Raw genomic sequence first — 65,076 nt, 5'->3', positions numbered from 1 at the left:
CGCAGTTCCTCTGCTAGGGCAGCCCCACACCCCTCTCCCTTTCCGGGGCTGAAGGACTTACCCCCTCGCTGCTGCTGGGAGGATTGAGTCTCTGCTCAGTCCTCCCTGGGACTTGTGACTGAAGAGAGTGAGCTGCCTCACCAAGGTCAGACCCCTCGGGGGTGGCCCACAACCAACAGCTGGCCTCCTCCTCTCAATTCAGGAGGACCTGCCCCGGGTTGGGCCCCTGCTGTGACCTTGGCACTCAGCCCCCTGTGTCCAGCCCTGCTCCCCTGGTCATCTGCGGGTTCCATCTCGAAAACCCAGCGTGGGCCTAGACGAAGGGTGTACATGTAGGGTATGAACCAGTCCACTTCTCTGTGAGTTTGAAACTTTCTCAAAATAAAAACTTAAGGGGAAAAATAAGTTAAAGACAAACGGGATAATACGTATCAGAAAAGGTTAGGATCTTTCATATATGATGCATTCTTACAAATCAGTAAGAAAAAGACAAACAGCCCAATTTTTAACACACGCAAAGGAAATAAACAGGAGCGTTAGAAAGAAGCATTCTGAGACCAACAAACCGGTGGAAACATGTTTAACCTCACTAGGAGTCAAATACATGTCCTTCTAAAACAAGAAATATCACTTTTCCCTTAACAAATTTGAGAGGATTGAAGGAAATGAACCCAGGGCTGGCGTGGGTTTGGGGACGAGCTCTGTGCCCAGCCTCCTGGGAAAGGTCTGGTGGCCGTTATCAAAGCCACTGAAAGCTTTGTGTCCCTGTGTGTGCGCCCAAGTTCTCCAGACTTCGGCAGTCCTTTTCCTTTAGCATCCAAACAGAAAGGCTGGATTTGCCGTGCCCCAGGCAGTGGGGGGTGTCCTGGAGGAGCGTCACAGAGCAGAACAGGATCAAGGCAGCCCTGGGACGCCACCATCCCAGCAGCGTCCTTCTCCAGCTGGCTGGAGTGCTCACCTCACCTGCCTCTCCCAGAGCTCACAAGTTGCCGACAGACAACTCCTCCCAAATGTCCATTACTTTTTAATACAAAAAGATGAAGCTCTTTGTCTTCCTGCTCTTCTCCCCATCTCCTGAGACCTTCCTTTACTCAACAAAGGACACAGAGACTCACCAAAGTGTTTTTTGACACATGAGCTGAGCACTTTGCTCCCAAACGGCCTCCTGGTGTATCTGGCTCAAACAGCTAGCTAGCCTTGAAAAGACCACCCAATCATCTCCTGCCATACACCCCACCTTTCCATCATATATCCATACCTTAAGGACTGGACAAGTAAGTTATTGTATATCGGTACATGGCATCCTAAGTAAAGATTTAAAATAATGGTTTGGGAGGTAATTTAACATGGAAAAATGTTTACAGGGTGACAAATGAAAAAGCAAGTTACAAAACAGTACATCCAGTAAGATTTTGTATTGTTTAAAGATATATATACATACATACATACATATATATATGTATAGAACAAAATGTCAAGAGAGAAGGAACAACAAAATGTTCATGGTTGTTATATCTGATATAGAATGAATGGTGAATTTTATGTCATTTTTGCACTATCCATATTTTCTGTATTTATTCTGCAATGATGAATTAGATCTATACAACAGTTCTAGAAGATTCCCTGCTTGCCTCCTCTGCTTCAGAATCATGCTTCTGGTGAAGGATGCCTCACTCACTACCCCACCTTGTCATTTCCATCCTGAGGCCCACCTTGACTCTGGCCTCAACTTCCTAGAAGAGTATTGTTCGTCACACCCCAGTCCCCGTCCTGAAATACTCTTTCCTTTGTTCATTCTGTGAGTCCACTCACTTCTCCTTTGGAATAAATGTAAACTCTTGGGCGTGGCACACAAGGCCCCCCAAGGGCAGGCCCCACATGGTGTCTGCAGCCTCCTGACCTAGCCACCCCTGGGCACGCCCTCCTCCCCAGCCCCAAGGACACTGTGCTCTCTGGAGGCATGTTGGCTTTGCACTGCTAGCTAGGACACACTTTATGTCTTCTCTCCCTCCTCCTCCTCCTCCTCCTCAAGCACCCCTTGAACAGTTTCTAGTTCCGGCCTTATGTAAGTGCTTTACAGCTGTACCAACAAGAAGCCATTGCAGAAAACCCCCACTTAGAGTGGTCTAAGCACTCGTGTAAGGAGAAGTCTTGACACATCTCAAGAAAGAGTCTAGGGGCACCTGGGTGGCTCAGTCGTTAAGAGTCTTCCTTCGGCTCAGGTCATGATCCCAGGGTCCTGGGATCGAGCCCCGCATCGGGCTCCCTGCTCCACGGAAAGCCTGCTTCTCCCTCTCCCACCCCCCCTGCCTGTGTTCCCTCTCTCACTGTGTCTCTCTCTGTCAAATGAATAAATAAAATCTTAAAAAAAAAAGAGTCTAGGGCTTGTATGATAGTTCATGGGCCATCAGGTCCCCATCTTCAATGGATAAGTCCCAAATTCATGCCTGTACTTCACAGCCACAAAATGGTTGCTGCCTCTCCAGCATCACATCTCCTTTCCAGGCAGAAGACAAGGAAGAAACAAAGAGTTTTCTCCTAGTAAGGTAAATCATCCTCAGGAACTTCTATATATGTGGCCAGAATTGTCACATGCGCCCTCCTAACTGCAAAGGGGGCTGGGGGTATGAGAGTTTCACCTTTCCAGCCTCTGTAGCAGTAAAAGTTGAAGAGGAAGGGTGCTGTGAATGGCTTCGGGGTCACTAATCTACAGTGCTTACCATACATTTCCTCTCATCCCAGTCATATTTAGTCTCAAGCAGTGCTGTGAATTAAAGGTTTCCATTATGTGTGTTTCACCAATAAGAAAACCCAAAGCTCAGAGACAACATTCACATTTTTCATGACCCAGGTCTGGAACCACCTCCTCCGGGAAGAGTTCCTTGTACGGCCCAACCCCAGGCGGAGTTAGTTGTTTGTCTTTCCCTGTGCATCTTGGGCCTGCATCCATGTTGACATCTCCAACTGTTCCTGAGTGATGTATGAGTCCCCCAAGGGTCTTCTGCATCCTCAAAGCCTGGCAGGGTCGCAGGCCCAGAGCTGTGGCTGGGAGCGTTTGCTGAGTAACCAGGGAGGTGGTGGTCCGGCTCCACTTGGGATGCCTAGACCCCTACAATGCTAAAGCGTCACTTTAGAGGACAGAGAAAAATCAGCAGATCCCCAGAAGACCCACCCCACCAGAAACAAGGGAGTGTTAGTGCATGATGCGGCCAGAGCTCGGATCAGACTCCCCATGGGCTGCAGACTGCACTGCCCCTGGGGCCCAGGGACTTTCCTGGGGTACGGGGAAACTGATGCCTGCAGCATTCCTCCAGGGCAGTGTGAAGGGAAATTAGAAGATCCTCTGCAATGTGGTTTGCATTATTGCAGCTTCAGCCATGGAAGGGGCTCCCTGAGTCAGGCAGGAAGCAGAAAATATCAGATTTAGATCCCACATTCCGTGCATTGTATACAATTATCCACTGGAGCCACATAGGGGCAAGCAGGACCCACAGACACAGAAAGTGGGATTGCTCTCAGGGACCGGGTTGCTCTGTTCTGGGGAGCCAGTCGTGTTCTTGGCAGGCACCAGGAGCCCCAAGTGCCCCAGCGCTGTGCACTCAGGAACCCTGCGGCCAGGGGTGAGTTTCACTTGCCTGCAAGCCATGGGTGACAGGCAAGCTACCAGTTGCAGCAACAAGGGGGAGTCCCCTCAACCCCCCACCTGTGCTCAGGGTGTAAGTGCTTCCCTAGATCCTCCTGGACTGTCTCCTTGACCAAACTTTAGGCTCCTCTGATCCCTCTTCTCCAATCAGCCTTGACCTTGACCCCACTCGCCCCCTGCAACCTGCATGGATGGCCCAGTCTAAGCAAGAATCCTGTTGAGTCAGCTAAGAGACAATTGCCTCCCACCATCCCACCACCCCACCCCACCCCACCCCAGAGGGAATCTGATCACCCTCCACATCTGCACCTTTGATGTCTAAGCTCTGGCCTGCCTTCAGCAAGAATCCTGCTAGGTCGGTTGAGCAGGAACCTCCTCCCCTTGCTGTCTCCTCCAGACCCTTGGGCATCGATCCCCACGTGCCCTTGCTCTACGGAGCTGAGCCTGATGCCCCTGCTGTGATAGTCCAGAGCCCACTGCAGTAGTCTCAGGAAGTCTTCCGAGGGGTTTTAACAAGAGTCAGAACAATTATCTCCTTAGCAGGGGAGAGGAAAGAAGCTTTGAGAAGCTTTTGTTGAGAAGGCCCTGTTGCTCTTTTACTGGAAGGCCTCTGGAGTCGTCAGGGGCGGCTTCTTGGGACAACGCCCCACCCGCGGGTCTAATTGATCTTGTTTGCTGGGCTATAGGTTACCTCATCTGACCCTCCTCTAAGCACCCCCGGGGCCATGACCACTGGCTGCCTTGTTTCCCAACACTCTCCCCAAGGCAGCGGAGCCCAGTAATTTGCCGTGTGAACCGGGACACTCTGGGCACTCTCCTAAGAGTGACCCGGGCGCTGTCGCCACCAGGACAAGCGGCGCAGCCCAGGCCTTGCGGTTACCAACAAGCTTCCTGCGCTTATCCTCGCGTGCCTCCCGGCCGCCGCGTTGGCTCGGGACCCTGGTCCGGGCACTAGGGGTGCGGGTGGGGAGACAGGGGGCGTGACCTAGCTGGACACGGGCCTCCGACAGCGCCGAGCCGGCGCAGGGCGGTCGGGGCGTGGTCACTGCTCGAAGTTGCAGAAAGGCCGGAAATTTACAGCGGCCGCTGGCCGAGCTCGGTGGCCACCAGGGGGCGGGCGGAGGCTGGAGCCGGGGCGGGCCGAGCGCGCGGGGCGGGGACGCGGCGACGCTGGCGCCCGCGGGTCCCGTGACCGTGCGCCCCGCCCGGAGCCGCCGCGGTCATGCAGTCCCCGGCGGTGTTCGTCACCTCCAGGTGAGCCAGACCCCCCGTGCCTGGCGCCGCGTCTCGGGTGCGCGCGAACGAGCCGATGCGCCCCCGTCCGAGGACCAGGCGGAGGCGGCTGGCCCCGTGGGCCCGCGGCGCGGCCTCGCCAGCGCCCCGGCGGGTTGCCTGGGGTCGGCCCCTCCACCGCCCTGCAGGAGAGGTGGGCGCATTGAGTGTCCCCGTTTTACAGATGGGGAAAACTGAGGCCCTTAAAAGGGTAACGAACTCGCCCCGGACCCAGTGGAAGGCCGGGATTGGCTGGCCCCGCAGGCGGGCGGAGAGGGGGTCTCCTGTCCCCTTTGCAGATGTGCGTTCATTTCTTTTGAGCCCGAAAATACGGTTTATGGCTCCTTTCAGTGCTCACTGTGTGCCAGGCCCAGTGCGTGGCCCTGGGGATGGGGGTGAATCAAAAAAGGCCCGGCCTTGCAGGGGGCACGGAATGAACACAAACCTGCGGGGGGGCCAGAAGCTAAGGGGGGGCGGGCAGTAGGTTCAGGTTCCTTGGGAACACAGTGCAAGTGCGGAACCCGACTTCGAGAAGTGGGCGAATGAGGCCACGTCCCTCAGGAAGAGTAGGAGTTAACCAGGCGAAGGCAAGAGAAGAGGTGGCAGCTCCTCAAGGAGGCAGCTCAGGAGAAGTGCAAGTTAGAGGCCTCGGAGGCAGAAGGTGCCGGGTGGGCTCACCCTGACCCAGACCTGGGGGACCTGGTGCAAGGTGGATCCTGGGAAGCATGGGATGCACATGCTTTGAGTCTTTCGTAGAGTGACTCACTTAAGGTATTTTCATAGACCCCACTCTCGTTCCCCCTACACAGGATCTTGGTCTAAGATGCCAGTTTATTGCTTAAATGAATGTATGTCTTTCCCAGCCCAACTGTTCTTTTTCCAGCTGTAATCTGAGCGCCCCTGTAACTTCAGGTCTAGAAAAATGTGATTCTGTAAGTAAACCCTGATCCCAGAACCTGCTTGGTGCCCCCTGCATGGCCCAGGGAGGTCACAGGCTGTGTCTTCATAGGCGCAAGAGGTGTACCTGGTGCTCCCTAAGTCACCTCTCCCTGAGCCTGTTTCATTCTCTGCAAAAAGGAGGTTTGAGATTGGAAGGTGTGAGCAGTGCCGGCAAAAGACACCTGTCTCAGCCACACGCAGTGGGGTGTGACTTTGGTGCGGGGTGCTTTGGAAGGGGGTGGGTGGCTTCCCTCCCTGCCCCGATCCTGCAGGGCCTGCCCACGGGCATGGGTGCATGGGTGCTGGTGATGAAGACCCAGGGGGCGGTGCTCACTCCTTCCTACTCGCACCTGCCCACAGGGTGGGTTCAGACGCTCGAGACCAGTCACAGGGCAGGCGCTTCACAGTCAGGCCCCAGCACAGCTTCCCAGCGTAGCCCCCCGCCGCTCATCACCGCGTGCATTCACACCTGCGTTCGTCCAGCAGCTACTGACCTGCTCTGTGCCAAGGACTGGTTCAGATTCAGTGGACAGAATGAAGCCCATCTCATGGAGCTTTAGTGGGGACAGCTAGACAGGAGGTAGACAGATGATGTGTCAGGGATGATAAATGGTATGAAGGAAAATTCAACAGCAGGGAAAAAGAGATAGGAGTGAGTGCTGTTTTGTCCAGGAGTGTCGTTCTGATAGAGGGGCAGTTGGGCAGATCCTGACTCCCTGAGGGAGAGAGCCATGAGGGTATCTTGAACAAGACCGTACGAGCAGAGAGGACAGCAGAGCCAGTGTCCTAGGGCAGGCGTGAGGGGGGGCGGGGAGGGATGGTGCTTGGGCACCAGCAAGGAGGCCAGCATGGCTGGAGTGGAGTGGGCCTGGGGGAGTGTTGGGTGAGGCAGTGAAGAACTGTGGGTTTGGGAGCAGGGGGACAGTGCGGGGGGTGGAGGGAGAGAGAGAAGGGGGGAAGGAAGACTTGCAGAAGCGTGCCTTGAGTAGGAGATGGCCTCAGGTAGGAGCCAACCAGTGTGTCCCCAGCGGTGGGGGAGGCTCAGGGATTTCTCTCATTGCTGCCCTTCTTGGTGAAATAAGCAGGGCTGTCAGGAGAACAGGCATTGGGGGTTTATCAGGGGTTTGTTGAGAGAGGCGGCTTAGACTCCATGTCTTGCTGTTCAGCGGATGGTCCCAGGAACAGCAGAATAGCATCAGCATCACGGGGGAGCTGGCTGGAAATGCAGACTCTCAGGCCCCGGCCCCGACCTGCTGAATCCAGATCTGCCTATTGACAGCTTCCTCAGGTGACTCGGATGCCTGTGAGGTTCGAGAAGCTTGGTCTAAGGCGTAGCTGACCACCCTACGCCCTTGAGCCATGTCATGCCCATAAATAAAGTTTCTGTATCGGCTGTGGCTGCTGCATCTGTTACCTGGAAGAGTTGTCAACTCCTAGTGTGTCCACCGCCGCCCTCCCCCCCCGCCGGGCCCAGGGCTTCTGATTCAGTGGCCTGAATTTCCCAGGTGACACCGTTGCAGCGGGGACCACACTTGGAGAAGCCCAGGTCTAGAGCAAGGGAGGGGTGCCAGGCCCAGGCTGCAGCTTGCTGCTTGTGGCCATGAATTCCCTGTGGGACCGGGTGGCATGTCCGAGTGTTTGTCCCCGTCCCGGGCAGCTGCTGGGCCCCGGTACAAAGGAGGCAGAGAACTGGAGAGTTCGGGACGGGGCGGGGGAGCTGGGGCCCGAAGCCGTGGTTCCAGCCGTGGCACCCCAGAGCCTCCCAGCTGAGGAGGCATGACAGGAACAGGAGGGACAGCAGAAGGCAGCGGGCTTGTGGACTGCGGGTCCCGGTGTGGTCAGATGCGGGGTACTGAGAGGGAGAGCGTGAGCCCGGCCGTAGGCCCCCCTCCTCTGCACTTCCGCCCGCCTGTGCTTCATTGCAGTAATGATCCTGAGTCCTCCCTCCACCCTGCAAGAGGCAGCCCCGGCTCTGGGGTAGCTCTGACCTGCGGAGACCCGGGCAGGTGACTCCCTTGTGTCTCTTTCCCGCTCTTTAAGTGGGTCCCAGCGGTGGTGTCCCCTGTAGGGCTGCCGGAGCAGGAGTGGCTCAGCTGAGGTCCCGAGAGCCTGCAGCAGCGCTGGCCGCCGCGAGGCTCACCTCGAGTGGGCTCTGCGCTCGTCACGGGAACACGCGTGCACACCGCGCGCTAAGCCAGGAGCAGCCCGGCTCGCTCGGCGCGAGGCCAAGCACACTCATTCGGTTACTGGGCAAAGGAAAGGAGGGCTGATACCTTAGGTGTGGTGTTCCATCTCACAAAGGTACATCTGGTGTCGCCTGGGCCTCCCCGCGTCATCAGCCTGTGGCAGTGTGCTCTGGGTCCCGGGAAAATGCTCGTGTAGGTGCACACTTCACATGCGGGCGTATGGCATTGTCCCTGGTGGGTGACAGACGGCATCCCCATGGTGACTGTGTTGCATGCCTGGTGTGGAGGTGGGAGAAATCCGCGCGGAAGGAGTCCTGGGGGACAGAGTGTCTTTGAGGTATTGGGACCTTAGTCCAGAGAGGGAAAGGGCCTTGCCCTGGTACAGTTTTAGCCCAGAAGCGCCCTCCTCCTAGGAGCACCCCTTTACTTGTGTTCTGGAAGTCCTACCCAGCCCATAGAAGGTTTGACCTTGATGATGAGGGGTCCTGTCCATGTGTATTTGAACACGTGGGTCTGCATTACCCCCTTACAAAGGATGGGGATGCAGTTACCGTATTTTTTTATCACTTCAGGGAAAACGTTTCGTGACTTGTTTGCCCCCCATACAACTCAGTACGTTGGTGTAGCATTGACAGATTCTGCGAGAGCTGTGCTGTTTTGCTGAGCACCCTCTCCAAGCCTCATGCAGCAGCCTTCTCAGTGCCTTGCGGGGCCCCGAGGCTAAGGAGGACCCTGCATCCAGGGCCCTGGGCAGGTTCGGTTGTAGCCCCGCTGCCCTCCGGTTCGCTGAAGAGATGCGTGTCTACCCAGGCTCCCGGCGGCGTCTCGTTCTTGCACTACGTGCAGGGAGCCAGGCACGTTCCTTGTCGGGAATAGAGCCCCCAGATGCTATCCCTCCGAATCCTGCAGGGGCTCATGCACCGAGGGTATGGAACACTCCTCCCTGTGGGTGACTTTCCACAAGCCCGTCTCTTCTGCTCCCACTTGTTTTGCTGCTGGGGACGGCCCGGGGTCTGGGAGCAGCCCATAGGCAGGACCCACGCGTGAGGCTTGGGAAGCCAGGCCTCAGGAGAGGCTGGTGTGTGGCGGGGCAGGTGGCCCGAAGCAGTGACCACTGAGGACAGCCTGCAGAGTGCCCCCCACCCAGGCCTGCAGGATCCTCCTGAGGTCCTGTCTGCGTGTCACTCGAGAGGCCTGCTGACTTAAACCTGAGCTTCCTTTGCCTTCTCTCCCTTTGGCAGGCGAGTGCAGAATGTCCACACGGGCCTCGACCTGACCGTGCCCCAGCACCAGGAGGTGCGGGGCAAGATGATGTCAGGCCACGTGGAGTACCAGATCCTGGTGGTTACCCGGCTGGCTGCGTTCAAGTCGGCTAAGCACAGGCCCGAGGATGTCGTCCAGTTCTTGGTGAGCTGGGGGCTCTGCCAGGATGTTCCTGGGGGGGCCCAGGGGGCAGGGGGCCAGGCGCGCAGACGCACCTGCCACCACGGTGTGAGCAGCATCAGGGAGCGGGCGCTTCTCTAGCCAGCACTGGGGCACAGGGGCCCCCCGGCAGAGGGCACAGCCTAAGCGGAGGCTAGCCGTGGGGGTCGCGTGCGGGGAACTGCATGCAGTGGAGCATCATCCCGAAGGAAGCGGGAGACAACGGGCAGAGTCTGGGTCATGGAGGGCGTGTAGGGAGCCTGACTTGCCTTGCAGCCAAAGAGGAGTTTTAAGTAGGAGAGTGACTCACTGGCCCATCCGGTGGGGAGTGGAGTTGGGTTGGAAGGAACCGGGCAGGGGTAGGGGGCCCAGCGACCAGGCCAGTGATGCTCCAGGGGAGGGCTGGAGGCAGGCCAGCAGTGGTTGGTGTGAGGGGGACACAGAGGGTTGTAAAATATCTCCACGGTAACATGCATATCATCTGCTGACTGACCATGTGCACCAGCGGAAGTAAGGAGCGGAGGGGCAGGTCTTGGGGCGGGGGGGCTGTGTAGAGTATAAAGTGTCTGTCTGATGGACACAGGAGGACGAATCCATGAGGCTAGAGCCAGGGACCTGTCAGGCCTAGGAGGCAGGTGTGGGAGGCGTCAGCTTGGAGGTGATGTTGAAAGTCTGGGAGTGGATGAGGTTGCCCAGAGAATGGACGTTCAGGGCGGAGGGAAGGGCTTAGGAGGGAACCCCAGAGACGGTCGCGGAGAGGGAGGAGCCTCTGAGGCCTTCGTGGAGTCACAGGAGCTGAGGGAAGAGAGAGCTTTGAAATAAAGGTAAGATGAACCAGAGCCCTGTGGTCTAGATGGGATCAGTAGCTACAGGTTTGCACGCGGTTCATTCTGAATCTCCTGGCAGCCAAGACAGGAAGGGAAACAGTGAGTGACCCCGCTCCGGTGCCCTAGGAGCAGAGACGTCACCTTCTCAGAGATAAAAATGCATGGCATGGGTCTTTGAGGGAGATTTAACACATGGGAAGCATCTAAAGGACATGTCTTTCATGTGCTACTTTGACTTTGGGTGAGAATCAAGGTCTAATGTTAGGTGGTGGTTCTGGTTCTGCTTGGCCCCGAGTGGTGGGGTTTGCAGCTCCTGACAATCTGGCCCGACCCCCTGTGGAGCTCCACACACGCCCGTTTTCGGGGACGGGAACCAGAAGAGCATATCTGAGGTCACGTCTCCGGGCATAACAGAGAGGCAGCATTCGGGGAGCCCCGAGGAGCATCCAGGCAAGCCTGTTCGTGCTGTGCCGACGGCCAGCCTCACGTGTGACGACAGCTTGACCCCTCCATGCATCACACCAGTGCCGCTTTCTTCTGACCAGTAATACCCACGCCCTGCGAAGGGTGCGTGTGCATGGCCTGGGTGGCCGTTCCTGCAGTGCTTCTCAGACATTTTGAACCACCTGTGAGGGCAGAGGAGAATGCATTTACCACCACCACCGCCCCCCCATGAAATCTGGGGATGTAACCCAAAGCCAGAAAGTCTCTGAAGTTTCATGATTTAGCTTTAAAAAAAAAAAGCATATTGCATTCTATTCCTGAAAAGGATACACATGCTTTAACATAAAAATGAATTTAATTGCTAATCAGAAAGTAAAACCAGTCCCGGAAAGGGGCACTGGGTACGCCTGCCGATTAGCGGACTCCCCGTGCGCTGCTGCCGTCTGCCCTGCACGTGGACTCGCCAGACACACGGGAGCTCCCATCCTCCGCACTCCCTGCCCCTCTCAGCCTCTTGCTGCAGTTCAGGTAGCTACTTGAAAAGCCCTGGCTTTGGAACACTGATGAATGTGGGTCCTGGATGGGGTGACACCTCTGACTTAAAACTTCCTGGCCCCTCGCACGGTCAGTGCTCTGGAAACTCGAAGCTTCCATGACCACGGTCCCGGTGGGTCCGTGGGCTGGGCCAGTGTGGAGCTGTCGGGCCAGCAGAGGGCGCTCAACCCTCAGGGTCAGAGCTTCCCGGATGGAGCCTGCCTGGAGTCACCTGTTCTCAGGACCGCGGGGGCGGGGCTTGGAGCCTGCATCCCTTGTGTGAAGGGATCCTCTTACCTTTCCTTGAGGGCTGTTCTCAGGAAAGCTCCAGAGCCAGGCTCTTGTGTTGACAACTGCAGGCTACAGTCCCCTGTCCCAGGTGACTCCCCAGTGTGTGGGGGGTGGGGGTGCTGGGGATCTAAATTCCACCCAGCCACCTGCCAGCATCTGAACCCCGCACAGGCTGGGGGTTCTGGGGAGAGTTCTAGTTGGCCAGGGTGCATGCTCTGACACCACCGTGCCCCAGGGTTCCCGGGTCTCGTCCATCAGCCACAGGCATTTCCAGCATTGGCCTGGGAGTAGGAGTGGGACTATCCTTGTTTGTATGCTCCGTGCTCCCTCAGAGTCTCGCACAAGGGGAGAGCACAGAGTCCAAGACAAGGGAGGATGCTAGGCGGCTGGTGGGGTGTGTGGCTGGGAGCTGAGAGCCCACTTGGGTTACATCCGCAGCGATGCCTCGACCCTGCCACGCTTCAGGCTGCTCACGCCACGTGAGGCCCGGGCGGTGTGGGGCAGAGACCATGCTGGGGTGGCCTCACACAGAGCGGACTCAGCCGGAGACGGGGTGCTGTCTCAGGGTGACTCAGATGGCCTGAGACGCCCTTCCTGCCTGCTTCCCTGAGGTCCCAGGGTGCGGGGAGCGGGGGTGGGGTGGGGGGAGTCCTGGCTGACAGCAGCACCGAAAACAACCTTGCCATATGTGGTTCTTCTCCACGTGAACACTGTAAGGACCGTCCCCACCAGAAGGCTGATGCTCCTGCAGGGGAGAATGATCCAGAGATCCGTGCTGAGAAGAGGTGATTCCTGTTGTTGTAGGAAGATGACCTAACAGCTGGCCAGACCATGAGGTCCCCCCACTAATGTGCTGCAGGCCCGGAATGGAAGCAGGCATGGTCACCTGTGGGCCAGGCCGGGGTCCCTGTGTCACAGGTCTCTACCTGGACCTGTGACAGGGGAATCCACCATGATTATATCTCCCCTTTGGCTACTAAGACTTTCATAATTTAGCCTAGCACGGATTAGGGGGTGTTGGGAATGGAGCCCCAGGCAGGGGGATGGGTGGAGGGTCAGAGGGAACGAGGCATGCCCAAAGCACCTGTCTGTCCTGGGGCAGCTGTCCTGGGGACCGTCTCTCCAAACAGGCCGGCCTCTGCGCTGTCTGGGCAGGGTGAGGGGGAGAATATTCGGGAAGCCTCATGCTCCTCTCATTCCAGGTCTCCAAAAAGTACAGTGAGATCGAGGAGTTCTACCAGAAACTGAGCAGTCGTTACTCCACGTCCAGCCTTCCCCCGCTCCCCAAGAAGGTCCTGTTCGTTGGGGAGTCCGACATCCGGGAAAGAAGAGCCGTGTTCAATGAGATTCTGCGCTGTGTCTCGAAGGATGCCGAGTTGGCAGGAAGCCCAGAGCTGCTAGAATTCTTAGGTACCTGAGGCTCTGTCCCTAACCTCTGAGGCCTTTGTTGGCCCAGAACCAGGCCTCACTCCCCTGGCTGGGCCAAAGCGGGCCCACCGCTGCCGGCAGGAGGACGCTGCCTGCCTGGGTGCTGGACAGGGCTCACACGGGGCCTTCTCTGTGGTCTGACCCCACCCGTGCCCCTCCTGGCCACCCCCAGAGTGCCCCAACCCATACGCATCCGCCCCCCACGTTGCCTCCTGCCAGCCAGGCCTGCAGACCGGGCCCCCGGGGACACCCCCCCAGTGTCCAGGCCTGCACAGAGGCCCCAAGGCAGATGAAGTGCTTATGTGCCCCTGGCCGGGGAGGGGTCTCCTCGGGAGGTGCTGGGCTCTCCCCCCTGACTTTCTCCCTTCTTTGGACCACTCTGTTTAACTTTTCTTCCCAATGACTGCCGTCTCTAAGCGTCACAAGACAGATAGGAGTTTTTCAGAAGACAACAGCAAATAAGCCAAAAAATTTTTTAAAGGGGTGAGGAAGAAAAAAAGCAAAGCCAGTGAATGCACAGAGGTGGGGGCAGAGCCCTGGCTACTTGTCTCCTTTTCCAGCCCCTCCCCTGCACCTGTGGGCCCCGAGTTGTTTGCTACGAGATCACAACCTGCTTGCCCCCCAGTGGGCTGTGTTGCCTGTGATATGGGGGCTCCCGCTGATCCATAACTGGGAGAAACTCCAGATCTCCTGGCCCCTCTGTTACAGAGAAGCAAGATACAGTGGTTTGACTCTCTTAGGCTTTCTGTGCCTCCGTTTCCTTATCTGTAAAGTAGAGGCATGAACAGGATCTCTCACGTGGATTTTTACAATAGTTCAATGAGTCCATACCTGTGAAATGCTTTTTACACAATGCCTGTTACACGGAATTGAAATTTTGAGTGGTATTTTCACATTTGTCCTAATAACAAAGCATAATATAAGGCAATGTATGATTACTGCCTAGATTTATGTAACGTAGTAACACATATTACTTTGACGTATGTGTTAATATCTTGTTCCCAGGCATACTATAGGTCCCTTATCTAAGGGTGTTTTGTTTTGTTTTGTTTTTTTAATAGGAACTGCTTTCAGGGGCCCCTGGGTGGCTCAGTTGGTTAAGCGGCTGCCTTCGGCTCAGGTCATGATCCCAGGGTCCTGGGATCGAGCCCCGCATCGGGCTCCCTGCTCAGCGGGAGGCCTGCTTCTCCCTCTCCCACTCCCCCTACTTGTGTTCCCTCTCTCGCTGTCTCTCTCTGTCAAATAAATAAAATCTTAAAAAAAAAAAAAAAATAGGAACTGCTTTCAAAGATCTTCTACCCAGTAACTATCTGGATAGAGGTGAACAAGTAGTCTAAACCCACATTTCTCAGTCCATCTGTGGGGAAAGACTAGATTCGTATTCCCAATCTGTCACGGACAGATACTTTCACAAATACGAAATCACATGTCTAGATGTCGTGACAGTGCCAAGCTGCTATGGATGTTTCCAGATGCTTGCTCTCCCTTTCTGTGCTTACCGCATCATGGATATCCATCTGGGGGCCATGCTTTGAGAAGTGCTGATGTAAGCCACTTTGTAGTGGAGCCATTACAGTTCATTCTGGAATCTTCCATGAGCTCACTGTGCACCCATTGGGTTCATAGTCTAAGCGCCCAGACCCTTGGAGCCAGTCTTCATCCGTGGCTGGATTGCCAGAGCTCCCTGATATGCCCCACAGATGTAAGCTGGCCGGCTTTTTTGCCCTTAGCCAGTGGACGTAGGCTCGGCTCTTGCCCTGCTACCAGCTGGTTCCAAGGCTCGCACCTATAACCACTCCACTCCAGGCTTCACTACAGGCTCGAGGCTTGGAACCCCGGCTGCCCCCTGTGCACCCAGACCCGGCACCCTGTCCCAGGACGCTGCGGGAGGCCCCCAGCTCAGGTCCCAGCACAGGAGCTTGGGTGCACGGCAGCGCTGCCTCGTCCCCTGGTTGTGGACGTCAGGGGCCCTCCTCCATCTCCTTCGACAGGCACCAGATCCCCAGGGGCTGCGGACCTCACCAGCAGAGATGTCTCTGTCCTGGATGCACACAGCCAGGCCCAGGATGATGGGGAGGCTTTCGACTTCTTCGAGCAACAGGACCGAGTGGAGGCTGAGGGTCTGCCCATCCCAGGCCAGAAGGGCGAGGATGCAAGAAACTCCTCCGAGGAGGAAGAGGAGGAGGCACTGGACCCTCTGGGCATCATGCGGTAGGTCTCCATGTCCTGGATAGGGCCTCCTTCTGGCCTGCTCCAGGCTCTCTGGTGAGGGCTCCTCTCTCCCTCCGTCCCTCCCTCCGTCCCGGGCATCTGAGAAAACCTGTTTCCCTGGGTCATCACTCCCTGTGGCCTGGTGTGCTCGGGCGGGGCTCAGATGTTACCTTCTCCTCCCTGGCCACAGGGCAGGCCCCTGGTCCCCAGTTCTGTACGGAGTCCTGGCAGGGCTGCCCACCCCCGACAGCTCAGCAGCCCAGGAGCCCTGGGCTCTCCACGCAGCTCATCACTGATGGCCTGGGGCTGGTGGCCCGTGATCGAAGCCCCCTAGGCCCCGTGTCACTGTTCTTAAAGCAGGGCTGTTGACCTGGGCCCTGCCTTCCAACAAGGCAGTTGTAAGGCCCACGAATCACATGAGTGGAAGGGACTGATAACCTGGAAGGTGCCCGCTGTGTGTGATGAAGAAGGTAGAGTGAGCCGCAGGCCCCCTGGCCACTCAGCTGAGTTCTCTTTACATGCACATACATGCACACAGGTGTGTGCACACAGGTACAGTGGGGAAGTAGAGGTAAGCCAGGTATGGTCTCAGCGGTCCCTCGGTGTCCTGGTGCTCTGCCGCCTTCCCCTTTCCTGATCCCCTGACTGCCTTCCCTAGTCAGTGCACTGCTCCCAAGCTCCCGCTGGACGACCACCCTGTGCTGGGGCAGCATGAGACCAGAGAGACATCTGCTCCCAAGGCCCGTCCAGTGGGCACAAGCTGAGGTGCTGGGGCGGGACCTCCCAGACAGACAGACTCAGCCACCCCATGGCCCTTACCACTTCTGGGCCCAAACGTGCAAGAACAGGCGGGAACCAGTGTTTCTGAGCACTTCCTACACGCTGAGCTTGGTACTCTGCACTTCATGTACTCGGTCTCCTTGACACCCTGCCTGCAAGGAGATGTTATTATCCCATTCTACAGATTAAAGAAACTGAAGCCTGCAGAGGCCGAGTGCCCTGCCCGAGGTCAGGCAGCTGGTAAATAATAGTCCTGGGATTCCAGTCTAGCTCAGGGTCCTGGACACTGCTTGGCCTTGATCCTGGCTCTGCCATTTACCAGCAGTATGTCTCTGGCAATTTACCCCTTGTCTTCAGTTTTCTGCAGTGAATAGGGTCATGGTAGCATTGCTTTGTAGGGCTCTTGTGGAGACTGAGTTACAATGAATGCTAGCGCTCGCTCTTCTCACGGCCGCAGCTTGCTGCCCCACCTCCTCCGCCGAATCAGATCGCAGACCTGGGGTGACAGTCCTTCTGCCCTGATGAGAGATCGAAGTGCAGTCAACAGACGAGAGAGGCCCGTCTCCAGAAATCAGGGAGGGGCAAGTTCAGTGTAAAGGACGTGAAAATCACAGTCCCGAAGCTCTGCCCACCATCCTCCAGCTTTCCTATCCTAGGGGAGTCGGGGGGCATGTGAGGCTGGGGACACGCAGGAGGAGGTATGGCTGCAGGGCTGCCCTATGACCAGCCTAGAGAGGACAAGGATTCACACTCAGGGAAGATCCGGCGCTGCAGGACACCCGGGCCCAGAGCCGCAAGTCGTGCAGCCCCTGATGCCCCGAGTCAGGTCCCCCGCCCTCCGCAGCCGCCCTGACCTGGACGGGGGGTGAGCAGCCCTGGGGGTGAGGCAGCGAGGTTGTGCGGGGAGACCTCTGTGGTAGCCTCTTCTTATCGGCCTTACACGGCCTGCAGGCCCTTCTTGGGCTTTATTTTGGTTGGGAGGAGGCTGTGTTTGAACTCAGGCTCTCTGTTGTTCTGAGTAACCACACGTAAAGCCAGACCGAGAAGGACTTCAGTGGTTTGCGCCAGCCTTTGGCTGAGGGTCATGCTTAGCAAAGCGGCTCCTTTTTTGGGTAGGAAAATGCTCTTTGGGGTTGGCAAGGGCCGCCTTGAATTTCCTACTTATTCCGGTAGCAGATTGTCGAGGGATGTGTCAGCCGTCTGGGACCACCTGCCCCCCAGCACTGTCGCCAGTCCCGGGAAAACATAGCACCTAAAAGGGACCCCAGAGGGGCGCCTGGGTGGCTCAGTCATTAAGCGTCTGCCTTCGGCTCAGGTCATGATCCCAGAGTTGTGGGATCGAGCCCTGCATCGGGCTCCCTGCTCCGCGGGAAGCCTGCTTCTCCTTCTCCCACTCCCCCTGCTTGTGTTCCCTCTCTCGCTGTGTCTCTCTCTGTCAAATAAATAAATAAAATCTTTAAAAAAAATAAAAATAAAATAAAAGGGACCCCAGAGGCTTAAGACCTTCTGCTGGTTTCCCCTGTAAGGGCTGGTGTGACATTAGTCAGTACTGCTGCCCTCATCGGGGAGAATAACACCTAAGGTTTCTGAGAGCTTATTAAATGCCAGGGACCGATTCCCATTCCTGGGACGAGACATTTCTGTCTCTGCTTTTTTTTTTAAGAGGTCATGACACACCACATGGCTCTCGGGACCTGTGTGGGTTTGGTGTGGAAAATGGTGCTCTAGGAGCCGCAGTGGTATCAGGCTCATGGTGTGTGTGGGTGGGGGGTGTGTGGAAGCTGAAGTTTGGGGACAGGTCGCTCCTGCAAATTCATGCAGCCCCAAATGGCAGGTCACGACTCGGCGGCGTCACCCTGACTGCCCTTTGATTCCAGTCACTCTGCAGTGTGGGAGGTGGGCAGAGCCCTGGGATTATCCCCCTTTCACAGATGGGGACGTTGAGGACAGTTGAGCAGGGACTTGGTGGAGCCTTGCAGGTGGCAGCCCCCCCACCCGTGCCCTCTCCTGGGGCACCCAGATGGGCCTGTTGACTCTTTTTTTTTTTTTAAGATTTTATTTATTTATTTGAGAGAGAGAATGAGAGAGAGAGAGAGCACATGAGAGGGGGGAGGGTCAGAGGAAGAAGCAGACTCCCTGCCGAGCAGGGAACCCGATGCGGGACTTGATCCAGGGACTCCAGGATCATGACCTGAGCCGAAGGCAGTCGCTCAACCAACTGAGCCGCCCAGGCGCCCTGGGCCTGTTGACTCTTGAACAGGCTGCCCACCCTGGCTGTTAGTGGGGAGTGGGGAGCATTGTGGTTTTCGCAGGAGACGTGGGCATTGCATGCATATTTCTCCGCCCCCCCCAGGGCCCTCAGTTGCCCTGCAGATGCGGCACCCCGCTGCCCCAGCTGAGCGCCCCGCCCCCGCCAGCAAGCGCCCATCTGGGCCTGGCTTTCTGGAGTGGACTCGGTTCCAGGGCGCGGGCGTCTGTCCGTCCTTCCTGCCGTGGGCCCGGCGGGGCGCTGTTGCCCTACCACAAGGCTGCTGGAAGGGGGGCCGGCCAGCACAGAGCCCCGTGCTGGGACTGGCCTGGCTTTTCTTTGTTTCTTAAACCTGGTGTTGATTAGGGGCAAAGGCAAGTTGCTGCCCAGTGCAGAGCGCCCTGAGGCAGAAGGAGCCTTCGGCCGGCCCGACCTGGCCCTGCTGCTCCCCTGTCCGCAGGGTTGGGAGCAGCTCCGTGCTGGGGTGACCCGCGGACTGCACGCAGAGCGCACATGCCTCTTGCGCTGGCTCTTCTCTCCGCGTCCTCCCTCGGTCCCCTCCTGTCCCGCGGAGTTTTCGGGTTTTGCTCTCTGTTTTCGAGACTTCGCACGTCTGAGAAAGATGAAGTTCTACCAGAATAGTTCTGCCTTCTGCCGGAAATACCCTGTTAGGGACATCTTTAATCGTAACTTGAATAATACACGATTGGTAACAGAAAATCTGAAAACACAGTGAAAAGGCCTTTCGCCCTGAAGGAATACGCTCTGGATGTACGTTTCTCGTAACCCCAAATGGGGCTGCGTGGTGTGCGCCATTCCATAATTTGCTTATTTTCAGCTTATATACTGGGTCTTTCCAGATCAGTAAGTAGACTTCTACGTTCTTAACTTCGTGCTGATGCGTTCTAAGTGGCATTGTCAGGCGCCTGCCTGGGGGCATTCGGGTGTTTTCTGAAGGTTTTTGCTATTACAGGCAGTGAGGAACTTTATTGTGTTTGGAGCTTTTCTCCCCAGATAACTGCCCTAGAGCCAGTTCCTGGAAGCTTTGGCCTGGGGGCCTTGGTTGTGCCCCTCCAGTGAAGGATTCTTTAGGGACTTAATCCCTCTCTTTTGGGAAGGCCTCTCTGCTTTTGCAAACCCTGCGTACTTGCGAGGCCGCTGCCTCCCACCCCTTCCTCTGGTGCCCAGGGAGCACCCCCCCCCAATCCAACCCCCAGTCCGGGAGGATCCTCAGCACCCCGAGGGACAGGCTGGTTCCTACATGGACATGCCTTCCCTCGAGGCTGGACTTCCCGCTCTCTGCTCACAGAAGGGGGGCCACCACCCAGTGTCCTGTGCATGGCCTCCAGCGGGGAAGCTGGACCTTTTTTTGGAGTGTGAATCATGTATTTTGTCACAATTGTTTATAAAAATGTTGCTTTATCTTCACAAAAGAATCATACGCATTTTAGTATAAAAATGTCTTACTGCCTACGTTTAGATAAAATCACTGCTCTGGGATGACCCTGTGGTTTTGAAGACCTCCCGGCACACTGCCAGGTACCCCCAGACTTGCTCCTGTTGGAGATTTATTGATTTCTGCCCCAGCTTTATTGAGAACTAATCAGCATATAGCACTGTGTGAGTTTAAGGTGTACGGTGTGACTTAATACGCGTATATATTGCGAAGCAGTGACCCCAATAAGGTTAGTTGCCAAGTCCATCAGTCGCCACACAGAACTACTATTTCTGAGATTTGGAAGCAAGATGTCCCCCAGGTGGGCCACGGCGGGGTGTGCAGGTGGTCTCAGCCGCACCTGGGGAGATGCACAGCCGCAGCTTCTCGGCCGCCTCGCTCGCGGGCTTGGACGCCTTTGGTGTTCTGGCCCCCGCCGAGGGTAGCAGGCCCGCTGGGAACCCTGCAGCACCCTGGAGTGCATGAGAGGCCCCCTTGGACTGGGGCTCCCGGGAGTTCTTTAGTGATTCATGGGGAAATTCACACTTGAGGAGCCCCAGAAACCAAAGTTGCTGAAAGCCTGGGATATGGCAGGAGGGCAATGAGGCAGGAGCAGCAGGTTCACTGGCCGCGGGGCTTCCAGGAGGGTGGGCTCAGGGGTTCTTGGGGGCCCCCCTTCCACCTGCCATCTGCCAGGAGCGGTTCTCTGGGTCACAGGAGGGCCAGGAGCCAGGGCTGGCGGGCCTTGTCGTGTACCTCTGCAGACAGCACTCAGCCCTGGCCTGGCCTGGGACCAAAATCAATGAGGAATGCAGGGGGCACGGTGACAGACGTCCTGCTGGTCACCACCACATCCCTCATTCGGGCGGCAGCACGTGCTCTACTGACTGGATCTCCCCATCCATGTTAGCGCACAAAGACTGGCCTGGATGAACGGTGTGGCGGTGCTTTCTACTTTGTTTCTTTTTTTAAGGTGATCGTTTGAAGATTTATTTCTTTATTTGTCAGAGAGAGAGAGCACAAGCAGGGGGAGCGGCAGAGGGAGAGGGAGAAGCAGGTTTCCCCCGAGGAAGGAGCCCGATGTGGGACTCGATCCCAGGACCCTGGGATCATGGCCTGAGCCGAAGGCAGATGCTTAACCGACTGAGCCACCCAGGCATCCGTTTTCCACTTTTTAAATCCAGTAGTAAAAATTTCAGTGCGGGAGAAATTCCTGCAGAGCCCCAGTGTGTATCAATCAGCCTGAGGGAGAATTGGCCCGGTTGGGACAGGAGTAGAGACTGGATGTCTGCCCCCTCGGCCTCAGCTCACCTCCCCGTGGCCCTGAGTGGCTCCGTGGAAGGCCGAGGCCCTTCGAGCATGGTCTGAAAGCCCCTGGGAAAGCTGGGTGTGCGGTCAGCCCAGAGCAGAATTAGAGGCAGGCAGTCCCAGGTTCAAATCCCGGAGGGCACTGGGCACGTCGTTGAACATCTTAGCGCCTCAGTTTCTCTCTTTAAAAATGGAAGACAAAGTCCAGCCCCAGTGGTAGAAGGATACAGTGAGACGTAGTATAGGAAATTCCCTTTGTGTGTTGTTATCGCTACTTGAGCTTTGCTCTGAGGAAGCCCTGGGCTGTTTGAAGTAAAGGCAGCCTTCCCATTTCCTGTGGTGGAATGCGGCTCCCAGCGCCCAGTACAAGCTGTGGGACTTGGCTGCAGCCGGGGGCAGGGCCGCCTCCCGCAGCCTGGCTCCCCAGCAGCCGGCTTGATTGGCTCTCCCTCATGGGATTGAAGGGACAGTCCCTGGGGATTGGACTCTTGGGAGGTCATACCTGCCATCCCCCTGCCTCAGGCTGCCCCCAAGGAAGAGCATTAGAATGACAGACAGAGCCTTTCACCTGAGGGGCTGGAGGGCAAATCCAGTGTCTTCGTGGTTATTACTCGGGAACCTGCCCAAGATCACCCAGTCACGCACCCAGTCACGCACCGTGGGGCTCTGGGCAGGACCTTGCCTGTTCCCTCCAGGCTAAGACCCCTTTCGGGCCAGCATGCCAGTTTCCCAGCCCTCGTCCATGTGTTCTCTGGGGTGGGTGATGGGGATGATGGGTTTTTGCAATCGCAGGGACTGCCAGGCCTCAGGGGTCACGTGAGCATTTGGAGTGTCACCGGGGATGTGGGAAGAAACCAAGACGGCCCAAGTGAGAAACAGGCAGAGGCCTTGATTGAGAGCTGGCCATAGCAAGGAAGGGGTCAGCCGCCAGACCTGCATTTAGCGGAGACTCGGAGGCAGGCTGGGAGTAGGAACGATTCCTAGTGGGAAAGAGAAGGCTCGGGTATGCCCCAGCTGGAGGCTGGTGGCGAGGGAGGCTGCCGCCTGGAGGTGGGGCGTCCTGCACGCCCTGCGATCGGTTGGGGGAGCATATTTGGCCTGCTCTGGCTGGTCCTATGAAGAGGGAAACCAGGGTAAAGATTAGGGTAGCTGGCAGTTATCGATCAAGCCCTGGCCATCGCGGGCCCTAGCCGCAGAGCTGTGGTTTGATTTCCTGGGCTGGTTGCTGCAGGGTGTGGGACACAGGTCTGTCTGACCTCTGCTCTGCCCATTTGTATACTCGGTCTCTCGGGGCACTTCGGGTGTGGCCAGAGCTGGGTCCTTGCTTTCCAGCAGTGGGGGGCGGACCCCCTGCACCCAGACCAGCCTGGTTCAGTGGTGGTGCAGGTGTGTGCTAGGTGAGGGGCAGGGTTTGGCCCCCGTGCAGAGAAGAAATGTCAGCACGCACAAGCTGAGAGGGCAGGGGCATCGTGAGGGCCTGGTCAGTGAGCCCTCAGTTGAGGCTCAGTGGCCTGGGGAGTCAGGCTCCGGCTGTTGAGAAAGATCCTTGAGTGTGACCCTGGGGCTACAGCAAATGATGGGTGTTTACCAGGCAGGCCTTGTTTATTTAGGGCCCAGAATAAAGTCGAGGGGCGGAAACATGATGTGAACCTTGTCAGCATCAGGCTCCCACTGTGCCCTTTGCCAGTCTGCATGTGGGCTCCAGCTTCCAGAGCATTCCTTACTCCCATGCAAGAGCTAAGGGAACAGACCCAGAGAAGTGAATGACTGGCCTGAGGTCACATGTGGATTCCCTGGCATTCCCCCTCCAGGGCTGCTTACCCGGAACAGAAAGGCCAGACTCTTCCCCAGGCCCTTTGGGCTGTGCCCCGACTTCCCCTCAGACTCTCCTCCCCCGTGTGCCTGCTGCCCGGCTCTTGGCCACTTGGCGCTTCCCACCTTGGCCTTTGTGCCGGGCCGGTCTCTGCCTGGAGCGCCGCTTTCCCGACTCTGCTCAGCCCCCGTCCAGCACTTCCCCGAAGCTCCCGTCCGGGGAGGCTGGCCCAGCTCCTGGGGCGGCTGCCTGTCCTCCATGAGCCGCACCACGCTGATGACCGGGTCATCGTGGAGGCCCCGAGGCCTGGTGCTACTACAAATAGCATTGTCCCGGAATACATTTCACAAAAGCTTATTTATGGGCACTCTGAAGATTTTCCCTCAGTGAAAAAGAAACTGAATTTAAAATTTTAAAATGAAAAATACTTTATTGGAAAGCACGAACATTGTATGATTGGAAAGGAGGTTGACTTCTGTATTTGGTTAAACATCACCCTGGCTTGGAAGGTAAGTCGTGCTGTCTGTGAGTCTTGGCTTCAGAAGGATCCAGCACCTTCTGTTTCGTCCAGGAGATGCTCCCGCAACTCAAGTGACACAGGTCCTGGGCAGCTGGTGCCCCTCGGTGGTCAGCCAGGGGGGCAGGTGCATCTGGGAACACGGACACAGACCCCCTGGGTGGCTGGAGGGGAGGCTGCCGTCGTTTGTCCGTCACTGTCGCCACAACTCCCTGAGCCCCGTGAGCAGGGCTGCTCCTTGGACTGTTGGAGCTGTTGGCCTCGCCGGGCCGCCACCCTCCAGTTTGCTCCGCCCGCATGATGTGGCCCGCCCTGGACCACTGTCTGCCATCAGGCACACAAAGCAGGAGAGCTGGACCTGCATGCTACAGGGACTTGCATCCACACGCCTGCTCCCACCCCCCTCCCCCCATGCCACCTGTGCCAGGCCCGAGCCTGCCCAGGTTCAGGTGACCTCCTTCCTGCTTACCAGGAGGTCTGTCCACCGCTCACTTCTCTGTTCCGTGCCCCGTTGCCCTAGCCCTGGTGACAAGAGTCTAATCCTGTTGGCCCGCCCTTCGCCGAAGGGAGAAGAGAAGCATCCTTTATCGTGGTGCAGCGGCGGGTGGCAGATGGGCACGGCAGAGTTGGGCGGCGCAACCCACAGACAGTGGGCAGGAGTAGAGCAGGGACGGGGCTGGTGGGGGCGGGCAGGGCTGCAGCCCGTGTATGCAGCCTGAGTCCTCGTTCATGCAGTCTGTGAATGAGGGGAAGAAACTGGGCTTGGACACACCTTACCCAGGACACGCCTGACCTCTCCCTGAGGCCAGAAGTCTGGCATCATTCTAGACACGCCCCTTCTGCTCACTGATCACTTCACAGTCCAAATGTTCTAGGAGCTCTTTTGCCTTCTGACGTTCCCCCTGACCCTGTCTCCCTGTCTCCCCGTCACACTGCAGTGCTCCCCCAGGCCAGGCCCTCATCATTTCTCCATGGACCGTGAGCCAAGCTTCCCTGGGGGCCCGGTTCCTGATCATGCCCAAGCCATGCCCCTGGCAGGACCCCACAGATGAGGGGCTCACTTCCTCTGCCTGAGTCCATGTCTGTTTCGCTTTGCCTTCTCCAGGAAGCCCTAGGGCTGGGTTGGATCCTTCCCCTGTGCTCCGCGTATTCCGGAACTGTTTCCCTGTGTGGTCATGACGGGTTTATGGGCCTCTGAGTCTCAGCTGTGAGCGTCTGGGGACACTGCTGAGCCCGGAGGTGCGCGTGGGAGGTGCTTCGTGAGTGCTGGGTCACAGAGGGCATTCGGAGTGAACGCACCTGCTGCGTACAGAGTGGCTGAGGGCGGGTGAGGAGACCAGCTTCGGAGGAGCGAAGCCTTCCAGGTACCGTCTCTGTCTCCGACTGGTGCTGGAAACCCCGTCTTCATGCCCTTTCCACTCTTCCTGGAGGAGCAGGTGGAGATCAGTCTGGACAAGAGATGTACTATCATCTGTGTCCATCTGTCTGTTCATTTGTCTGTCCTTCCCTTTTTCCCCTCCTTCCTTCCTTCCTTTCATCCCTCCATCCTTCTTTCATCCAGTATCTATTGAGTGTCTGCTCTGGACCAGGCATGCTCTCGCGTCCCAGAGACTAAAGATCGGGGGCCGACCAGAGCAGGACCCTGGGGCTTTGAGCTGTCAGTGCTCCATATTTCCTGCCTGTTCTTTGTGTCCCCTGGAGACGGTCAGGGAGAGTTGGGGACGGAGGATGGCCTGGGTGGATGGGGTAGAGTACAGATGGTGCCCGACAGAACGGCCCCACGAGCCATAGATTCGCTTTATGTCAGTTCAAGACAATGAAAGATCGGAAATGTCTCTGGGGAGAAAAACAAGATCATTCATCCAATTTGAGAGGAAAATTCACATAGCAGGAAAGTCTGGCCTAACCTGTGTCCTCAGAACCAGAAGTAGGTGTAAGAAGGGAAATCACTGAGATCTCTGAAGCTTCTCCAGACAGAATTCATCACGTTTGTTCTCTCACTTCCTTTGTTCTCCAGACAGTTTCCTCCTTTCCGTCCTCTGATTTCTGGTCCGTGGGAAGTCTCTGGCCCCCTGCTCCAGGGCGCCAGGTGAGGGCTGGCTGTTGGGTGACTGAGGGCAGCAGTGGGGCAGAACCCACAGGCCCCGGGCTGGGCCAGGGGCTCCAGATTCCTCGGAGAGTCCAACACAGCTTCCTGGGCCGGCCCTGGGGTTCTGACCCCGTAGCTCTCAGCTAGGGCCGTCTCTGGCTGGCCTGCCTCGAGGGGCATGGCCTGTCATTGGTACCCACTTCCCAGGGGTCATGAAGGCGAACTGGCTCGGCCTGATCTGTGAAACTAAAAGCAGGTGTCCCTGTCGGAGCAGGCTACCTTGGCCCTTCAGGGTGTGTGAGGTGGCATGGCTGACGTTTCTGGAAAGCACTCGCTGTGAGGAGGGAGAAGGCCTGGCTCCTTCCACCTTGCCCAGCACCACAAGCAGGGCCCGGGGGGTGGCAGCAAAGCAGAGGCGTGTCCCTAGGGGTCTGTGCCCTGAGCCTGTCTGGCTTGTGCCCAGGATGGAGGAAGCAGGGACAGGGGCGCTTGGGACTTCCAGGCACAACCTTGCCACTGAGCCTCTGCTCTCCATCTCGTCCTCGAAATGTGTAGGCCCGAGCCTGTTGTCCTCACCCCATCCTGCATCTCCTCCCTGCTATGGGGACAATTCAAGGGGACAAGAGCACAGGACCGTGAGTGGGGCCTCGGCCCTGAGTGCACAGGTGTGCTCCATCCTGGAGGTGTGACCCAGCAGCAGGTGCCTTTCCAGCTCCCGTAGCTTCTCCCATCTCAGCTGAGCCTGAGATTCTACCGGAAGTCTGCAGCCAGACGTGGGAATGGTCGCCTCTGAGCACCCTGCCCTCCTCCAGCACCCAGGGCCGCCTGCCGTTCTGTCCATCTGCCGCTGGTTGGTCGGTGTCATCGAGGAGGGCAGGGCTTCTGCGTGCAGTTTCCCGCATTGTGTTGCCAACAGGCGCTCAGACGGTGACCTCTGTCCAGCGGATCTGCCTGCCAGGGAGACAGGCATACCAGAAATCCTGTTTCCAGTAAAAAGCGTATTTTCACTATTTGCGGGAACCTTATAATGGCTAATTTTGGCATCCACAGCAGGGATTGGATCGCTGTGTTAAAGTAAAACGAGGTTTGTTTATTTATTCGCGATGTGATTTATGTATGCAGACCTGCAGGGTTCGAGTCCGTAAAGGCTTCCATGCGCTCTGTGTCACCACCACCCGGGGCAGGAAAGGAAGCAGTCCCATGGCCCAGAAGCCTCCGTCGTGCCCTCTCCCAGTTTTCCGAAGCACCATCTGGTCCAAGGCAGGACTTTGGCCAGTGGATGAATGAGACATCAAGGGACCTTGGTGGGGGTGACAGAGCCAGTGGGGCTCTGAGTAGCCAGAGAGGTTTCCTGAAGGAGGTGGGGTTCGCTCAGTGGGACTGAAGTGTTTGCTGGAGTGACGGAGGTTTCACTTCTCGAGGCTGCTTTCTGCTGGTCCCTGGGTACCACCTGTTCCCAGCCTCAGACTACGTCCACCCCCCTTTCCAAGTGGCTGTGAAGTGACTGAGCCTGGCCCTGGGAGCACGAGGGGCCGTTGGCCCCTACAGCGTCCAGAAGGAGAGCAGCTTCTCTGCCCGGTGCTCATGCGGGCAGACCTGAGTCCTGGCTGGCCCTTCCGGGCGGGGAGCTGTCCGGCAGTCATCTGGTTCGTTCAGACATTCCCCTGCTCCTCCCGCACACCCTGACGGGGCACAGGGCTCAGCCGCTTCTGCCAGCAGGGCCTCACACCTCAGGGCACCTGAAAGTTCCTTCTTCACACAAGCTCAGGCTCACCTCGCCTGCGCGGCTCTGACCAGGCCACCTGCGCCAGCCGGCCGGGCTCTCATGAAAAGTCCTAACCTTGAGCTGTGTCTGTGATTCTGTAGCTCTAAGAAGTCCAAGAAACGCCCTGAAGTGGCTGTGAAGCCTAAACCCTCACCCCGACTCACCATTTTTGATGAGGAGGTGGACCCTGATGAGGGGCTCTTCGGCCCAAGCACGAAGCTCTCCCCGCAGCGCCCCGCAGAGGACCTGCCCCTCCAGGACCGTAAGTAGAGCCTCCAGGCATTTCCTTCACTCTGGGTGTCCGCTCAGTGACCCAACCAGCCTTTTGTAAGTGGTTTTGGACCTGCCCATGTGAGCACAGTGGAAATCTCCTTGTCCTGTTTCGACGTGGTACACACTCAGGTTATGGAGATTTTCTGCTGGAGAAATCTAGTCTTGCACTTTGTGTCCCCATAGCCTGGAACATTCCAGGGCTGTATGTTTATTCTGATCATCCCATGGAAGAGGAGGTGGCATCTTTGTCATTCCAGTGGCCAGATGTGGGCACTGTCTGGGAAGGAGATGCAACCACCCAGGTGTGCTGGGGCCCTGTACGATTTGGATTCTAATGAGAGAGTTTGTGTGACCTGAATAAACCCCACTGGAGGGTCCTGTGCAGAGTCGGAAAGGGGAAAGCCGAGCAGCCTTGGGACTTCCGTACTTGTCCCTGGGTCTGACCTTTTGTCACCCCACCTGGGTCCTCATTCAGGATGGACAAATGCTGTCCCCCATTAATCCAGCCAGCACTTGGTGACCACCCACTGAGGGCCAGACTCTGCTGAGCCTGAGAACACACCGATGAGACAGACACAGTCCTGGCCTCACGGCTCTGAGGACATGTCCTGACAATTTCAGCGTCACCTTTGAGTGCTGTCCCTTGCCCTCTTTCCCCACCTGGGCCTCTTCCTCGGGTTCTCTGTGCTCAGCCTTTTCCCTTGCCCACTGTCTCCAGGCTGGGCCAGGAGGCTGGGCGAGGCTGTCTCCACCTGTACCCCCTTGGCAGCTGAGGATGGGCCAGGACGTCCTCTGGACCATTCTGCTCCTCCCTTCCCCACAGCCCTGAAGTTGTTTGAAGATCCTGACCTCGGCGGTGCAGTCCCTCTGGGTGACCCCTTACTGCTGCCTGCCGCCAGTGAGAGTGGAGGGCCCATGTCCCACGCGGAGCTGTTCAGGTACCACCTGTCCCTTTCGGTGCTTCTCCGCCAGCCCTGAGAGTAGCCTAGATAGAGCCAGGGACCTGTCCCTGTGTGGGAGCGTCTCCCAGCTTCGGCCTCCAAGGGAGGCCATCTTGGCCCCTCCGAGGCAGGAGCCTGTGGGTCGGCTCTGACCAGGAGGCAGTGGGGGGGCCTGGGGTGGAGGTGGGGGTGGGCCACAGCCCCACGCAGCCCTGCAGGTTCCAGAAAGAACTTCATGAATACAAGTCTTTTCCTTTCCATGTTCACACTTTTATAGTTTATGTGAAGAATAATTAAATTATATAATTGCAAGAGCAAGTATAATTGGCATAAGTGGGTTTGGGAACAACTAAGATGGGTTCTTGGTAGCAAAGTGCAGATGTGCCGGACCGCGGCCAGTCCCGGCAGGGTCCCAGCGCGGGCTGGAGAAGGGAGTGTGAGGCGTAGTCTGTTCCGCAGAGGTGGGTGGACAATGCCAGCGCCTATTCAGAGCACTTGCCGTGGTCTGTGTGCTAGACTCCACATGCGGCCCGATTTCATCCTCACGACGGCCCCCCACCTAGGCTCGATCTCTGTTTTAGAGAGCAGAGTGTGGGAGAGGTAACTGGTCCAAGGCCACGGCTCCCCCAACTGGAGGACAGGACACCGGCCTGTGTCCTGTCCTCCCTGCTCCTTCCAGGACTCTCGAAGCACTTAGAGGAGAGGAGGCTGGGAGATCTGCCTCCCGCCCCGGGCCGGCAGCGCTCCCCAGGCTTCGGCGTGTGCCGGCTGCGCTCTCCGCGTGCTTGGGACTGTGCGTCTCCGTTGCATCATCCGTGCCCCCAGAACGCAGCCTTGCTCAGCGGTGTACGGGAGGCCGAGCTTCGTCTTTCCAGGAACGGTTACGTGGTGCCGAGAGGCTGTCATCTGCGCCCTCGTTAGCAGCCTCGGCTGTTAGGCAGCCCTGTCAGTGCCCGGGTCACAGCGAACGCTGTCTCGTCTTTACAGCTCCCCGTGGTCCCTGGCGTCTCTTCACTGTCATCTGTGTCCTCGGCCCTGACCGCCCCGGCAGGCTGGGAGAAGCTGGGGCGGTGCTGTCTTGAGAGGAGAGACTGAGGCATGGGGAAGCAGACTCAGCCGTGAGGAGGGCGGCAGGGCCCCTCTGAGTGCGCCCTGCCCGGGGAGGCTCCGCCATCTCCAGGACTCCGTGCGTCCCAGGGAGGCCATTCCCCGGGGACTGCGCTGGCACAGTTCCTTCTGAGTCTGACACCAGCGCCTCCCGACCCGCGTTCTGCAGAACTCCGGTGTCGCCTTCAAGGGGGTCCTGTGGCCGGATGGCTGGGGCAATACCAGTGTTCAGCAGGACTCTGAGGGCATGAGTGGGAAGCAGCGTGGGGTACTGCACGTTCCCGTTGGTCTCGGGGACCCTCTCCCTTTGGCGTGCCTCTTGGCATCCCCCAGAGCCCTCTGGGGGTTACTGGAGAACGGGTGTCCGTGGCCCTGCCTTCACTCTGCCACACAGCTGGTGATAAAGAATTCGCGTTCGGAGAGCGGGAGCCGGGTTCTATTCGCCTTTGTGCTGGCCCTGTGACTCTCCGGGCAGCGATCGGGGTTCCTTGTGATAAAAAAGCTTCCTGATGCTCATTCATTCACCGATGCTGTCACGCGTCTGTTCATGCCATCGTGGCCATCAGCGAGCCTGAAGCCCCCCAGAGCACTGTGCCCAGCAGGTGCTGGAGTCTGACAATCCTCAGCTCCCTCTTGCTGAGCAGCCAGGCCAGTGGGTGGCCTGTCCCCTGCAGGGGCCTGGGGAGGGGGAGTGGGGCTGGGGTCTTTGGAGCTCCCCACAGCCTCTCCTTGGGAGCCGGACCTTGCGTTAGTGGGACCCAATTCCAGCCGTGACTCAGGGTGCCTGGGTACAAATAGAGCACGTGGGAAGGGGTGCCCCGCCACCACCTATACCCCGAGTGTGACTGCCCCCCACCACCACCTCAGCAGCTTCTGGTGAGTTCCCAGCAGTGTTTGCCCCAGCTGTATAAATCCTGGACGCTGACATGGGCTGTTAGCTGCTGGTCTGTTTCCCTACGGGCCCCTGCGTGCAGATAATTCAGTGCCCCCCAAGCTTTCCCTGGGCTCCAGCTCCAGTGGAGGATGCAGGAGGAGCCAGCACCTGCCGTGGGGAGCTCAGGGAAGAGCTGCTGCTTGGGGGTGCTGGTCAGGAGCAGCCCATGCTGGGTTACACTTGGGGGGATTGCCGCAAGCCCAAGACAGCTACCTCTCTTCGGAGGCCTGGCTTGGGCCGGGCCCTCTCGGTCTGGACTGGAAGGACATCTCTGCCATCCGCAGAGGCTCTGACTTCTGCTTTTGGGGTCTCTGCCCCGCCGCAGGCGGTGACCCGGAGCTCCTCTGGCAGCTGGTACTTGGCAGGCAGGGTGGTGCTGGGCACGCCACGCCCAAACAGGCCTCTTCCTAGGCCGGCCCATGTCTGAGCTGGATCCCATTGACAGATGGGGAGACTGAGGACCAGGGAAGGAGCGTGATGAAGCGGACCCAAGGCCGCTGGTGAAAGCGTAGCGGGAGAGAAACGGAGCTGCACTCTGGGCTCGGTGCTGTGCTTCCGGGCCCACGGCGGCTCTGCAGCCCTTGCTGGGTGATGCCGCTGTTACCGTCTCGCGGTTGGGGACACCGGGGTCTTCTGCCTCCGGCACCTGAACCCTCCTCCCCTGTCCCCATGCAGCCTACCGAGATGCCCTTAGACACCTTGCCCAGGTGTGGGCAGCACTTGTGTGGATGTCTCTGCTGGTCGCTGGTTTAGGAAGCACGTGAAGGGCCAAGAATCCTCTTTTAAGAATTCAAAAATTGGCCCTAGGATCTCAAAGGGAATTTTCCGTGTGACTCTGTGAAAGCCCCTATGATAGTGTTACCAGACTCCCCCCTGCCCCCATCCCTGGGTCTCCTTCTGTCTCCTGGTTCCAGACCAAATGGAGTTCTTCCGCCAGGAACTGGCAGGAGGGGCTCCTCAGGCAAAGAGGGCAGAGCTGGGCTGTGGTCTGCTTTGCTCAACCGCCGTCCGGTACCTGGGGCGGGTCCTGTGTGACCGTCCCCCTGCTGCGGGCTTTAGTCCCACCGCACGGTGGGCTCTCAGGTCCGGGACCATGGCTCCGCTCTTGGCGGGCTCTGTCTAGCACCCGGGTGGCCCACAGTGGGCACCGTGGATGGGCAGCCCCACCCCACCATGGTCAGATCCCCTCATTTAGTCTTTCTCGGGCTGAACTTGGTCCAGATGAGGGCTCAGCTTCTGAAGTCAGACGCCCTAGTCCTGACTCAGGCAGCCTCACACGCGGTCATCTCGCGGGCAGCTCGGCTTGGGGCTTGAGCCTGCACGTCTGCAGGGTGGACAGCAGCTGTACCCCCAAAGGGTTTGGGGATAAAACAAGATACTGTGTCTGGGCTGCTTGGCACGGAGCGGGAGCTCTGCATCCAGCAGCTGTTACTCTTACTTCTTGAGAGGTTGAAGGACAAGTCCCCTAAAGGGCCATCGTCTAGAGGGGGACCACGTGAAAAGCAGAGCCCTCCAGAGGCTGCCGAGGGGCCGGTTCTGCTCCCCCTGTGCTGTGGGGCTGTGGGGCAGGCAAAGCCTGTCCCCCAGTTCCTCCCTGGGGGCAGGCTGGCAGAAAGGAGAGGTTGGGGCACGGCCTGTCGTGCTCCCCAGAGTGGGGTGCCGTTGCCTCGGGGCCTTGCTCCCTTTGCGGGGCGGTCATATTCAGAGCTTCCCTTCCCCTCTGGTTCCCTAGAGTTGAAGAGGACTTGGACCAGCTTCTGAACCTGGGGGCTGAGCCCACCCCCAAGCCCCAGCCTGAGTGTAAAGTACCAGTGGCCGCTAGGCTGGCGCTTCCCAGAAAGCCAGCTGTCCCCCCCCGAGTGGGCCTGTCGGAGGCCGTGGCGGGGCAGCGGAAGCAGCAACAGATTCAAGCCATGGATGAGATGGACATCTTACAGTATATCCGGGACCACGATGCGCCCAGCCGGGCCGACCCCAGCCTCTTCTGACGCCCCCACCCCCCGGACTGGCCCTGGGCCGGCAGAGCCTCTCCCCGGAACGATGTGGTGAGGTGGGCACTGTGCCCTGCAGGGCCAGGACCTCTGTTCCCAGGGGAGGGGGTGGACGCCCAGGTCATAGGACCCCTGTACTGCCTTGGGTTTTTGTCCTGTCTTGTTTGCCTGTGGGGTCATAGAACCCTGCAGGGCACAGAGAGAGAGGTCACCATAGGAATTGGAGCCCGAACTCTCAGCCACATGGATGTGGAGGGGAGAGCATGTGGGGTGCCTTGCTAACCAGGAGCTCAGCCCCCAGGATGAAGTTGAGACTGCAGGGACCCTGGGATGTCCTACTCAGGGCAGGGAAACTTTGTGTCCATTCGTGCCTACTGCATAGTAGGGAGGGTCCACCCAGCCTGGGAGTGGGGGCTGGAGTCCCTGGGCAGTGTGGCTCCTGGGGGCCTGCAGGATCCGAGAGGGTCCCCGGGGGACGGATGCTGCGTGGGTACCTGGGAGAGCCTGGTTGGGTGGAGTGTCCCTGAGCTGCCTCTGGTCCTCAGGTGCTAAGCAAGGTACCTTCCCATGTGCCCATCTTGAGGGAGACACGAGGCCCAGCCCTGCCTCTCTCGGGTGTGGACGGCCTGACAAGCCCCTGGTCGTCCTCCCTCCTTTCCCAGGGAATACCTGGCCAGACCATGGCCTCCGGGGGCCTCTGGCCATATGGCCAGTGTCCACCCTTACAGCTCTGAGCAGCGGGGTCCGAACACTGCCTGGGCCTACAGCTAGGCCTACTCACGGGGGGCCTAGGTAGATGCTCCTGGCTACTGGTTGGAGCACTTTGTCCAGAGGTGGGTGCTGCCAGGCCTTCCCTGTCCCCCAGATCTGGACATGTTCACCGGCCTCTCAGCAGTGGGGACCGTCTCTCCAGGGAGAAGGAGCCCTATGCCAGAGCAGGGCCAGTGCCTTAGACTTCCCTTGGACCCCCCACGCCCTGGCACCCGGGTCAGGGCATGGCACAGTGCTCAGGAAATTCTCAGTGAACGATGTTTAATAGAGCAAAGAATATCTTTTTAAATATATTCTTCATGTTCCGTACTAGTTTTTAATGAAACACAGTTTTTAGTGAAATGTAACCCCTGTTGTCCCTCGGCTTCTCCTGCTTGAAAGGACCCTGGAGGGGGTTTGGAAGTAGAACCCCAGATGCTTTCCTGATCGGGGGCAACCGCAAGCTCTGAGGGAGGCCCCCAACCAAGCTGGTTGTTGGCCACCATCAGCCTCTAGTACCCTGCTCCTGCCCTGTGCCCAGACCCGTACGGCGTGGGACCACCCCCTCTGTTCTGTCTTGCGTCTCTTGCACCCCGGCACCCTCAGCAGCTGTCCAGTCTGAGGAGGCTGCCCTCCCCCAGCCTGGGCCAGAGGGACGGGAAGTAGGCAGTCGTGAGGTCTGAGAGCTGCACACCTTCTCTGCCTTACCCGGCCTCCAAGGCCTCTCTCCCCAGGGCCCTGCGCAGGCCCCAGGGCTCCTCGCACCTGCCACTCCACTTCCCCTTTCAGCGCCAGGCCTTGGCGCCCGCACCCCGCCAGGCCTGGAAAGGAGTGAGTGCTGAGGGGAGGGCTGCCTCTCTGTTCTGCCACCACCGCTCAGCGACTGTGCCATCGGAGCAGGGGGCTCAGCTGCCAGGTGCCCGGAAGGGGTCATTCCAGTGTGGGTTCATCCACGCAGACTGGCCTCCTCCTTGGGGGCCTGGGTTTATCCACGCAAACTGGCCTCCTCCCTGGGGGCCTGGTGCTTCCTAGACACTTAAGTGAGGATGTGCACGTCCCCGAATAATGATGCTCGAACTGTGGCTGGTTCTCCCCTGCGGGTCTGTGATCTGGTGAACCCATGACACCCAGTGATCCAATAAAGTTCATGTCAGTGACTCATTCCAGCATTTGTTAATGGTGGTTTTTTTCTGTGCCTGGGCTAATGGGGAATGTTGGGGAGGGCGGGGGATTATCTTGTTAACAGTGGGCTCGGCAAGGGGAGTTGCCCTGGAAGGACCCTGGGGTCTGCCACGGCTCTACCCAGGCCCCCAGGCTGCTGCTCGGTAGGGTGAGTTGAGGCTAGAGGGAGAATTCCACTGTGTAAACTGAGGCAGAGGGGCCAGAGGCCCAGGCCCCAAAGGAATCATTGGGTCAGTAACTGGCCAGCCAGGATGCTTGCAAACAGTCTGGAAAGAGGACCCTTCCTTTCTCCGGGCTTACCGTCTCCTCATGGTGGGGACTGGCCTAGGCTTGGACTGGTCTTCGGCTCTTTAAGCTCCGACATCAAGTAAACCCACCCCTCCATACACACACCTGTCCTGGCCTCCTCACCCCTGCTGGAGCTCAGAGTCTGAGATGCTGCTTTGTGCCAGGACCCCAGAGGTCCTGGGCAGATGGCTGTGCAGACTGACAGCCACTGGAGAACTAGAACTAGTCCTCAGGAGCCAGCGAGGCCCTGAGCCGGGGCAGGCTGTGGGCCAACACTGGCCTCCTCCCACCACTTGGCTTTGGCTCTTGTAGCCAAGCTTGAATTGGGGTCTTGGCTCCCAAGGACAAACAGTTGGGCTCTTCTGAGAAGGACCCCACAGCCAAGAGCCTGTAGCTGAGAGCTCGCCAGACAAAGAAAACGGAGAGGTGGAACTGGGGGACAGTGGCCTTTGGAAGCTGCTGGGAGCTCCATGGGCAGGATGCGCCATCTGTGGCCGGAGTCCCCTTCCCTCCCGACATTGTTCCTCTTGGGAAGCCAGGAACTCCAGTTCTGCTGGAAAGTCCCCCTCCTAGCTCCTGGCCTTGCCAGGCTGTGCAGTGGGGCTCTCTGGGGAGCACCCACCCTTCTGAGCTCTGGTGCCCCGTGTTCATGTCTGTGCAACTGTCTGGAACATTCCTTCTCCTCCACGAGCTCTGGCGGCTGCCCCAGAGCTCGAGTCCTCACACTGGATACAGACAAGAGAGCAAAAGTCCAGCCGCTTTTCAGGGCCCTCTGGCCTCAGTGCCTCACTGCTCCCTTGGCACCGTGTTGATACACTCTGTGCGGAGATTAAACACCCAGCGTTAGGCTTTGGTTTGCCTCCACCCCTGGGATCTCCAGGGAGGCCTGGTGTGGGAAATCCTGCTCAGCCGTCCAGCTCCCCGGCCGTCCGGCTGAACATACCCTGGGGAAGAGAGAAGGGCCCGGATGCTGGCCCCAACGGGGCAGCAGGCACCTCGCGGTCTGCTGGGGCTTTGCGTGGGTTGATGGCTGCCCAGAGCAGGCCTGGTCAACACCCAGAGCCTTTTTGAGTGGCGTACTATTCAGTGCAAACCCTGATCACTCCAAACCATTCCCCGTCAGCACCCTGAGGCCTCCCCGGTGGGGATCGTTGACTGAAGGACCCTTGGAGAAACCAGCCATCGGGCTCAGGGCATGGAAGGATCTAGGTTTCAGTCCAGCTGGGCTGTGTGACATCCTCTTACCCCACAGCCCACAGTGCCACGTGAAGAGACTCCCCTGGGCTCTCGTAAAGGGACCAGCAGGACTCTGACGTCCTATTCGTGCTGGAAGAGTTTCCGTGGGCTGGTCACTCGCGCATGGCAGGGGGACCCCTGCCCGGGACGAGCTGAACGCTGATGGGAAGCGGCCGGCTGTTGGGTGGGCGGTCAGAAGCTGCCGGCAAGCTCAGTTCGGCCCGGCATCCAGCCTGGGCACTGAGCACTCATTGCCAGGTGCTGAATACAGACAACGTGGTGAATGGAACGACGTGGTGAGCATAACCTGGAGGGCCGATGCTAATCCCGCTCCTGGCTGACCTCGGGCTCTTGTTCTCCATGGCTCACACTCAGGATAAAACCACAGCCTCTGGAGCGGCGATCATGGGCTGAGCCCGTAGCCTGGGTAAGCAGGAATCCCTCCTGACAACTTTCAGAGGTGCCAACGCATCTCTGCCAACTCAGCAGCCAGCAGCAGCCTCTAAATTGGTTTTTTAGTAAAGCTGAGTTAGCTCCCTCCAGCCCGACTGGCCGGTCCTGCCATCGATCCAGGGCGAAGCCAGAGGGAGGCCAGGACCAGGCAGGAGGCCCAGCTCCGGGGCTCGGGGGACACAGGGAGCGAGAGATGCCATGAACGTCTCCTGAGCACCCACGGGGTACGGTACCTTTCCCAGGCACGATAGGGGTCCCAAAGTTGGAGAACCATGAGCCATTAAAGCTGGATCTGCCATGAGCCGTGCTGAGCCCCCAGTTTCAGTTCTGTTCTGTGGGCCTCCTGTCCAAACAGCAGACGCCGCTGAAGGAGGCACCCCCCTCCTGTGCAGCCTCTCACCCCGTCTTCCCTCCCCTCCGACACCCGCCCGCACAGAGTGTTGCGTGTGACCTGAGCCCAGCCTCCCGTCTGCTGTAACGAAGTGCCACAAACTGGGTGACTTGAAGCAAGAGGAATTTGTTCTGTCCCAGTTCTGGAGTCCAGAAATCCGAAATCAAGGTGTTGGGAGAGCCGCACTCTCTCCTAAGGCTCCAGGGAGAATCCTTCCTTGCCTCTTCCGGCTTCCGGTGTTGCTGGCACTCCTTGGACTTCCTTGGCTTGTAGCTGCGTCCCTCCCATCGCTGTCTTCATGTGGCCATCTCTTCTGTGTCTGCTCTGGGTTTGTGTCCAAATTCCCTCTTCTGGTAAGAATACCAGCCATTGGATTAGGACCCGGTATGATCTCATTTTACCTTAATGACACCTGCAAAGCCCCGATTTCCAAAGAAGGTCCCATTCATGGGTACGGGTGGACGTGAATTTTGGGAGGACGCTGTTCCACGCAGTATGCTTACTAAGGGCCTGGGACCTCCCGGCAGGCTGAAGTGATGGTTTCCGCACCTCTACTGTCTGCTCCAGGGCCTGGCAAGGACCTTCTCTGAGGGCCCGTCGGCTGCCATCTGGAACTCACCATATAAGGTTTGGGAGACACTTAGGAGAGCGTCTGATAGCGGACGCAGCCTCCGTCATCACTTGTGACCAGAGGTTAGTGTGTGACGTGTGGAGCTCCAGGTCCTTCCCCACGCGGCCAAGGGCTGGCCTGACCCCCCTGGGCCATCGTGCCTTCTCTTCCCCGAGCGATGACAGGCCCAGATTGGGTCTCCGTTACTTCCTGTCCTGAGCCATGGGCTGTTAGGAGTAAGCTGAGGCAGGCAGCGTCCCATTCCGTCCCATCACATCCGGCCAGTGCCCTGCCTGTGGGCTCCGTGGCTATGGCAGCAGGACCCTGCCTGTGCCGGGGAGTCTCTGTGGGCCGCCCGCCACGGGCCAGGGTCAGCGTTCCCGTTGGAGCTGCTACCCGAAATGTCAAAACCTCTTCGTCAACCGTTGCATCTCTTCACTGAATAGGGAAACCCCAAGCCTTACTAAGAAAACAACTCTTTGGGGCAACATGTAGTACACAGTGGCGAGTGGGCCGTGGTCGGAGCGGCCCCGGCTGACGGGGGGCTGTGTCCCCCTTCCTAGAGGGGTGCGCCGTGCGGAGGAGGCCTTTCCCGGCGGGGCCACAGCACCTCCTGCTCAGAAGCCTGGCTCAGTGGAAACCCGACGGCTCTCCCAGGCCGCTGGCCGCCAGGGCTGCCCTCCGGCCGTCACCCCATCCTCTTCTCACTGGGCGTCTGAGGAAGCTGGAAAAGGCCGTGACAGAGCTGGTGGCGGGAAGCGGCCTCCAGAGCCTGAGGGCCACTGGCCCACTCACCAGGAGCCCGAGGGGGCCTCCCCTGCTCTCTCCAGTGGCTTTTCTTACTTGGTGAGATCTCTCTCGACGTCTCCACATTTTCCTTTTGGTTTAATAGCCACTTTGCTGATTTCCCCCGGCAAGTGCTGTTGGTCCCGGAAGGTGATCCTTCTAGATGACAGCGGAACAGCTGACGTCGTGTCTCCCTGTTTCTCAGACCATCAGGAGCAGCAGAGAGGCTCTGCTTGACCTGCCGGGGGCCCGAGGGCCTCGCTTTACTGCCTGCTGGTCTGGGATTCTCATCAGGCTCGTCCGGCTTTATGGGTGGCCCTGGGACGGGAACCCTGGCCCCCGCCGACTGTAAAATCCACGGGCACGGGAATGGAAAATGCTTCAGCACCTCGGTGAAAGTCTGGCAGTTTCTTCAAAGGTGAACCTGAATTTACCATATGACCCAGCAATTCTACTTCTACGAATATACCCAAAGAGAGAGGGAAACGCATGTCCTCACAAAGAGTTGTAGACAAATGTTCACAGCTGGCGGATGGATAAGCAAAATTTGGACTAGCCACACTGTGGAATATTACTCAGCAATAAAAAAGAACGAAGTGCTGATGACTACACGACACGGACCGGTCTCAAAACCATCATGCTGAGCGAAAGATGCCCGACTCAAAAAGACCGCAGAGCGTATGATTCTATTTCCCTGGCATTTCCACAAGAGGCAAATCTGCAGAGACGGAAAGTAGATTAGCAGTTGCGTCAGGCTAGAGGTCAAACCGAACAGTGACTGCAAATGGACGCAAAGGATCTTTTGGGGGGTTTGTTGCAATGATTACACCATTCTATAAATCTAATGAAGTTCTTCTACTGCACATTTAAAATGGGTGAATTTTAGATTAAGTTATACCATTAAATTATACCTCAATAAAACAGTTGCACAAATTAATGACTGAATGAAACCAGCAAACCGACCCGTGGGCAGCAGAGCTCAGTGGCCGAAAGTGTGGGTCAGCTCTCCGCTCTCCCACCAGCCAGCTGTGTGCCCTGGGCCAGTTACCTACTCTCTCTGTGCCTCAGTGTCCTCACCTATAAATGGGGATAATAATCTGCTTCATTGGGGTCATTGTAAGGAGAAAATGAGTTAATATTTGTAAAGTTCTTTGATCGGGACCTGACGCATAGTACACATTATATGTGAAGAACTGAAAGTCCACTACATTGTGACTCAGTTGTTTGTTGCACTGCAAGCAGGTCTAGGATTCAAGTGCTCCTTCTCACTCTTCTGAGAGTGAGAGCCAGACCTTTGGGGGAGAAAGGGGAAGCCGATGGGGCTTGCTCTATGAGGATGGCCAGAGGTGAGAGGCTGTGTTCTCTGCCAGCCTCTTGGCTTATCTGAGCCCATGTGCCACACGGGGCAACAGAGCCTATTCAGCTACCGCACGTAGGGTCGGGGTCATGGGCCACAGCTGTGGATCCACAGAGGGGATCCACAGAGATCCACAGAGGGGCCTGGTGGCTAGGGGCTCTGGGATGTGACCTGCGTCCTAGATCTGGATGGGCCGTGGAGGGTGACCAGAGGGAGGGCAGATGGAACATGCTGGAAACGAGCCTCTGGAGAAGACATCATTCTGATGGGGATTACTAGTAACACCTGCAGGGCCATGCATCAGGGAGCTCGTCCCAGCACACCCCGCACGCCAAAACAAGTACAGCTTTTCCCAGCACCATGGAGACGAGGAAATAAACACATTGTTTCCCTCTCCTGGCCCCTGACCCTTTGTACAGAGCCTCTGGCCAGGCGGGGCTGGGGCGGGAAAGTGGGGTGGAGAGAGGTTTCTGGCAGTCCTGGCTGCTTGTGGCCTGCCCAGACTGTGAAGAGGGCCTGGACGTGATGCCCCTTCCTCTTTATGCCTCAGGCCTCCTCCAGCTTCCTCATCTCCCAGGACTGGGGGTGGGGTTCCTGCATTCCCCTTTGGAAAGAAGCTACACCCACAAAGACATATGCAAATGCTCATAGCACCAGGATTCAGAACACACCCAACCGAAAGAAGGAACCCGCGTATCCACGAGCTGGTCAACAGATAAACCAACAAGGACACCCATACGGTGCAAAACTGCTCAGCAAAGAAAAGAAAAATGCTAACAGATACGACGACATGGTGGATGTCAGACACAGACTAAGTGAAAGAAGCTAGACCCCCAAAACTGCAAACTGGGTGATTCCATTTATATGAAATTCTAGAAAAAGCAAAACTATAGGGGCACCTGGGTGGCTCAGTCGTTAAGCGTCTGCCTTCGGCTCAGGTCATGATCCCAGGGTCCTGGGATCGAGCCCCGCATCGGGCTCCCTGCTCGGCAGGAAGCCTGCTTCTCCCTCTCCCACTCCCCCTGCTTGTGTTCCCTCTCTCGCTGTGTCTCTGTCAAATAAATAAATAAAATCTTTAAAAAATCAAAAACAAAACAAAACTATAGTGACAGCAGACCAGTGGTTGCCAGGGGCTGGGGCTGGGCAAGGGTGCCTGAGGAAACTTTCTGAGGTGACAAACACTCTAAAATTTGAGCATGACTATAAACAAAACTCATTAAATTGTACACTTAAAATAGGGGAATTTTATTGCATGTAAATTTTATGTCCATAAAGCTGTTGAAAAAGGAACCATAGTACAAAACTAAACATACTCTTAACCCTTCAATCCAGCAATCCTGCTCCTCGGTATTTACGCAAAGGAGTTGAAAACTTACATCCACACAAAAACCTGCACACCAATGTTTATAGCAGCTTTCTTCACAATTTCCAAACCTTGGAAGTATCCAAGTAACCAAGATGTCCTTCAGTAGGTGAATAGATAAACAAACGGTGATACATCCAGACAATGGAATATTACTCAGCACAAAAAAGAAATGAATCATCAAGGTAGGAAAAGACCTTCCTTCCATGGAGGAACCTGAAATGCATGTGAAAGAAACCAATCTAAACAAAGGCTCCACACCCTATGATCCCAACAACAGGACATTCTGCAAGAAGCACAACTATGGAGACAGTAGAAGGATCCGTGGTGACCAGGGACTGAGGGGAAAGAGGGAGGAACAGATGGAGCACGCAGGATGTTTAGGCAGTGAGACTACGCTGTATGATACTGTAAGGAGGGATACGTGTCATTCTACATTTGTGCAAACACATAGAATGTACACCACCACGAGCGACCCCTAATGTAAACCCTGGACTTTGTTGAGATGGTGGGTCTGTGCAGGTTCATCATTTATAACAAACGTACCGCTCTGGCGGGGGGTGGTGATAACGGGAGAGGCTGTGTGTGCGGGCAGGGGGGGGATGTAGGAACTCTCTGTACTTCCTATTTAATTTTGCTGTGAACTGAAAATTGCTCTAAAATGTAAAGTCTATTTTTGGGGCGCCTGCATGGCGCAGTCAGTTAAGTGTCTGACTCTTGGTTTCAGCTCAAGTCGTGATCTCAGGGTCATGAGATCAAGCCCGGCGGCTGACTAGCACAGAGTCCGCTTGGGTTTCTCTCTCTCTCTCGTCCTCTGCCCCTCCCCTCTCAAATAAATAAATAAATATTAAAAAAAATAATAATTTTAGGGGCGCCTGGGTGGCTCAGTTGGTTAAGCGACTGCCTTCGGCTCAGGTCATGATCCTGGAGTCCCTGGATTGAGTCCCGCATCGGGCTCCCTGCTCAGCGGGGAGTCTGCTTCTCCCTCTGACCCTCCTCCCTCTCATGCTCTCTGTCTCTCATTGTCTCTCTCGCAAATAAATAAAATATTAAAAAATAAAATAAAATAAAATGTAAAGTCTATTTTTAAAAAGAGGAACCATAAGTTGAGGCTCATTAGCCCAGAAGCCCAGAAGCTGTCTGCCTCTCCAAGGGGTCAGCCCTGCTGCCCCAGGCCGGGCCCCACCTTCAGTGACACTCCCCACAGCCTCCAGGGAGCCCTGGGCTCCAGCTGAGGCTCACGAACATTTGGTTCATGGTGGTAGGGGTTCCTGGTCCAGCAGATGGGCAACCCTGAGGGAAGGAACTGGAGGCCCCCCATGAAGGGGAAAATGAGGGGTCAAAACCCCGTCAGCCTGGAAGCTCGGGCACTGACTGGCCTTGGTTCTTGGTTCTTGAAAGCTTTTCTCTCATCTGTATGATATTCATCTTTGTTTTCCTCCCTGTAGTTGTCCTGCACAGGCAGATGGAGAAGATTTATTGCAAGATGGCACAGTGCTTTTCGGAGGTGGGTGAGCTCCCCGGAGCAAATCATGAGGCAGCATGACCAGGTGTTCCTTCTGTCTTCTCATGGAATGAAGCTGAGGGGCCTCGGTCCTAGGAAAACATGCTAGGGGCTCTCCCAAAGGCCATCAAGCTCCAGGGGCTTGGACTACATGGGCCCTCAAGAGAATGAACCTTGGGGCACCTGGGTGGCTCAATTGGTTGGACATCTGCCTTCGGCTAAGGTCATGATCCTGGGGTCCCTGCTCGGAGCGGGGGAGTCTGCTTCTCCCTCTGCCCCTCCCTGTGCTTGTGCTCTCTCTGTCTCAAATAAATAAATAAAATCTTAAAGAAAAAGAGAGAGAGAATGAACCTTCCTGGGAGGAAACTCAGTGGTCCACCAGGACCCCAGGAGCAGGCTTTGAAGTCTCAGTCCTGCCAAAGGCCTCCACCGGCTCTCCTTTTGGGTTGGAAAGTGCACGAACCTTTGCTTGCTGCGATCAAGGAAGTCCTGTTGTGTGGCTCTCGAGGGGTAGCGAGCCAAAGACTGCTCACGAGGCCCTGCAGCAAGTAGGGATGCTGGCGTGGGCAGGGCTGGGCCTCTGTCTCCCAGGAGAGTCTTATCCTGCAGTGGCATTGGACAGAGAGGTTTCGTTTTGTCCCATGGTCAGCTACGCGCAGATGCGCTACATGGCTGCATTCGAGGAGGTTTACACACGGGTACCTCATTTGCCTTGAATGGAAGCCTAAGGTGTTATTTTTGCTAGTAAGTGAGAAGCAGCTCCTGCTGGTGTCCCTGCCTGTTCCTGAAGGAATTTTTCTCTTGGCATTGGTGTCTTTGGGCTCAGCTTGCAGAAGATGCCCTTAGACCTGAGGCTTAAGGGTCCCAAGTTTAGAGAGAAGAGAGGAGGGAGCCCCGAGCCTGAACCCAAGAACTGGGTCCCCAGGCTCACGTGGAGATCAAAACAGACGTGCTGTAAAGATGACGCAGCACTTGGTGAAGCCCCCCGGCCAGCCCCTAGGTCTGCCCCTCTTCCTCCTCGCGCTGGGCCCTCATCCCCACCGGCCACTCACCTCTGAAAGGCCCTGCTCTCTGGAGGGGCTTAGCTCATTGTAATTATTCCGGTTCTTCGAAGAACATGAATTTGCTCATGTTTTTTAAGTCTTTTCAAGTTAATTTTGATCATTTAGATTTTTCTAGAAAGCTGTCCAGATGTCAAATACGTATCATGTTCTTTTATAACTTTAAACATTGTCTTCATGTTGGTGGCTATTTTCATTTACTGCTATTTTAATTTCTAGGTTTTTTTATTGTCTCTCTTTTTTTTTTTTAAGATTTTATTTGTTTGTCAGAGAGAGAGACACACAAGCAGGGGGAGCTGCAGGCAGAGGGAGAAGCCGGCTCCCCGCTGAGCAGGGAGCCCAATGCGGGACTTGATCCCAGGACCCTGGGATCATGACCTGAGCCGAAGGCAGACACTTAACCAACCGAGCCACCCAGGCGTCCCTTTATTCTCTTTTTTTAGTTGGGTATGTTTGTCAGAAATTTATTCTGTTCATCTTTTCAAAGAACTGGTTTTTGGTTTTAAGGATCTATTTTACTTCTTTTCCATCTAATTCATTAACTTCTACTTTAACTTGATCCATTTCTCCTTTTCGTTTTGTTTTGGGGTTTTTTGTTTTTGGGGGGTTTTTTTTAGTTCTTTTTTTTAGAATCACATTTTTAATTTACTTTCCCTTTTTTGTTGTTACTTTCAAAAATATGTAAGGCTACAGAATTTTCTCTGGCACAGTTTGGGTCACTGCCCACAGATTTCATAATCCTTTCAGTTTTATTAATTTTTTAGTAGTCTAAATTGGAAGTTTTTATTTCCTGTTTAAAAGTGAGGAGCTATTTTAAATACTAGTAGTGTTGATGTGTTTGTGCTTTTGCTTCCAAGGTTTTATCACTATTATTATTATTATCCATCTGTGATTCATTTCTAGTCTTTTTTTTTTTTTTTAAAGATTTATTTATTTATTTGAGAGAGCGAGAATGAGAGAGAGTACATGAGAGGGGGGACGGTCAGAGGGAGAAGCAGGCTCCTCGCTGAGCAGGGAGCTCGATGCAGGACTCGATCCCGGGACTCCAGGATCATGACCTGAGCCGAAGGCAGTTGCTTAACCAACTGAGCCACCCAGGCGCCCCATTTCTAGTCTTATTGCATTATGGTCTGGAAATAGGGATCTGTATGATTTCTGCTTTCTATAATTTAAAAATCTTTCTTTACAGCCTAGCACTTAACTTTTATAAATGTTCAATGGGTATTTTAAAATATATATTCCTATTGTAGAATATATGGAATTTTAAAATTATTGATTATGTTTCTCAGAATTCTATATTCTTATTTACTCTGGGTCCACCTGACCCATCGTTTCTGAAGGGGCATACCACCGTCATGATGGTTTTGTCCAATTCTCCTGGGAGTTATTGGTGCCAATCCTGGCCGAGGATCCCCCACAGACTCTGGCCTGGTCTCAGAGAGGTGCTGAGGGCTCCCATGAGGGTATGACCTCACATAATGGTGCTAGACTCATCTGGCTTGTTTCTGGACTTACCCTCCAAGCTTGCCTTTTCTGTGGCTCAAATCATTGTCTTCACAGAGGTGCCTGGCTTCAGGGTCCTGGGCATCACTGTGGGCACTTACAGGATTTCTCTCCAGCTAAGAGGGAAGGGAGCAAGAGGTCCTGCCCACAAACAGACGTTTTCCTGCCAAGTCAGCAGCCTCCACCTGCCACGGAGCCAGGTGCCCTATAACACCTGTGTCTCTTGGATGGCCATCAGTTCTCTCTGGGCACCTGCCAGTCAGACCAGCAAGAACTGGTGATTTGGCCATCCTCTGGCCAGGCAGGCCCAGACATAAACATAAAATTTGTATCAAATTGCAAGGAACCCTGAATAGCTAAAACAATTTTGCAAAAGAAGAATAACATTGGAGAATTCACACTTCCTGATTTAAAAACTGCTACAAAACTACATTTATCAAAATAGTGTGGTGAGAATGCAAACTGGTACAACCACTCTGAGGACAATTTGGAGATTCCTCAAAAAGTTAAAAAGAGAACTATCCCACGACCCAGCAACTGCACTGCTAGCTATTTACCCAAAGGATACAAAAATACTGATTCAAAGGGGCACATGCACCCCGATGTTTATAGCAGCAATGTCCACAATAGCCAAATTATGGAAAGAGCCCAAATGTTCATCGACTAATAATGGACAAAGAAGATGTGGTGTATATATACAATGGAATATTACTCAGCCATCAAAAAGAATGAAATCTTGCCATTTGCAACGATGTGGATGGAGCTAGAGTGTATTATGCTAAGTGAAATAAGTCAGAAAAAGACAATTATATGATCTCATTCATATATGAAATTTAAGAAACAAAACATATGAACATAGGGGAAGGGGATAAAAAAGGAGGCGAAACTCTTATCTATAGACAACAAACTGAGGTTGCTGGAGGGATGTGGGCAAGGGATGGGCTAGATGGGTGATGGGTATTAAGGAGGGCACTTGTTGTGATGAGCACTGGGTATTGTATGTAAGTGATGAATCACTAAATTCTACTCCTAAAACCAATATTACACCAGATGTTAACTAACTAGAATTTAAATTTAAAAAATTGAAAAATATATACCAGAGTTTAAGCAAAATAGTGTGGTACTAGTACGAGGATAGACATAGAGATCAATGGAATGGACTGAGAGTCCAGAAATAAATCCATATATCTATGGTCAATTGATTTTTGACAAAGGTGCCAGGAACATTGAATGCAGAAAGAATAGTCTTTTCAAGAGAAGGTGCCAGAGAGGATATCTACATGCAAATGAATGCACTTGGATCCTACCTCACATCATGTACAAAAATTGTCTCAAAATGGATCAAAGACCTAAATTAATATAAAGCTAAATCTATAAAATCCTTGGGAAAAAACCATAAGGGCAGATTTTCATGACCTTGGATTTGGCAATGGATTCTTGGATATGCCCCAAAAACACAAGCAGCAAAAGAAAAAATAAATTTAATGTCATCAAAATTAAGGGAGGTCATGCTTCAAAGGACATCACCAAGAGAGTAGAACATTTACTCAGAGAATGGGAGAAAGTACTTGTAAACCATATTATGTGATAATGATCTAGTATCCAGAATGCATAATGAGCTCTTACAACTCAACAATACAATAAATAATTTAAAATTGCCCAGAGGACTTTGACAGGCATTTCTCCAAAGAAGATATATGAATGTCACATGAAAATATGCTCAACACCAATAGTCATCAGGAAAACGCAAATCCGAACCACAATGAGATACCATTTCACACTCACTAGGATGGCTTTAATTTAAACAGATTGGAAAAATAACAAGTTTGTGAGGCTATGGAGAAATTGGAACCCTCACACACTGCTGGTGGGAATGTAAAATGGTACAGCTGGCGAGGAAAAAAAATGGTGGTTCCCCAAAAAGTTCAACAAAAAATGATTGTAATATCCAGCAATTCCCCTCAAAGGTATATGCCCCAAAGAATTGAAAACAGGTGTTCAAACAAAACTTGCCCAAGAATATTCATGGTAGAGGGGCGCCTGGCTGGCTCAGCTGGTAGAGCATGTGAGTCTTGATCTCAGGGTTGTGAGATCTAGCTCCATGTTGGGTGAAGAGCCTACTTAAAAATAAATAAAAATTTTAAAAATTAAAGAATATTCATGGTAGCCCCATTCATAAAATCGCTCACAGATAGAAACAGCTGAAATGTCCATCAGCTGATGGATGAATAAACAAAAGGTGGTAGATCTGCACAGTGGAATATTATTCAGCCAGAGCGCGTCAGCCCATGAAGTACTGATATGTGCTCCAGCATGAGTGAACCTTGAAGACATTAAGCTGAGCAGAAGAAACCAAACACGAGGCCACATGTTGTATGAAGCCATTTATATGAAATGTCCAGAATGGGAAAATCCGTAGAGACAGAAAGTGGATTCGTGGTTGCCAGGGGCTAGGGGTTGGAGAAATGGGGAGTGCCCATTTCTGTCTGTCTAATGACTATGGGCTCTTCTTTTGGGGTGATGAAATGATCAGAAGTAGATAGTTGTGATGGGCGTACAACGTTGTGAATGTACCAACCCACTGGATTGTACACCGTAAAATGGCTGAAATGGTAAATTTTACGTTATGTGTGTTTTACCACACACACAAAAGTGTACCTAAGGCATGTTGGGAAACAAGCCCAGCAAGGGAGTTGGCCTTGCCTGCCAGGACAAGAGGCCATGGAGTCACTAGATGATGGGGAGCAGAGGGGTGGCAGGGAACCCAGGGGGCCGTGGAGGATGGAAGGCGTGAGGCAGATGGAGGAAGGGGGGCAGCATGTTTCAACAGCTGATGTTGAAATCCTGGCCACTGGAGTGCAGGCCTCCCAGGTTTGAGAAGCCCGTGTGTGTTTGCGCGTTTCCTGGGAATGATATGGGCTGGGACTTGTCTTTCTTGGCTGCTTCTAAACCAAAGACAAGCTCTCCCCTGGTTTGGCAGGAAACCTGTGAAGTTATTGCCAGACATCTGTTTCATTTTCCTTGGCAACAAAAGACATCCTAAGAGATAGACTCAAGGCTTAGAATTAGGAATGTCCATAATGCTTTCTCCTTCTCTCCCATGGGAGTTGAAACCCAAGCTCCAAAGCTCAAGTTGAGAGAGGGCCAGACCTGGGCTGGGGGGAATGGAGCTCCTGGAAGAAGAAATGAGTGAGGTGGGAGGGAGGGAGAGGGGAGGGCAGCTGCACAAGCAGGCCAGGCGCAAGCAAACTCTGGAAATCCAGAGTCTAGAGCAGGAGTCCTTTGTGGGGGACGGGGGTGGAGGGGACCCCTCTCCCTGTGACCTGCTTGACTTCTGAAATGGAGAAACCAGGAGACCAGTCCAGGAGAAAGAGCATGGGCTTTGGCATCAGGCAGGCTGCTTTGAATCCCAGCGTGCTTACTCTCCGAGTGACCTTGGGCAAGTCTCTGGGCTCCCATCTGTACAAGGGGAAATAACATCTACCTCATCAAGTTGTTGCTGGGATTAAGTGTGGGAACACACTTGAACAGTGAGCAGAGCAGAGCACACTAGAGGGGGTCCGTGAATGTATCTGAATCCGCCAGAGAACTGGGCTGGGGAGGCCACTGTGGCCGGGCCTGCCCATCTCTGTGCCTCTGTCCCCTCATCTGGAACAGCAGCGGCCTCGCACTGACTTTCTATAATTTTACGACTAAGAACTCCAGACCCAGGCTGTTCCTGGGGATTGTTAAAAAGTAGGGCAGCTTATGGGGCGCCTGGGTGGCTCAGTCGGTTAAATATCTGCCTTTGGCTCAGGTCGTGATCTCGGGGTCCTAGGACCGAGCCCCACATGGCATCAGGCCCCTTGTTCAGCGGGGAGCTTCTCCTTCTCCCTCTGCCCCTTCCCCCCTCTCGTGCTCACTCTCTCTCAAATAAATAAATAAATAAAATCTTTAAAAAAAAAAAAGTAGGGCAGCTTATCTAGGGCCTGAGAGACACACAAGGTGTAGAATGAAAAGCTCTTCATTTCTCAGCTGAGGTTCAAGCAATGAAATGACCACTGACAGGCAGACAGCCACCTCTCTGACCATCCCAGGCCCACCCTGGGCCAGGCTCCCTGGGGAACAGGGGTGGAAAAAGTGGCCCCAGCTACACTCCTGCCTTCCAGCACCTTCTCTGAGTTTCTGAGACCTGTAAAGTCTGAAGTACTGTTATTTAAATATTTAAACATTAACAAGGCCAATGGCAGTCAATTCCCATAAAGAGAATCTGCAAGTCCCAGTCATTTAGGAAAGGTGGGGGTGGGGGACTTTGGAGGGCCCTCCAGAAAACAGCAGGGTCTGTCCCTACTGAGTGCCAGCCCTCTTAGGACCAGCACGAGCCCACCCTGCATCTAATATCACTGTCTCCATTTTAGGGAGGTGAAGGGACTCGCGTGAGAAGGTTACCCAGCAGGGAAGTGGCTGAGCTGTAGTTTCAGTGCATCTCTGCTGCTATGTAGACCTGGGTTGCCAAGAACACTCAGTCTACTGAGTGGGCCAAGCATGGCGACTTCCCAGGATTTTTTAACAAGCTTTGTGTGAGAGATACTTCACATACTATACAATTCTCCCACTTAAAATGTACAATTCACTGGTTCTTATTATATTCACAGAGTTGCACAACCATCCCCACAATAAATTTCAGAGGGTTTTTCATCACCTAAGAAACCCCACATTCTTTGGCTACCATATGCCAGTCTCCCCAACCCCCCTAGACCTAAGCATTCAATCTATTTCTGTCTTCTATACATTTGCCCATTCTGGACATTTCATATAAGTAAAACGATCAAATATATGGCTTTTTGTTCCTTGCTTCTTTCACCTAGCGCAATATTTTCAAGGTTCCTCCATGTTCTAGCATGTGTCAGCATTTCATTCTTTTTATGGCCAAATAATATTCCCGTGTATGGCTAGACCACACTTTGGTTATCCATTTATTAATTGATGGACATTTGGGTTGTTCCTACCTTTTGACTATTATGAATAACATTGCTCTGAATATTCACACACAAGTTTTTGTGTAGACACATGTGTTCATTTCTCTTCGATATATACCTGCAGTAGAATTGCTGAATCATATGGTAGTTCTATGTTTAACTTTTTGAGGAATGCCAGACTGTTTTCCCAAGTAGATGCAACACTTTACATTCCCAGCAGTGCTGGGTGAAGGCTTGGGTTTTTCTACATCCTCCCCAACACTTGTTACTATCTGTCTTTTCATTATAGCCATCCTCGTGAGTATGAAGTGGTATCTCATTGTGCTTTTGATTTGCATTTCCCACTAATGATACTGAGCATCTTTTCATGTGCTTATTAGCCATTCCTATATCTTCTTTGGAGAAAGATCTATTCAGATTCTCTCCCATTTTGTAATTGGATTGTTTGACTTTTTATTATTGAGTTATAAGGGGTCCTTATATACTCCAGATATAAGTCCCCTATCAGATCTATGACTTGCAAGTATTTTTTCCCATGCAGTAGGCTACCTTTTCACTTTTTCCATAGTGTCCTTTGAAGCAGAGAAGTTTCAAATTGTTATGAAGCCCAGTGTATTTTGTTTTTCTTTGGTAGTGTATACTTTTGCTGTCATAGACTTCCCTGTTTTTTAAAGCAATATTTAACATAGAGAAATATGCCCATACAAAAACAGCAAAAGCTATTGATTCTCTTTTTTGTTTTTTCAAGCTAAGACTTTTAAAGGTTTTTTTTATTGATATTACACATTGATCCAAACATAATTTGATACTGCTTATGGAAATTCAAATAAGAAGGATACTATACATAAAGAATTCTAGGCAAAATGAAAGTATGCATCTCAGAGAACTAAGGGTAGAGTCAGTGTGTGAATTACATACACAGGGCTTCCTAGTGGCCAAAGCAAAGAGGAAAATGCAATTAGTTATAAGATTCACAAGCCAATGGCATAAAAATCTATCTATAGCTTGAGGGAGGCCTCCCTTTTCCTGGCACAGAGGCCAGAAAGAAATTTCTCCTATGGCTCCTCCTAAGGGGAGAATGTGTTTGGGCTCATCAGCTAGAAGAGAACACACATATAATGTCCCCAATAACCTATTTATCCACAACCAAATTCCCTTCCCTTCATGTTTCCAGACCCCTGTCTCTTCCTGCCAACCATTTTGCCCCACGTGAAATTGTCCTCGTAGTCATCTTTTTTTTTTTTTTTAAGATTTTATTTATTTATTTGAGACAGAGAGAATGAGAGACAGAGAGCAGGAGAGGGAGGAGGGTCAGAGGGAGAAGCAGACTCCCCGCCAAGCAGGGAGCCCGATGCGGGACTCGATCCCGGGACTCCAGGATCATGACCTGAGCCGAAGGCAGTCGCCTAACCGACTGAGCCACCCAGGCGCCCCACCTCGTAGTCATCTTTTCACAAAACACCAATATCAGTACCTCACTTCCCTTCTTGAAATTCTTCAATAGCCCCCAGCTGCCCTTAGGATAAAGTCCAAGCTCTTTAACTTGACTTATGTGATGCTACGTGATTTGACCCCAGCCTACAGGAGCCGGTAATTTTGAACACGTCCCCACCTCTGGATCTTAGCTTGTCAGGGCCTCCACTTTGAAGCTTCACTCAGCTCTCTGTTCTCTTAATTCACTCACGCTTTTAACAAGTACACTGTCTACATCTTTTTCCAAGGTGACAGCAGGTGTGAAGCACCAGACCAGAAAGAACGGGAAAGAGTTGCTCTAGGCAGGATGCTCATACTACCAGTTTCTCAGCAGTGGGACAGACTGAAAAATTACAAAAAGCAGGCCTAGGTACTCAATAAATTGGGTAATCTGAGGCCATTCCTTCACCACACGTACAAACACTCTGCTCATCCAATAGCCCTGCCCATCAGCCTCTGCCATAATACGGGAGAATTTGGACCGTTCACAATGATAAAGCTAACGATAAATTCTTTTCATTGCACTGTTGTAATACCGCCTGAGGATATGCAGTATCATTTAGAATAATTTCCTTATATACTGGTTGATGCAAAATTTTAAAAATATATATTTGTTCTTGAGTTAATATTACATTATAAATATTAGAATATAAATATTCTTTATAAGAAAACTTGACCCTCCAAATCAATGTCCTCTCATGAATTTTATTAACTGAAGTTTGATTACAGAGGGGAAGGATGACCACCCTCTAATTCTCTGTACCAATGTTTAAGAAAATAAAAGTTTTCAGAAATACAAGAGAAATCAATATATGTTCATTATAAAAAAAAAAAATACAGATAAACCAAAAGAAAAAAATGACACTTTCCAAAGATAATCACTGGCAATATTTTAAAATATTTTCTTCTGTATTTTTACTGTGTGTACATATATGTATATATGTAAATGATTTATATATATATATATATATACACACACAATGTACATATATATGTGATTTTTTTTTTAAATGTCATCTCATGGACAGATTTTGTAACCTGTTTCTGTGTACTATGAGGACGTCAATGCAATAATATCATGAACATTGGTGTGTGCGTGAGTGCGGGCCGGGCTGTGGTTTGGCCACACTATGCTTTATGTAACCATCTATTGGACATTTGGGTGTTTCTCATTTTTCTCCTCCTCCTCTGATTCTGGGCTCAGGGTGACTTGGAGGCTGATGCTGGAACCATTCTGTTTGGTGTACTGGGCTCTCTGTGGCTTGAAAACATGGTGCATCTCCTGGTAGGGCCATTTCGACTTGTAATAATGGTGCTTTGTGGCTTAATGAGAACAGGGCTCTATTAATCCCTCTTTGTCTGACCTCAGCCAACCTCGCTCTCAGTGAAAGCAGGATTCTTAGGCCCTGGGGACCCTATTGAGCTGTTGTCATAGCAATTGGTGCCGGGGGCAGGGTCACTGGGCCAATGTCCCTAACCAGACCATCTCTGTCTTAATGACACACACGGGTCACGGCTGTTCAATCCCCAACTCGGAGAGAGACATGACTAACCCTACTGCTATGCCAGTGTTTGTCCTGACTGCCGCGAGGCTGGGGGCCCCTGAAGGCTTTTGGAGGCCTGGCATACTCTCCCTAGGAAGGGCAGCTCAGCTCACCTGCCCAAGGAGCCCCTGGGCTGCTCTGCTGTCCCCCACGGCCCTGGAACCATGCCCAACCCTCTGCACACTTGCAGCTCAGAGGACATTGCAGCTGCAGTGAGCCCTGCCCACCTTGAGAAGGCCCGGGGGAAGCCAGAGGGACAGGCCATTTGCTGCCTCACACAGCGAAGCTTCTTGGTACCTGATGTCAGGGCTGGAAGGACCTTGGAGACTATCGGGTCCACCTCCCCGTTGTAGAGATAGACAAACTGAGGCCCAAGGAGCCAGATCTGATTCCAAACCACCTGACAAGTCAGGAGAACTGTCTGAACCAGTCAATCCCGACTCCCATCTCGAAATAGGAACATGTTTGGAGTCAACTGTAAGACAGTTGATATTTTTATGGGAAGTTCTTTAAGTTATTTTTTTATTATTATTATTACCCAAGTACTCCATGAATACATTTTCCTTAGGGGGGGAAAAAAAGAACATTGCAGAGAAGGTTCAAAGTTCCTTTGGCCTCTGTCTCCAATCCCAGTTCTCTCCCCTGAGACAGACTCCCAGTTTGGAATGTATCAGAATCTGACTTTAAAGTACCCACATCTCATTGGCTTTACCTGGGTGGCCAGGGTGATTGGGGTGATGCAGGCTCATGTCCCCAACTGGGCATGAATCCAGGCGGCACACTGTGGCTGGGAGCATTGCCCACGTGAGAGACACTTCCCTGGCCCCCGGGGTAGAAGGGAGGGTGGGACATGCCGGCACAGCTGTGTCCTCGCTCAGCCCTAGGCTGTAACAGCTCCTCCATCTTCTTGCCCCAGTTCCTGTTTTGGAATCCCAACAGCCCCTGCTACTGGCCTGGCTTGGATGCCAGGAGCCTGAGCAGAAAAATAGAAACTTTTCCAGCAGAGTTTAGTAATCTCTCCAATAGGCCACGGGCCCCAGGGACTGGTGCTCACTCAGGCTTCAGGTCCCTGTGCCCCTCTTGCGTTTCCACACACCCCCACCCCGTTCCAGCCATTCCCCAACCTGACCCTACCTCCCCAGCATCTGTCCCCTCCCTCCCATATGCCAGGGAAAAGCTCAGCGGACCATCCCAGGAACCCATGCAAAAGGAGGGAGGTTTCAAAGAAGAATTTAAAGAGCACAGCAATGTACCCGAAGTAGTCAGTCTTAATGTGGAGGAAAGGCTGACCCTGGAGGCAAGAGACCGGGAGGAAAGAGGCTTTCCAGGCCCCCCTACCGTGCAATGTTGTAACATAGCTGAGGTCTGCGGCTGGGAAACAAAGCCGCTCCTTTTCCCTCGAACTTCTCTCAGTCCCAATCTTTGAGAACCTCCTAGAATTTCAGGACACACTGTTTGGATTTCTAAATGCATCGAAATTTTCAAGGTTTTTTTTTTTATCAGTTAAAATCTTTATTTTTTTTCTCAAGCAAAAAATCTTACCCAGAGCTTTAACATGTCTGACATCAAAAAAATCAATGTGTTTTCTCCAGGCAAAGTAGTTTGCTTGGCAAAAGTCCCTTTATGTCTGTAGAATCCTAAGGTTTCTTCAGCCCAGTTCTGATCACCTCTCACCAAAATCAGCTTCCTTCTCTTACAGCTGAGAGAACTGAAGCAGAAGGCTCAGGGGCTTTCAGAAGGTCCCCCCTCCCCCAAATAAGTCAGCGGCAGGTCTTACACCAGCCAGGATACCTGGAGATCTGGCCAGGGCTCAAACACTGGCACAAGACCTTCCTTAGCCTGAAACTGTAAATTTGGACAAGATCCGAGCTTGTGAGGACACTTGGCTAGTCTGCGGCTACTGGGGGAGAGGGGAAGGGAGGGGATCATGCTGCCGTGGTTACCCCGTCCCAGGAAGTGACCTTTTGCTTCAGAGTCCTGGAATGGATGCCTTTTTCCTACTGGGCTGGGAGCCGAGGGGGATGGCCGGAGCTAAAGTGGAGGGCCTTATAAGGCCTATAACATCCGTCCCCCATTTCCCCAGCCCCAAGGCCACACCATAAACATGGAGGGAGCCCAGGGTCCCTCCCTCCTCTGGTCTCCCTCTTCATGTGGAAATTAGCAATGATGCATATGTGTGGCCATGAGGGGTGGCCCTGAGCTGGACCTCCAAACACAATCAAGTGGCCCAGATCCCACCTAGAGTCCAGTGAGCCAAGTCCCTCGGGTCCACACAGAGCAGTCATCTATATGGGGCAGATGGGTTCCCAGCCCAGGGAATGCAGGAGGTGAAGAGACGCCAGACTCTGAAGGAGATTAGACACTTGTGGGGACAAACAGGGAAACAGGCACTTCAAACACAGTAGAAGGAATACTTTGATGTTGGTGGTGGGGGGTGGGGAGGATGACATATAGAGAGAGGAAGAAAGGGCCACTTTGTCTTTGTATGCAAGGGGCTGGTGGAGGGAGATCAAGGTAAGCTTCTCTGCCAAAGTGGTATCCTAGCTGGGGTCTTGAAGGATGAGTAAGAGTTTTCCAGGAGAAAAAATGGGAGGGATGGAGGAAGAAAGGGAGCGAGATTAGCAATCAGGATGACAAAGCAGATAGTGTCCAAACCTGTTAGGGCCTGGACAGGGACAGGGAGTACCTGGTGTGGCCACAGGTGGGGCTGCAGAGGCGGGGGGCAAACAGAAAGGAGAAGTTACGAAGAGATGTAAACATTTGGGTCACATCCTGTGGGTCAGTAGTTTTCAGACTACTGGTGGCCCAAGAAGTGTTTCAGGAGGGCCCCCAAAAAGTGGGTAAGGAGTAAGCTCTGGGTCACTGCTTCCTCCATCTTATATTCTGGGGCTCCACACAGGAAAACCTTTGAATTAAGTTTCCAGTGGTAAAAAAAACAAAACAAAACAAAAAAACAAAGAATGTGAAAAATCCAGCCATGAGCCGTGCTAACTCTTGTTGATTGGCGTCAAACTCTGGCCCCTGGCTACCCTCTCAGGGCCCTGAAAAGGCCTCCTCGCCGGCGGGGCCCGGGAGGGCAGGCGCTGAGGGACAGGTTGGCCCAGTTTCCCTGCCCAGCAGGGTCCCGCAGGGACAGCTCCTTCCGCAGGCCTCCTTGGCTCTGAAGTTGTTGTGCTTGTTGTCTCATTTGCATTTATGTCACAGAAGAATCAGCAGAAACCAAAATATAGAAGTAGGAAAGAAGACCGCTGTGCTGGGAAAGGCAGCAGCACCGAGCGGGCCGCGGTGCCCTCTGGGGGACGTCAGCGGTCCAGACTCGGGCTGTGGCTGTCATCGTGGCTACGGGCCCCGCAAGGCCCCGCCCAAACCCTCCCTCCCCCATGACGCCTTCCGGGTGCCGCGTGGAATGACTCCCTCTTTCTGGACCTACCTGCCTCATTTAGAGCACGAAGAGCTGGAACGATGGAGCTGGTGGTTCGGCATGATCTGGACCCCAGAGCTACCCGCAGTCCACAGGGCCCCTCTGAGCACAGTAGGAACAGGTGGTCCCTCCTCTAGGGGAGCACAGCTCTGCCCCGGGACACAGGGCTCCCGCTCACCCACCCGGCCGTTGCCTTTCTGCCAGGCACAGCTACACCTGCCCCACCTGGAAAGTCAATAGCTGGTGTGATTGCTGCCTCACAGAGGGGAAACTGAGGCTCTGTTCATGTTGGGCCAGCTCCTCCCAAGGCGGCCTGTCCCGAGAAGTCCTCACTCCTGGCAGCTGAGGAGGCCAGGCCCACGGCCGTGTTCGTCCCAGCCCCAGGCCAGAGGCCAGCCTGTGCCGGCAGCCGCCAGCCCCACACCAGTCAGAGGGCAGTGGCTCACCGCCCCGTGGCCCCCACCCCAGCCGAGCAAAGGAGCAGTGTCCCCACTGGGTCATCGGGGATTTCCCGGCCAGCAGTGCCCGCTAGCTGCCACAGAGTCACCAACTGAATTCAGCACGGACTTGTGGGGCGACAGCAGGCATCCACAGCCCCATGTAGACGTGTAGCCCAAAGCACCCTCATGTATCATCTCACTGAGCCTTCCCACACCGTGGCGCTCACTCTCGTGTCTCCCATGGCCGACATCACTAATTGATCGCTGTGCTTCTTGTGACCCTGGACTGAACCTCAGAATCCTTCTCAACTCTGTGCTCCAGGCAGCCACCACAGAGCTCTTTGAGTCAATATATAAGGAGAATCCCATTTTAGCTATCCCTCCCGTGTTTGAGTGCCCGGATTTGGAGATGAGGAAGCAGAAGGCCAGCAACGGCTGTGAGGGGAAAGCCAGTGTCCTGTCTGCCTCCAGGCCCAGGGCTCTCTCTTCTGGACCATCATCCACCTCTTCTCAAGTGGAGACTGGTGGTTAGGGATTTTCAGCCAAATGTAGAGGTTGTGTTTTGGAGGAGTTCCCCCCACAGTTAGCCCTGCCCATGTGCGTTCCTTTAATGCCCACCGTGGAGGCCTTCATCCCAGGCTTTAGTGCATCAGAAGGACCTGTCCCACCCTCCACCCCTCCCCCATGACAGCTCTGGAGGGGCACAGGGGCAGCAGGGCCCGCCTGTCCTTCCCACACCAGTCCCCAGGCACGCATGGCTGAATGTGACCAGGGCGAGAATGGGCCAGGTGGGAGCAAGAAGGGCCAGAAAAGATCCAGGGCCTGGGGCTGACTTGGTTGTGGGCTCAGGGAGCATCTGCAGAACCAACAATGACCCTCTTCTAGACTTAGACTTGATAAGGAGGATGCTCACAGGTTGACTTGTGGGCCCTCCGAGGCCAGGTTGTCCCAGGAGTTCAGGGGAGTGGGGCTAGCATGTCCATGAAGGCTTCTGGGAACCCAGAACTCAGCCGGAGCGGAGGCTTGTCCATTCACTCATTTGTTCGTTCATTCATTCATGCATTCAACCAAGGCCGCCTAGCCTCAGGCAACTAGCTGCTGGGACAGAGCAGTGAGCAGAACCAGCAGAAACAGCCCTGCCTCCTAGGGAAGGGCAGACAGCACACAGGATAAAGGAGGAAAATGCATGCGTGTTCAATGTGATAAGTGCTGGGGGAAAGACACAGCAGGAGACAGAGAGGAAATGCTTGGGAGAGCGTCGAAAGTTGAGACGAGGTGGCCGGGGAGACCTCCACATCCGAAGACTGACCCCCTGAAGAACGCTCTCTCTGACGACAGGAGCCATGTGTAGTTCCGGGAAAGACCTGGGTGCAGCGGAACCCAGGCCCGAGCAAGCCCGGTGTGCTAGAGAAACAGCGGGGGCCCTGGGGCGGGAGTGGACAGCGGCGGGCTGAGGTCTGGGGGCCATGAGCTGGGAGGGGCAGAGGTTGGATAGTGTAGACGTGCGACGTGTTATGTAATGACCTGTCATGGGTTGAATTGGGGTGCCCCCAAAAGATATGTCTACATTCTGGGGGCGCCTGGGTGGCTCAGTCGTTAAGCGTCTGCCTTCAGCTCAGGTCATGATCCCGGGATCCTGGGATCGAGCCCCGCATCGGGCTCCCTGCTCCGCGGGAGGCCTGCTTCTCCCTCTCCCCCGCTTGTGTTCCCTCTCTCGCTGTGTGTCTCTCTCTCAAATAAATAAAATCTTTAAAAAAAAAAAAAAAGATATGTCTACATTCTGACCCCCAGAACCTATGAATATAACCTTATTTGGAAAAGGTGGTTTTTATAGATGTAATTAAATTAAGGATTGTGAGATGAGATCATCCAGCGACAAGGGTCCTTATAAGAGACGCTCAGAGGATGGACACAGAGCGGAGAAGGCAGACAATGGAGGGGACGCAGCCGCAAGCCAGGGAACGCCTGGGGCCACAGAAGCTGGAAGAGGCCAGGAAGGATGCTCCCAGGAGCCTCCAGACGGTGTCCTTCCTCTGGACCGGGGCTGTGCTGTCCTTTGACCGGCTGCAGGAGGGAATGTGGAACCGGCCCCTCGCAGACCTGCCAGCGACTGTAAGATTTCATCGCCTCCCCGACCCAGCCGCCAGTGGCGGGGCTCCTGCTCGCAAAGCTCGGACAAGATCCCAGGGGCTCCGAAGGGCCAGAGGGCAGCAGGGCGGCCTGTGCGGCCGGTACCCGTCTGACGACAGACACCCTGACGGGAAATCCTCGAGCGGCTTCTGATCCCCAGCGGCCGAGGCTTTCTGGCGCCTGGTGGCCATGCTTGCGTCTGAGGCTTTCTGTGGCCTGGCGGTGGGCATCTCCAGGCAAGACTGGGTCCCGTTTCTGTGAAGCAGGGGAAGGGTGTCCAGGCGGTGAGTGTCGCCGGAGGGCTGTTTCTTGCTCCAGGAAGATGACAGAAGGTTTCTCTTCCCTTGGTGGCTCCCATCGAGGACAGCCGGTGGCATCACAGGGACACGGGCACAGATGGAGATGCCCCTTTCCGGCAGCTGGGACAGCCTTTGATTCTGCCCCCTGCGCTGTGAGGACAGCTGTAAACTATCAGCATCTGGCTGGCTGGCTCCAGGCGCCCCCCGCCGCCCCGTCCCCCCCCCCCCCCCCCCAGGGAGACCACTGTGCCCGGTGTCTTGGCCTGGAGCCTGGCTTTCCTCCTGAGGGCTCACACGGCTCAGAGGCCATGCTTGCCAGCACTCAGGGCCTCTGCAGGGTGAGTAACATGAACGTGAGGGAGGGGGAGAACTGGGGGGGACCCTGGGTGGCTGTGTGGAAAAACACCAGCTCTGCTCTTTGTCCTGGGCCAGTAGCTTCAACCCTCTGTACCTCAGTTTCCTTGAATGGAACATGGAGACAGTACACTGCACTTGACAGAGTCCGACAAGGATCACCAAAGTCAGTAGAGGTGAAACACCGAGCTCGGTGCCAGGGCTGTATCCACACCTGCGTGGACTCTGAATCTAGAAATACAGGTTGATCCAGTTACCCAGCAGGGCCCCATCCATCTGTCAGCTCTGTCAGGTGGGGACGGAGTGGGATGAGGGGCCAATGAGTCAGACATAGCTGGGACCTGGGAGAGGAGAGAGGCCAAGGAGCTGCTTCAGGGTGAGAGGCAGGCCCCACAGGCCCTCGGCAATGACCCAAGCCCACTGTTGCCCTCAAGGAGCCCCAGAGGCCGTCGACACACCCTTCCACCAGCTTCAGTGAAGAGGAAATGGAGAATGCCACTCAACCGCCCCTGGTGTCTCCCAGACCCTGGAGAGTGGGAGGAAGGGAGGCCCACAGCCAGGTTGGACGTGAGGAGGATACAGGGGATGAAGATTAGGCTCAAGCCTGGGGCCAAAGGGCACGCACAGAGCCCAGAGGCTGAGGTCCAAGCCACTCAGACGGAAATGCCAGGGCCGGCGGGCTGCCTGGCCTCTGCCTCAACACCCCCATCTGTCCATCTGGAGGGGAGTGGGGAATCCAGCAAGGGCAGCCTGCGAACTGCTGAAACCTGGATGACTCGACGCATTGGCCTCATTCATTCATTCATTCATCCATTCATTCATTCAGATGTTGACTAAGTGCCAACTCCGTACCAGGCACCAGGGACACAGCAGTAAATGGAGAGCTCCTGGGACCCACTGGTCCAGTTGGAGGTTCTGGGGCTCCAGCACCCACAGGAGCCTCCGTCCCCTTTCTCTCCACTCCTGGGGCATGAGACCTTCACCACCCCTGCCCCAATAATTCTCCTCCCCAGCTGTGAAGGGGATGGATTCCAGAGCTGGCCGGGGCTCCCACGCCCAGTGTCACAACTTCTCCTATACGGCCTTTTACTGGGAAGTGAGTGATCTGGTGGGAGGACTCTCAGTGAGCAGGACATCGATCCCTTCGTGCAGGGACCACAAGGCTGGAAGAAGAGCCTTCCTGCTCAGACAAGTCTACGCTTCCCCTCTGGGACAGGGGACAGGCCATAGCACTTGGTGGCCAGTTCTGTGGCTACCCGATGCTGGAGCCCGAGGACAACACTCCTCACAGAGGTCCTCCTCAGGACCGATCGTGGGATCCCTTTCACTAAGGGGACCCAAACATTTAGTTCTGGGCCCTTGGCCTCCAGCAGCTAAAGGGTTAATGAGTGGGGGGGGGGGGTGACAATTCTGTACCAAGCACCTGGGACACAGTAGTAAACTGAGAGTCACTGGGACCCTCTGGTTTTTGTTTAGTGACAAAAAAACCATAGAGATACATACATTCCAAGTCTGAGGTGACTGTGTGTCAGAGTGTGTGAATATATCCGGATCCACAACGGGCTCTTGGCTTGGAGGAAAGCAGTCATTTCCTCTGGCCCCTCAGTGATCAGAGTCAGTGCTCCTGGACCAAGAGCTGTTCCTCCCCATCTGCAACGGCATTTTAGCCTACAGGGCCCCCACCTGGCAGCTGGCATCTGTGCTGGGGCCGGGGGAAGGGGGGGGATCAGCTCCTGCCCCAGCTCAGTGCTGAGCTGAACTGTGGCGTTAAGTAGAAAGATCTGGGCTTCGGTAGAGCAGAGGTCTGAGGCAGTCGTAGAACATTAACCTGGGGAAGGCAGTCGTGTCAGGTGTGAGTTCTCGAGTGCCAAGTTCAGAGAGTTTCACGCCCAGGCTTAAGCTCATGGTCAAGGCAACTCTCTAATTCTGCTTGCTACCCGCCGTGCCCTGCAGATAGAGCCCCGCTCCGGGCAGCTCTAGGCTGCTGTACCAGGCAGGGGTGGGGACAGGGGACAGGTTCTGAGCGTTCTGCAGCATTGGGAACGTTCTGGCCCGCACGTTAGTCAGAGGGACCAATGAGCTCACCATGCGGCCGGGGCGAGAAGCCGCCCCTTGCTGTTCCCAGGGCTGAGCCTGTGGGCAGGCTGTGCTTTTGTCCTTCGGCCGTGCAGGCTGTGCCTGGCTGTTTCTGTCTCAAGGCCCCCCGCCCCGGTGAACCCGAGCCTCCCTGCAGAGACTGCAGCACTCAGCTACAGAGACGCAGGGGCAAACCGGCTGGACTTCCCCAGCCTCCTCACCATGGGGAGGACAGTGAACACGCTGAGGCCCGTGGAAATGTCTCCTTCACAGAAGCTGGGCAGTGTCCCCGAGCAAGGACTCTAGCTTCTGACTTTCCTGACCCAGCCAGGGACAGCCAACGTCTGAGACCCATCCTGGGAGGGCGCCCTCTAGACAGACATACTAAGGGTCTTGCGTCCCTGTGTTTCATTTGCACGGGCCCTGGTTTTAGATGACTAATTAGCACCTCCCCTTTGGGGAACTCACCCCTAGTTTTCTGGTGACAGGATTGCTGTCGACTGCTTCTGGGCACTTGACTTACCTAAAGTCAAGGGGAGGCAGGGCCCCCACGGGTTTGAATAGGCTATGCGTTTTCTGGGGAGGAGGGCAGCCAGCCAGGAGATGCTGATCCTGAGAACGCGGTCTCAGAATCTTAGGATTTACACCACTTAGAATTCTCTGTCCTCTGAATCTCAAGGTCCTGGGTGCTTACAGGCCTGGAACTTGATGCTTTGGGATCTGGAAGAGAGCTTTGAAGTAACACAGCCCATCGGGGCACTTGTAAGTTAAACAGCCTCAGCTCCAACACCCCTTACCTTCCCCCAGCAAGAGCCTTGTCCCTCAGTGGATTTCCACCGTCAACAGGGGCAGGGTCTGGTCTCTAGACAGGCCCTTGAGTCACCTGCTGCAGTGCCCACCCCCACCTCCAGGGGGAGCCAGAGCAGAGCAGCCATACAATTGCAAGGGACACAGGTCCGTCAGCCTCAGAGACAAGCATTTCTCAACTCCCACTATGTTCTCCAGAGCTTGGGGCACAGTGGATGGTCATTGGTAGACAACCATCTGACAATGTAATTGTAAAGACAAGCTTTTCACACATGAAGCAGCTGGGGACCCAATGAAAGACAGGATCTCTGTGGTCAGGCAGAAAGCTCTGGAGGGGTCCAGAGGAAACAGGCCTGGGGCTTGCGGAAAGGGAAGGCTTCCAGGAAGAGGCTGGCTTTGGAGGGGCCCATGGCTATTAAGTCCTGGATTCAGCCCCCTCCCACAGACGCCCGCAGGGATCTACAGATCCCTGCACAGTATACACGACCTGCTTCGGTCCTCACCACAAGCAGGCCAAGGGGGGGCTAACATCCAGTGTTAGAGGTGAGCTAATGGGGGCTAGAGAAGCTCGGACTCTCACCAGGATCATGTGGTGACTTGGGGCAGAGACAGAGGCCGACCCGGTCCTCCCGACTCCTAGGGCAGTGGCGGCTGGGCCTGACCCCTGAGCATGCCCGCGTCCGCGGAGCCGATCTGGGGACTGACTCTTGATACTTCATCCGGACTTGAATTGTGGTTATATTCTTGGTCCACTGGTCCTGACACTCTCTGACCTACCATGATTGGTGGCACCTAGTCATCCTGCTCTTCAGGCCCTTTTGCTCTGGACCTTCCCCCAGGCTCCTTCCCATCCCCAGCCTCACCTCTGTCCTCTGGAACATTAAGTGGTCTCGTGACATGCCTACCACCCTTGGAGGGCAGGGGATGGTGCCAGATTTCATGCCTTAGAGATCGTGCTTGAAAGGAAGGCATCATGACTTACACTTCCTGCCATGAATGTACCTGGTCAACAGTCATCATGTTTGTACGTAGCCATGTCATTTATGTATGTCTGCACGCTTTTTAAAATTGGGACCATACAGTTGCTTTGCAGTCTGCTTTGCTCAATAATATTTCATAGTTCTTTTTGCTTTGCGTGAACATTCTTCAAAAAAATACCATTTTTTCGGGGCGCCTGGGTGGCTCAGTTGGTTAAGCGACTGCCTTCGGCTCAGGTCATGATCCTGGAGTCCCGGGATCGAGTCCCGCGTTGGGCTCCCTGCTCGGCAGGGAGTCTGCTTCTCCCTCTGACCCTCCCCCCTCTCATGTGCTCTCTCTCATTCTCTCTCTCTCAAATAAATAAATAAAATCTTTAAAAAAAAAAATACCATTTTAAAGGGCTGTGCAATCATAGAGCTGCATTTCATTTTAATTAATCTATTGAATTTTTCACTTATTTTGGAGTATTTGGGCTTTTTTTTTTTTTTTTTTTTTTTTGCTACTCCACATTCCCTTTATGGATCATCTTTGTCTATAATTTTTTGTTTGAGTTTCTAATTATTTCCTCAGAGAAAATTCCAAGGCATTTATGTTTTCTAGTTAAATATACTTGATACATTCTGCCAAAGTATTTCTAGAAGGGTTGTCCCTGACTTCTATGCCCCTACCAGCGGAGGTCTGAGAGGGCCAGCGTCATGGGTCTGCACCAGCTCATGGAAATACCAGCAAAGCAAATTGTATGATCTAAAAGGCAAATAATGTTATTTCAAAATTAGAACTTACAAGATGATCAAGGACACAAAAATGCTCATAATTATTAAACCATTTTAAATTTGGGGGGTCAATTCTCTGCTTTCTTCACCAGCTTTTCTAACACAGTTTTGATGGACTTATTTAAAAATCATCCTACAAAACCCTCCTACACTGTTGGTGGGAATGCAAGCTGGTGCAGCCACTCTGGAAAACAGTATGGAGGTTCCTCAAAAAGTCAAAAATAGAGCCACCCTATGACCCAGCAATTGCACTACTGGATATTTACCCCAAAGATACAAATGTAGTGATCTGAAGGGGTACATGCACCCCAATGTTTATAGCAGCAATGTCCACAATAGCCAAACTGTGGAAAGAGCCAAGATGTCCATCAACAGATGAATGGATAGAGAAGATGTGGTATATATATACAATGGAATATTATGCAGTCATCAAAAGGAATGAGATCTTGCCATTTGCAACGACGTGGATGGAACTAGAGGGTATGATGCTAAGTGAGATAAGTCAATCAGAGAAAGAATTATCATATGATCTCACTGATATGAGGAATTTGGGAAACAAAACAGAGGATCATAGGGGAAGGGAGGGAAAAATGAAACAAGACAAAACCAGAAAGGGAGACAACCATAAGAGACTCTTAATCTCAGGAAACAAACTGAGGGTTGCTGGACTGGAGGGGGGTGGGAGGGATGGGGTGGCTGGGTGATAGACATTGGGGAGGGTATGTGCTATGGTGAGCACTGTGAATTGTGTAAGACTGATGAATCACAGACCTGTACCCCTGAAACAAATAATACGTTATATGTTAATAAAAACACAATACTAAGTAAATAAATAAACATCATCCTACAAGCTCTCTCTACATTGCCGTTGCGACATTTGTAGCATATGTGTTTTACTAGTGTGTTGTTTCCTTTTATTTTTTTTTTATTTTTTATTTTTT

General features: G+C 54.5%; 1 protein-coding gene and 1 long non-coding RNA gene across 5 annotated transcripts; both read left to right on the top strand.

Moving 5' to 3' along the window:
* Positions 1-4,803: 4,803 nt before the first annotated feature.
* Positions 4,804-42,539, top strand: HS1BP3 (HCLS1 binding protein 3). Of its 4 annotated transcripts, none has more exons than XM_035000659.1 (8): positions 4,812-4,897; positions 5,779-5,847; positions 9,282-9,447; positions 12,761-12,968; positions 14,978-15,197; positions 27,254-27,414; positions 28,249-28,363; positions 32,140-34,314. In XM_035000659.1, exons 3-8 carry the CDS (start codon positions 9,349-9,351, stop codon positions 32,393-32,395), a joined length of 1,059 nt encoding a protein of 352 aa, XP_034856550.1. In that variant the 5' UTR covers positions 4,812-4,897; positions 5,779-5,847; positions 9,282-9,348; the 3' UTR covers positions 32,396-34,314. The 4 variants fall into 4 exon arrangements, with proteins under 4 accessions (XP_034856552.1, XP_034856549.1, XP_034856550.1 ...); XM_035000660.1 differs by lacking the exon at positions 4,812-4,897 and adding an exon at positions 4,939-5,069; XM_035000661.1 differs by lacking the exons at positions 5,779-5,847; positions 32,140-34,314 and adding an exon at positions 42,263-42,539 and having other exon boundaries at positions 4,804-4,897.
* On the top strand, positions 5,084-7,247 carry LOC118007631. Its single transcript, XR_004678443.1, has 2 exons — positions 5,084-6,059; positions 7,021-7,247. It is a non-coding gene; the product is annotated as an uncharacterized LOC118007631 (long non-coding RNA).
* Positions 42,540-65,076: the final 22,537 nt, after the last annotated feature.

Source organism: Mirounga leonina, unplaced genomic scaffold (assembly GCF_011800145.1).
Source record: "Mirounga leonina isolate KUSES-001 unplaced genomic scaffold, KU_Mleo_1.0 Mir_125, whole genome shotgun sequence".
Taxonomy (NCBI): Eukaryota; Metazoa; Chordata; class Mammalia; order Carnivora; family Phocidae; genus Mirounga; species Mirounga leonina.
The sequence above is the reverse complement of the archived record's forward strand: the minus strand, read 5'-3'. Positions and strand labels throughout refer to the sequence as shown.

Coding starts and splice junctions, on each gene's coding strand:
- HS1BP3 (XM_035000658.1), top strand. CDS start 4,866: ATGCAGTCCCCGGCGGTGTTCGTCACCTCCAG. Junction 4,898..9,281: donor GCGGTGTTCGTCACCTCCAG/GTGAGCCAGACC, acceptor TCCCTTTGGCAG/GCGAGTGCAGAATGTCCACA. Junction 9,448..12,760: donor AGGATGTCGTCCAGTTCTTG/GTGAGCTGGGGG, acceptor CTCTCATTCCAG/GTCTCCAAAAAGTACAGTGA.